The following is a 54,094-nucleotide window of genomic DNA, read 5'->3' on the forward strand; positions in this document are numbered from 1 at the left end:
AAAGATCAAAATTAGTTAACCTTTGAGGACTAGGACTAATGGAGACCCGGGAAGGTGGAATTCTGTGTGGTCTAACTCCGCCCTTGTGCATATGTTATTATTGTAACTTTATCGAAGAAATGTTAATTATTTGAAAAGTCGGCCTGGCTGCTGTGGGGGGCGGTGGGGAGGGGTGAGATGATGTTGTTAGAAATCCATCTTTGAGGAAGTAGAGGCGGCTTGCTCTTCCCCGCAGTCCAGGCGCCCAGAGGTGGTTATTAATCGTCACTGGAGCTCGGTGTCGGCTCAGCTCTGGTCTGAGGACCCCTGTCACGGGAATAAGCGACCGGGTGGGGAAGCAGTTTTCCCTAGAGCAGCCCCAAGGAAACTCCATCCAAAGGGAGCGCCCCAAGCCCACCTGGAACGAGCTTCAGGACCCGTCCCCTCCCTTCAGGGAGGAGGGCTGGAGCCTGCTGGCTCACCCAGGGTTGTGGGAGGTGCAGACTCAGGGGCTCTCCGTGGCTGGACTCTGTACTCTAGGACCTCCTGTGACCTCCTCACCCCACCCGGAGTGGCCCCGGGTTGAGGATCTCCACCAGCACTAGGACAGCCTTTTTCCTTCCTAGCTGCTGCCAGAATCTTTTAAAAGATGCCCTCGGGTCACCCCAGACCGATAAAGATAATAGCATTCCTGGCAGGACTTGGGGCTGGCTCTTATCTTCTTTAAGGCACCAGCTCCCCAAAGCCAGCCCAGCGATTCTGGTCCCTAAGGCAGACGGGACTTGGAGGGGAGGGGCTGGCAGGGGGCGCCCCTCTGAGACCCCCCCTCTCTCCCTCGCAGTGTACCACTGGGTGGAGATGCGGACTAAGATGCGCATCATGGGCTTCAACGCCGAAGCCGTGAAGCCGCTGAACGAGGGGGCAGCGGCCGAGCTGGGCGCGGAGCTGCTGGGCGAGGCCATCATCTTCGTCACGGCCTGCGGCTGCCTGCTGATGGAGTACTTGCGCCAACAGGCGCAGCGGCGCCACAAGGAAGCCGAGCGGCGCGCCGCGTGGAACGCGTTGCGGGACGAGATGGGCCACCTGGCGCTGGCGCTGGAAACGCTGCAGGGGCAGGTGCAGGCGACGCCGGCGAAGGGCGCCCTGGAGGAGTTGCGGCAAGAACTGCGGGAGGTGCGCGCCCAGCTCCACGCTGACCAGGTCCGGAACCCGGACCCACTGCCCGATCTCCTGGAGTACTAGGGGGACGCAGGGCCTGTGCTGGACATGACTGCTGTCTGAGCTGCGAGGTCTCCGACCTGGCCTGCCGTCTGCCCTGGCCCACCCTCTATCTGCCCATCTGACACCACCTGATCTCTTTGGGATCCGAGGGATCCTAGGATGTGATTCAATCGGGCACCTCCCTACTAACCTGTCCAGTGGTACCTTCCGCCTAGTGTCCCCCCTCCCACTGGTGGAACTTTCCAACAGGGACCCGCCCCGTCCCCCTGACCTCGCAGGCACACACCTAAAGAGCGCTTTGGAAAGGAAAGGCGCAGTCGTGAGTGGGACCCGCCTGTCCACTAGGTGGGTCAGAGGGACAAAACAAAAGTGGATTCTGCACTTGGATCTAGGCAGCCTCTCAATCGGTCATTCACACGCCCACTTACCTGAGGCGTGGCCCCTTCCCCTGGGACCCCCATCCATGGCACCGGAACACCCCCTGCCTCTTCTTCATTGGTTCAGACCATTGTTAAGAAAATGCAGAAAGTTCCAAAGGACTTTCCATCCGTGGTGCCTGCCTCTACCTCCCTCTCCGAGGGCATAAGGGAGATGGGCTTGCCAGCCTCGGCCCCATGGAGTCACCCTGGGGCTCTTGCCTTTAATACTCCGTGGTGCCTTCGCTGGGATCATCTTCCCGAGTGGGTCGTTCCAACAGAAACCCTTCTTCCTTTAGTCTATGGCATAACCCACTGGCACCAATGAGCTGGGTCTTCCTGGGCAGTGCCTCCCAGACCCGCCTCCTGGTCTGTTCTAGCAGGATGTAGCCCTTAGGGGAAGGGAAATGGGTGCCCACCAGGGCAAGTCCACTTTTCTCAGTCTCAGCCCCTTTTACCAGTCCCAAGTCGTTGACCTATTCCTGTCCTTTCTCACAGCCCTCCCCTGTGGTCCTATTCAGTAGCCTTTTTTAAGGACCCATTTATCCTCTAAATATAAGGTCAGTGTCACATCCTTCATCTTCCATACAGACCTGCTCCTGGGAGAGCACCTTCTTGCACCTCTTCCGTGAGAACCCCACCCCATTCAACTGGAATGGCATCCCATTGAGCTTTACACACACACGCACGCACGCACGCACGCACGCACGCACGCACGCACGGCCAACTCACTGAGCACTGAAGGGGCACATATTAACTCTCTAACTTTGGAATCCTATTCTTTAAGACTGCAGAATTTTTATAATTAAAGGAGCTCTGGGGTGAAGAAATCATCTTAATGTGCTTGAGAACCATGATTCCCATCTGCCCAATGGGCACATGTCATTAAAATTAGGACATGGGGGTGTTCTGGAGGAGAAAAGGGGCAGTCATCACACTGTGAGAGAGAGGCTCAGAGTAGGCCCCCGACTGTGCAGGGCCAGTCAGTGAGGCCGGTTCCTGGCCTTCTCCAGGATGAACAAGCAGTTGGGGCAGCCTAAGAGGCACAGGTAGAGGTGAGACGGGACAGAGGGGGAGGGGCAGCACCTCATTCACCAAGGTCACCAGAACCCCTCCCGTCACTCCAGAGATCTTCACACTTATAAAAACTGCAGATTTATTCCACAAGGGCCCATTCTCAAGAAGCTGGAGGTAAAGGGGGAGGTTCCTCCCTTCTCCCTCCCTTATTCCCCAGGGGGTAAAAATGGTCTGGACCCCAAAACCTATCCAAATAAAAAACCCAAAAAACTGAGGTTTCAAAAAGTTTCAGCATCTTAATTCCTCATAGAAAAGGGAAGGAGCTCCAGGGAAGGGGGGTCCCTGGGGTGGGGGAGCACCCCAGTCTGGTGAGACACCCACCCTAAAATAGCTGCCCCAAATGGGCTAGCCTGGGGCTATAGCATTTAAAAACTCCCACACCCCATTTTATCAAAACCAAAAAGGAAAAAAAATTTTCCCTTTCCCCCCCAAACCCAAATATATATATAATATATTTTTTTCCTTTAAAAAAAAAAAACAACAAAATGATTGGAAGGCATTAAGCATTAAAGTGAATCTAGAACAAGGGAATGTGAAATTCCCTCCTTCCTTCCCCCTTACTGTGGGGTTAATTGGTACATCCCCAACAGAGGAACCAGCCCCAAGGGGATGGCAGAGGGGAAGGACCAAAGGGAGCAAAGGGTGGGGGGGCCTCCCCAGCTCATCAATCAGCAGCCAGTAAGGGTGTGGGCAAGGGTGCCAGGGAAGCCACACCCCCTTGGAATTTTCCAAGTGGGATCCGGAGGGGGAAGATGCATTCCTGTGTAATCTTCAGCCAATTCCATGTCAAGTAGAGGCAGGGAAAGCAGGGTGACAGGCCGGGTGTGCAGAAAGAGAAACAGGTCATTTGGGTCCCTGTGGTCAGGGGGAACCCCGTTTCCTCAGCTCCTGGACAAAGGCTGGAAGGAAACAAGAGGCAGAGTCAGAGCCAGTCTCTTGGCTATCTCCGAGGGACACACCGGGACACATCCCCACTGCTGCAGGGGTAAGTTAAAGTTCAAACAAAACCAAACCACCTCACCTTCAATTATCTCCTCTTTGACCTTCTGTAATTCCTTCCTCACCTCTTCCAGAAGCTCCTGAAAATAATGGGGCATAACCAATCAAGAGAGGGTCCTGGAACAAACAAATCCCCTCCTTTCTTTGTGACACTAACCTAGGAACATACTACCACCAAATGACAGTCCCTGCCACTTTTATTTTATTTTTTTCTTTTGTACCAGGGATTGAACCCAGGGGTGTTTAAACACTGAGCCACATCCACAGCCCTTTTTACTATTTTATTTAGAGACAGGGTCTCACTGGGTTGCTTAGGGCCTCATTAAGTTGCTGGGGCTGGCTTTGAACTTGCAATCCTCCTGCCCCAGCCTCCAGAGTTGCTGGGATTACAGGCATGCACCACCAGGCCTGACCCCAGCCCTTTTTGAGACAGGGTCTCATTAAATTACCCAGGCTAGCCTTGAACTTGTGATTCTCCTGCCTCAGCATCCTGAGCAGCTAAGATCATAGGCTTGCACTCAGCCAATTTCCCCTTTTCTTATTTGTTTATTTATTTGCACTGCTGAGGATGGGACTCAGGGCCCTGTGTGCTAGGTTAGTACTCTACTACTGAGCTACACTCCAGGACCCCTACCTACTTTTCAACTGGCTGACCCCACTTCCTGACATGGCTGCCAAGGTTATGGAATGACTGGGGTATTCTATAAGAGAATTCTAGATCCTTGGAGCCAAAAGAAAAGTACTGGAGAACATCCAGTACCAGGCCTGGCAAATGCATTTCTCTGTCCTGCCAATTTGGATTGATAGATGGCTGGAGTCTCTGGGCTCAGAGGACTCAGCAGGAATGTGTGCTGATAGATTTCCTAAGGTCTGTCCCTCCACTTCTCAGCCTGGAGTTTCCAAGGTCTTCTCTAGAACATGCACATCAGTAGCAGGCTCTGGACATAGATCTCCCTTCCTCTGGCCCCTGTCTAGCTTCCAGCCTCCACCCCAGCCTCCATCCCAAGTTACCTGCTTCACCTTCTCCAGGTCTGACTCTTCCCCAGAGCTGTGCGTAGAAGGCTGGGCCTCAGAAGCAGTGATGGAAGATGAGGACTTCATCCTGGAAAAGTTGGTGTGGTTTGGGACAGATAAGAGGCTCAAAGGAGGATCTGTCTCCCTTGCCTCCCATTCCAGGGGTTACATTGTGTTCCTCCCTATAAATTGGGCAAGTTCAACTCTTTAGGGGGTGCAGCCCCAATGCTGATGGCCCACCTTGGCAAGGTTGTGCTGTTCTTCTCCCAGGGTCTCCGCACAGGTTCTGGGGATCAGGGAACAAATCAGATCAGGGACAAGGACTGCCCCCAATCTTTTCCCTTCAGCCTCAACAGCCCAAAGAAGCATTTTAGGAGACTACAATCCCCAGACTTATTCTCAGACTTTCCAAGAGGGTGCTTTGTGAGAACAGGGCATCCTGGGACTTGTAGTTTCTGTGGCTAGACAAGAATTTCACTCACCACTCTGGGCTGGGACTCTGGCCTCTGGCTCCTCCTGCTGGTGGGAAATAAAAATATCATGAGGCAGCCCCCGTCACACCTCTGCTCATTTCCTCTTCCAGGTCCAAGGCCAGCCCAGCCCTAAGACACCCCCTCCCCAATGCCCCTACCCTCTTGGGGCATCCTAAGGTGTACAGGGCAAGAAGAGACCCTCACTCACACTGGCAGATTCTTCCTTGGGGGGTTTCTCCCCAACCTGTGTGGCTTTCCTTCTGCAGAAGGGAAAAGCAGGACAGATGCTTCAGTCCTACCTCAGCCACCCAACAACCCTGCTTCCTGTTGGTCTAGAAATGTGGGCTCCTGGGTTTAGCATTCTGGATTCATGAAGGCTAAGGAAACTCTAGTTTTAGAAGTTAAAAGTATTGTTCTTCTAGGGCTGGGGCTGTCGCTCAGTGGTTGAGTGCTTGCCTCGCATGCGTGAGGCACTGGGTTCAATCCTCAGCACCACATTAAAAAAAAAAAAAACAAATAAATAAAAACAAAGATATTGTGTCCATCTACAACTAAAAAAAAATGTTTAAAAAATATTGCTTTTCTAGAATTAGGGTGGTGAGCTCTCTGGTCCTCACATTTAGGAAATCATAAAATTCTAAAGGCAGGGACTCTCTCCTAGATGCTGAGGGGGTTTCCTGAGGTTCTCGAATCTAGGCTTTAGAACATTCTACCAGGTCAGCAGCCACCTCAGGAGACTAAGTCTCCAGTATTAAACCCCAAACCTGGATAGAGGTCAAGGGGGAACTTTCACCGAAAGAAACAAAACAGGGATCAGAGCCACCCGCCTCGCCCCAAACTGCAGTCTTGAGGGGACTCAGAGGCCGGGGCTTGGGCTCACCTCCGGGCCAGCATGGCATTCATCTCCTCCATGAGCCCCCCACCTGTGCTTCGGGTGCTCTCAGCTTTGGCGGCCAAGGGCCCTCCTGAGGCCTCCTCCTGCTGGAGAAATCAGGAAGGACAGAGGTCTTGAAGGACGGGCCTCCGGGGACTCGGCCTCCTCCCATCACTCCAGCAGCGCCCTGGCCGCCCCACCCTGCCTGCTGCCCTCACCTTGCTGACTTTCCTGAGTTTGGCTCCGGCAATGGCTGCAGCCAGGCCAGGGGCTCCAGCTCCCCCACCACTGGGGCCTTGTGCTGCAGGCAGAGGGGGTGCAGGGGGCGGGCCTCCCCCAGCACCATGTCCTGCAGCCGAGACCCCTGAAGGGGGCAGGCCTGGGGGTGGGGGAGGGCCCGGAGGAGGGGGAGGTCCTGGAGGCGGGGGTGGTCCCCCCATGGGGGGAACAGGTGGGCCTCCTGAAAGAAAACAGAAAAGGAGGTACTGAGAGGAGCCTCATCATTGTCCAGCCAGCCTGCCCCTTTCTCCAGGGGGGACCCCAACTCCCACAGCCCCTTGTAGTCACCTGCGTTGGAGACCCGGCGTTCCCGCTCCATATACTCAGGCTGGCTGGGCTGCTGCCTGTGGTGAGGGTGACAGGGCCAGCGTCAGTCAAGGCCCATCACCATCACTCGTGTGGCCACTGACCTCTGGCTCTGGTGAGGGTGCTCCTAATTCCCACCCAAGCCTTCCTTCCCCAGGGGCCCAAGAAAGGTAGGGTAGAGAAGGGGGGGCAGAGAGACTGGCGAGACCAGGATGTGAGTTCTAGCCATTAAACTGCCACGTGCACCCGAATCGTAGAACGCCCTTTAACAACCAGATGCTGGGTCCTCGGAATTAGAAGCAGGGGGCCTAGAAGCTTTACAATCTGAGTGTGAGTTTTCTGTCCATTTTGTTTTGTAGTACTAGGATCACACCACTCTACCTGGAGAAACAGTCTTAGACCTTTGTATGTTTTTTGTTTGTTTTTGTACCAAGGATTGAACCCAGGGGTTTTATTTATTTTTTTTTTTAACTTTTTTTTTTTTTTAAATATTTCTTTATTTTTTAGTTCTCGGCGGACATCTTTGTTGGTATGTGGTGCTGAGGATCGAACCCGGGCCGCACGCATGCCAGGCGAGCGCGCTACCGCTTGAGCCACATCCCCAGCCCAAACCCAGGGGTTTTAAAAAACTTAATTTTGAGATAAGATCTCACTAAGTTGCTGAGGCTGGCCTGGAACTTGGGGTCCTCCTGCCTCAGCCTTCCTATTGCTGGGATTACAGGTGTGCACTACCACACCTGACTGTGAGGAGTTTCCTGAACCCCAGGAGATGGGTTGTCTGCAAGCTGTTTACTTCTAGTCCCTTGGGAGTTGGGACTTTCTGGAAACTGAGAGTTGGAGAGGTCATGGGTTCTCCAGCAGAAGAAAGGTTCCCCACCCAGAGACCAGCCCACCTTTTCTGCTGCTCCACCTCCTCCGGGGAGGGGCCGTTCTGGATGGACCAGGCCGGCAGTGCTGGGGGTGCAGGAGGCCCACCTCCTGAAAGGTAAGAGTAGAAAGGGTCGTGAGTCCACCCTGGGAGTCTGCAGGGATCTGCCCTGCCCTTAGTGCTATCCCTTGGGTCACTCAGCAGTCCTGCCCAGAGTTGCACACTCCTCCTCGCTTGAGACCCTGACATTTGGAGTCCAGGTGTGGTACCCTAGGAAGAGGGCCTGTTCCAGCTTCCCTTGGCAGAGCTGCCCTGAGATAGATGATGTTGGGATACCCAAGAGACAGACAGGGAAGCTGCGGCCCAAGGGGGTCAACAGCCCCAAAGCTGTATAGTTTGGAATCTGCAGGAACAAGCTTGAATTCCAGTTGACCTGAGCATCTGGGCTCTAGAGCACAGCCAGGGCCACATGGAGCCTGCCAGGACCTGGAAAGGCTGAGGGCTTCCTCCTCATCTGCCCCAGGGCTCTGACCCCCTCACGCATACACTGCTACTGCATTTGTCTGTGCGCCCCCAGACGAGCAGGCCCTTCGGCTCTAGCACTGCAGTTGCCCCACGAGGCAAGCCCTCTGCCACGGGGGATTTCCAGCCCTGCAGCAGCAGCTCCAGACCTTGGGTACCCAGCAGCCACCTGAAGCCTGCTGCTTCAAGCCCCATCTGGGGACCAGGAACTTGGGCTGGCCCAGCCCCCGCACCAGAGCCTGCACTTGACCCAGATCCCCAGGCAACTCAGATGTGCACGAAAGTTTAACACCAACTGGAGACTGCTTTGGTTTTGTTTCTGCAGGGCTGGAACCCAGAGCCTGCTACATGCCAAGCCAGCACTCACTACCAGCTCCTCCTCAACCCCCACCTGGAGACCTTTAAAATATCAATGCCCCCAAACTACTAGACGACATAAAGCAGCAGGGTCACCTGGCGAAAAGGCTGGAGGGTGGAAACCTAGACATCTTGATCTGGGCGTACTGAAGAAGGTGCGCTCAGGAGCCCACCAGATCCTCCCCATACGTTTGCACCAGAGCAACCAATAAGGCCCAGATGGTAGGGCAGCAGCCTAGGGCCCGCCCACTGGTCGTAGGTCCCACTGCCCCTGCTGCCCCGCTGACCTTCCAAGGCCTCCAGGGCGCTGGCCATGCCGGCAGCAAACTGCGCTGCGTCCTCCTTGCTGCCGAAGTTGAGGCCCCAGACCTGGCGGGCATCCCGCCACTGATGGAAGTTGGGGGTGGCCTGATTATACTTCACACCCCGGACGATGGCACAGTTGATGACCACCTGGCGGGAGGGGAAAGGAGGTGAGGGGCGGTGGGCTCAGGAGGGGCTCAGCCCGCAGAGAGAGGGACCAGGGAGCCATACCTGCTGGTCAGGCTGCATCTTGCGTCCGACAACCCGGAAGGAATTGGCCGTGGGGTTGTGGTAGATCTGCACGCGGCTGAAGGCTTGGGGACCCGTGCCGGCAGGCAGCCACCGCTTGTTGCCATCGTCATAGAGCATCACCGTCGCCCGGCTCGAACAGATAACGGTCTCGCTGCCAGAGGTGGACAAAAAGGGAGAGGGGGTGGTCACCTTCTTCACCTGGGTCTCCCCAGAAGATCCAAAGGGAAAAAGAACAAGAGAGGGGGCGAGGCATCCTCCAGGAGGATGAGAGGCCAGGGACAGAGAGGGCAGATCAGAGAGGGGAGGACAAGTGAGGGGCTGGGACAGATGGGAGGTGAGGATGGCAGAGTCAGGCTGGTAACACCGTGACAGGCAGATAGGGCGTGGTGGGAAAGGAGGCAGAGACAGAGATAAAGACAGAGGCAGGCAGACAGAGACAGAGATCAGAGAAGAGGGAGGGAGGCGCAGGTGAGCACGGGAGGCTGTGGCCCTTCCTGTCTCCAGCAGCCTGCAGGGACCCCTCCCTGCCTCTCAGGTCAGAGGAGGAAGCAGAGGCTCAAAGAGGGGAAGGGTGAGGGCTGCTGAGAGCTAGGCCCCTCTTCCCCCAGGTCACCTCGCTCCCACCAGCTCCCCAGGGCATCAATTGCCTCTTGAATGGCCCCAGGGCAGACACTTCCTGATTTGGGTCAGGCCCTCACTGGGTGGGGCTGGGGACAGCTACACAGCAGTGGCCCAGACAGACAACCCTGGCGCCACCCTCCCAGGGCTCACAGTCCAGTTCAGAGACAGACATCCCAGACAGTGACAACTCAGGGTCCCAGCCCAGGTCTGGGGCACTCAGAAGGAGCCCCTTGGGTCAGGCAGGGCTCCCAGAGTGTGGAACAGCTGGCTTGGTCTTAGTGGAGGGATCTGTCCGAGCCCAGACCCGACTTCCCAGGCCTGGGTTCAAAGCTCTGCTGAGGGCTGGCTACAGCTCAGGGCTCGCCTCCTGTGCACCAGGCCCAGTGCAATCCCCAGCACCACAGGAAAAAAAAAGCTCTGATGAGCCCTTCCCACCACAAGATCACAGTGAGGGACGGCAGGGAACTAACTATCTTCTCTTCCCTGCCCACCAACTGGAGAAATGCAGGTGGCCTCCTCCCGAGGTGGTGGGTGCGAGTAAGGAGTCTAGACACTTGAGCACCTGGCGACTGTCAGCACCGTGTCTAGGGCACCCTGGGCCGGCCCGCCAGTGCCCTATACAGCTGCACCCCTCCAGCCCCCGACTGGGAGGCTCAATCCCCTCCCCCAGCGAGGAAACTCAGACTCCCAGACCGGAAGTGACTTGGCCAAGGTCACACACAGACAGGGGAAGTGGGGGGGGGGGGGACTGATCTCTACCCTACCCCACACCCACCGGTTTCTTTCCTGAAAAGAAGAAGTTGGTGGTCAGAGGTTTCCGGGGAGAGAAATTACGCCCACAAATGGGGGCGGGGGGCGGGGGCCTGACACTGAGGCTAAGCAAGCTGGTCCAGGGAAACCCTCTGTAGGCCCTGGGGGCTGAGCCCATGTCCCCACTGTACATAACTGGCATCTCCTCCCCTCGGATCCTTCCGCTGGGTCAGAGCCCTGAGCTCTTCCCCAGCCACTGGTTTGTCCCCACTGCAGTCCCCCTGAGGACACTATTTCATCCTCACCTTGCAGATAAGACTGCTGATCAGGGGCCCAGAGAGGCTGAGTGACTGGGCCACTAGTGACACAGCCACATAGCTACTAAGCAGCAGAGAAATGAAACCTTTTTTCCTCCAGTGCTGGGGATGGAAACCAGGGCCTGCCGCGCCAGGCAAGGGCTCCACCCCTGAGCCACAGCCCAGCCCCAGAGTGAGGATTCAATCCAGGCCACCTGGCTTCCAAGTCCACAGCCTTAACCACAGGGAAGCCTGGGCTCTACCAAGCACTAGGTGTCATTTGGACAAGCACAGCCTGGGGGGCTGTTTCTGGCTCTGGTGCCTCTGGCAGGGCAGGGTTAAGGTCTTGCCCACACCTGCCACCCACACCCACAACACTCTGGCCAGGTGCCCAAGAGCTGGAGTGCTGTCGCTGCCCCACCCTGGCTGCACTTTGCCCTCCCAGGTGGCCCTGCCCTGCTAAGGCTCTGGCCTGGCCAGAGCGCTAGGCACCTGCAGGGTGACCCTGGGCTGGCCCTGCCCTCCCACGGGTTCTTAATGAACCCACTGTAGCTGAAGGATCCTGTTAAAACCTAAGGCGGATAGTGTCCCTGTCCTGGGATCTTTGGGGCCTAAGGGATCTGCCCCCCCCCCCCAGCTCCCAGCCCCACTTCCACACTGTCACACTGTTCCTTCAGGGAGTCCGGAAATCCAAGGCCTGGGCCTGGCCTGCACTCTCACCTCCTAGCTGTCACCTCTTGCGAAAAGCCCTCCCTAACTTCCTGGTTTGGAGAAGCTCTCCCCTCTCCTCCCCTCCAGCACTTTTCATAGCAGCATCTGCCCGAAAATCTACCCTGTCCTCCCCAAATGTCAGGTCTACAAAGGCCAGGGGGCTTGTCCCTTCTGTTCACTATTCACAGAATAGTACCTAGCACTTAGCAAGGACTCAAGAGTTGTTAAATAAACACATCTGTAAAAAAAAAAGGCCAACTCCTAATAATGACAGCTGACATTTATCAGCTAGCTTGTGTCCCAGACACCATTCCAGGCACTGGGACCCAATTTCCAGCTGGCAGTTATACAACCTCAAGAAGTAGACTCTGCAGGCACAGAGAGGTGAAGACATTTGATGCAGGTCACACAGCAAGTAAGTAGAAGGGCTCATTTGAACCCAAATCCACCTAAGTTCTTCATTTAAGGATGAGAAAATAACTAGGATGAAGTTTTTAAAAAGCAATGTACAAAGTAGAGTGGATCAGAGGTTTCAGAAAAAAAATAAAAGGTGGGGAGGATATAAATATATCCACACACAGTGATATATGCAGAGGCTTCTCAAGAGACGAACTGTGAGTCAGTGAGGGAGAAGCAGGTATTTCACACCTTTTACCCTTATAGTTCTTTTTCTTTATTTTCATTTATTATGAACTGGAATTACCTATAAAACCCTAATTCATAAGTTAAAACACACACACACACACACACAAAAAAAAAAAAAAAAAAAAAACTATAAACTAGGCAAAGGCTGGAGTGGAAAACCCCACAGTCAGAAAGTGGATTGTAGGGGTCAGACAGTTCCTGGGTGCTGGGGTCACACCCTGCTCTGAACATGAGAACTCCATAATTCCCCAGCAGAGGCCCCAGGCCTCCAAGACAGTCACCTCCTTGTTGTGTGGCTTCACCTCTGTGCCCCTCAGTTTCCAGCTCTGGGATGGCTGTAAGGATAAAAAGAGATGACACCAAGCCCTGAACTAGGACCTGAAAAGTGGCACACATTTGTATTTTGAGCTGAGAGTCCTCACAGGAGGGAGGAGGCTTCCCCTGCTGGAGGTAATACAGCGCATCAACCTTCCACACGCAATTCTTGCCCTTCCCTTCACTGCGCCCCTCTCCAGCACGCACCCCACAAAACTCCACAAAACTCGTGGTGCACACACGCAGCCTTCCCCAACGCCGAGCTCTCTTTGAAGCAACCCCGGGTGGGGAACCCAGTGTAGGGTCTGGGAGCTTGTGTGGTTTCTCTGGTCCCTCCTAAAGTTTCTGTGTGGATTTCTTTTTGATTACCTGAATGATCTTAAGTTCATGTGTGCATTTTGCTTTGTTTTTACAGTAAAAGCATGTTATTTTATAATTTTTTAAAAACTACAGGTTTTATTTCCCTCTCTTTTTCTTCAGTACTGGGCTCTGAACCCAGGAGCACTTGGCCAGGGCTACATCCCCCCATCCTTTTGCATTTTTATTTTGAGACAGGGGCTTGCTAGGTTGCTGAGGCTGGCCTTGAACTTGCAGTCCTCCTACCTCATCCTCCTGTGTGGCAGGGACCGTGGGCCTGCTCCACTGTACCTAGCTTCCTTTTTCTTTCATAGCACAATAGAGACAGTCCTGGGTTCAAGCTCAATATTGGCCACTTTCCAACTATCTGACTTTAATTGGCAATTTGCTTAACTACTCTGTGTCTCAATTTTCCCCATCTTGTAAACTGAAGGTTGAGACAGGGCACAGGGCTGTCACTGTCTTGATCTTAAAATCATCATGAGGGCTAAATTGAATCAGATGCCTTGTACAGTGCCTGTCATGAAGTAGAGGTCTGACTAAATGATCTCATCACTTTTTAAAAAAATAAAACAAGAACAATAACTTCTATTATTGTAAGAGGAAAGAAAGAAGCCAAATTCTTCCTAAGTCCCTTCTGCTGGGGTTCCCTGCTTTCCCAGAAGCCCAGCTCCCGGATGCAGACACTCAACAAATATTTGTCAAATTGTGAGAAAAAGAAGTATATCTTGTAATTTTCCATCTTAACATCCTCTCTTCCAACTGCCCCAGGACTGTCCCCAGTCAAACCATCCAGAAATCAGCCCATTCCAGCCTCCTCCCCTCGCTGAAAACTGCCTAAGAACTCCTGAGGATCTGCCCCAGGCCTCTCTTATTTTGAGCCTCAGTTTCCCCACCTGGGAATAGGGGCAGGGGTCATTTTGAATCCTAGCTGTCCTTGGAGAAGGAGCACTGCCCAGGAAGTTCTGTGTGACCACCAGCAAGGGAGACCCCTCAGAAGGTGGGAGGAACACTGGTGGGACAAGCACCCTCAACTTCTGCCCACCCCGCGGAGTCGGGAGGTTCGGCCTCCTTGGCCAAGGGAGAGGGGGCCCTGTGGAGGGCCAGGGCCTCCGGGCTGGGGGGAGGGCAGGAGGCCGGCCCAGACACTGCTCCTGCCCTTTTACGGTCTCGCAGTGAGTGAGGCAGCACTAACTCGGACATCCGCCATCCGCCTTCCACCGTGCCTGGGACCGGAAACGGGCGGGGCTGGGGGCGGTGGGAGAGAAGAGTCCCCCGGGAGAGAGTGAAGGAAGAGGGCCTGTCTCCTGCAGACGGCCCCTCTCGGGACGTTGCTCTACTGGGGAAAGGCTATGCAGGGAGGTGGAGGGTGCTGAGGGTGTCGCCTTGCTCCAGATCTTCCAACAATTCCTTTCACTACAGAATCCCCCGCCCCACAGCAGGGGGGGTTCTGTAAGGATTCTAAAAAGGAATGTCACCCTCATGTCAGAGGGCAGGGGTGTGGGGAATAAGGAGGAAGTGGAGGATGTGGGCATCAGGGGTTAATCTCAGCTGTCCCCAGGGGCCTCCCCCTCAGGCCGGGGGCTTTGGTGCAGGAAGTCCCAGAGAGTGGAGGAAGGGAGATAGTATTGTCAGACTCAGGCCCCAAGGGAGGGATTATGGGGGGTCCTGGGAGGGAAGAAGAGGGGCCCCAGGTCAGCACTGGCCCCGCCCTCAGGTAAGCCCAAGAGTTTGGGGGAGGCCCGGGTAATACAAAATCCAAAGTGCCTTGGGGCCCCTCACCCCAGGATTATATTACTGGGAAGAGAGCTGGAACTATCTGGTAAGCCTGGGTCCCTGGGGGAGAAGGCTGTGACCTTGAAGCCTCCTAGCGCCCCCTCCTCCAATCCCAAGGCTCGGAAGGCTGGCAGGGGGGCAGTGAGCCCAGGGGGAGGGGCTGTGGTGCCCAAAGCAGCCGGCCCCGCGCTCTGGCCCGCCCGCCACACCAGCTGTCTCGACAGGTGAGTCAGGAAGACAAAGGCCCCCCTCCCCCAGCTGCCGCGCCCCCTCTCTCCCCAGGGCCCGCAGGTGGGGGTGAGGGCCGCCCTTCTGGCCCCGGGCCGGGGAGCCGCCCTCGGCAAGGAGCGCTCGCTCGCTCGGTCCTAGGCACGGCTGGTTTGAGGCAGATCATGGATGAGGAGCGACGGGGGAGGGGAGTCCCAACCAGACCCTCGGGGCTGCGCTCGGTCCGTGGGTTATGGGTCAGTCCACAAACACCCTCCAAAAGGAAGATTTAGGTGTCCCCCAAATTTAGGGGATCCAGAAGTAGCCCCGAAGTTCAGGAGCGCGGTCCCACTCGGGGAGACTTTCCAGCGCTTCAAAAGCGGGGACCCTGCAAATCCTGGGTCTGCAAATCCAACAACCCTGCTTCTCGGTTGTCTTTCTAGGTCCCAGGGTCTCCCAACCCGACCCCCCACAATCCCTCCAGACTTCGATTTGAGGATTCGGGAAGGTTTGACCTCAGTTTAAATTCTAGCATCCCTGCGAGCAGGATCTGCCAACTTGGAGGTGCTCTGAAAAAAGTCTTGAAAATTAGGGAGTCCTCGGGGCTCCCCCAAATCTGAGGACTCTCAGAAGGACCTCATCGGCACCGCCCTGAGCCTTAGGAGTCATGGAAAGGTGGTTGATAATGATAGTCCCTCTAAGGGGTCTTGGCCCAAAGCTGAGGCTCCCAAAGCCCTGTCCCCAAATTCCAGCGGGGCGACTGGGGGAGGGGGACAAAGGCGGGGCGGGGAGGCTGTGCAGCGGGGAAGGGTCCCGAGGCAGTTCCGGGCTCACCTCATGGTTGCTTGGCGGGCGGGCGGCGCGCCCACGGGCTGGCTGCTCCCGGGGCGCCCCTGGCGCGAGCTTCTGGGGTTCGGGCTGGCTCCAGGTTCTGCTCAGTCGCCCCCAGGGTCCCGCCCCATAGAGTCCGGCTTCCTGGGGGAACGTGGATCGGGCCGCGGCGGATCCTCGGGCTCCTCTTCCCGCCGATAGTTTGATGGGGGGGTCCCAGCGACAGAAAGGGGGTGCGGCGCTGCCTCCCGGCGCGCCCCCTCGGCCGGCGGCGGCTACAACGTTACTCTTACTACTGTACTTCTCTTCGCTACATTTCGTTCCAAAATTCCACTCCCCGCACCCACAATTCCCTGCGCCTTAAAGGGGCCGCGGAAACCACTAGGCGGGGGATGGAGGGCGCTTAAAAGGGCAACGCGGAACTCGCGACTTCCGCAATTTCCCTTTCCCCATCGTTATTGCACAGGGTTTGCTCCCCGGGCCTTTCGCCCAAGTTGGGGGACAGGCTTGGTCGGGGAGAAGGGAGCCTTCCTTGACTTCGAGTCCTCTCACTGGGACTTCTCGGGGGGAATCTCGGCGGAGCCAGTTTCTCCCGTCCCACTCTCCCCGCGACTTCTTCATTTCTTAATGTTATGCTCAATTTTCGGAGGCAAGGAAGATCCTCTGGTTAGGGAAGGGGTCTGTTCAATTTTCTCCCTTAGAGCCCACTTTTGGAGTCCCCTGCCCCTCCAAGCTTCTCAGTCAGTTTCTGAGGGGTGACTAAGGGATGAGGCCCCTCGCCCGCCCAGGAGGGTGACGGCTGGCAAGGCCCCCGCCTCATTGCCCCCCGCCCGCCCAGGGAAGGTGAGAGGAAGTGGGCCGAGGGGGCGCGGCCGGCCGCTGACTCACCGCCGCAGGGTCGGGGGTGGGGTGGGGTGGGGGCGGGGGTAAAGGTGGGGATCGGCGGGGAGTGCGGAGGATGGGGGTGCTGCGCTGGCCCGGGTTCGGGATGGGACGCTAGGTTCCTTGTGGAGAAAGACCCCCTCGCCACACGCCCCGTTATGACTTAGTTTCGCCCACGGAGGACAAGCAGGATCATCCCAGCGACCGGATGGACACGGGGGCGAAGAAACCCTCCTAGGGGCCGACTCCCGGGAGCCCCCTCCTCTCGGCGCAGCCTTGGCGTGAGCCCATACTCCCTCCAGGGCTTCCGCAGCAGGCCCCGCCCCTAATGACGTCACGGGAGGCCACGCCCCTCCAGTAGAGCGCCACCTGGGCTGGATGAGGTGCTCCAGCCCTGGAGAACCACTGCTTCCCCTTTTACAAATCAGTAAACTGAGACTTGGAGACAAAGAATGAATCTGGCCCATGGGCCTCTTGCCCGAGTCCCCGGAACCCCGAAAGCCAAGGTATGGATTAAAACCAATTCTCTGGGCCCAGTTGAAGAAGTGCACTCCTTTTTCTGGACGCTCTCCTGCCTCCTTTCCCTTGGGGAACACCTCATCTTTCTAGGTCAAGCTCTGTTATTAATTCTTCTCCACAGAACCCCTAGCCCTCTCCCTTCCCTGCCGAACTCTGGGAGACCTTGACCCTATACCCCTAGGTTATGATTGTATTTCCTCTAGTCTGAGTTCTCTGGCAGCAAGCGCGGGCTTGATCCGTTTTGGCGCCTCACCCAATCCAACCAGGCCCAGAATAGCAGCTCAACATTTATCCAACTGAATGAGAACCCCTGTTCTGTGTGGCCTTGGCCAAGTCCTTTCTCCTCTGGGTCTCAGCTTTCACATCTATGCAATGGGAGGGCTGCTACTTCCAAGTGCCACCTGCACTATAATAGGAATCAGCACTTTCTCTATAAAAGTTCAAATAGTAAACACTTGAGGCATATTAGACAAAGGTCTGGTTCACAAATTTTTTCCTTTTTTTTATGGTGCTGGAGACAGAAAGAGGGGCTTCTAAAATGCTAGGCAAGTGTTGGATTACACCCCATCCCCAATATCTTTTTTTTTAACAAAATAAAACTTTGGAATTTCCCTTCTTTTAAAAACGTAAAAAGCATTCTTAGCTCTAATGCTGTGCCAAACAGATAGCATGACCCCTAGAAAACTCCTGGATGTGTACATGAGGAGTCTGATAGAGAATCTTTTGTCATCAGTGATTTGAGAGGAAGAAATTAGAAGCAGAATAAATGACCATTGAGAAGACAGGATAATGAAACCCTCCCATTTCTCTTGTTTGAGGTGCTAGGCAGCAGCTTAAAAGAATGAGGCGTGTAAATGACTTGGTGAAATCTTAATGTCACTGGGTGAATTAAGTGAGTTGCTGAATGACATAAAGGGAAGGAAAAATTAAGAACACCTAAGGTGACATATACATATTTGTACCTGCTGGGTAAAGGGTCCTGAAAACCTTACTCCAAACTCATTGCCATGGTTACTGATGGAATGAAGGGTGACACTGTAAAGAGTCCTATGGTCACAGAGGCCTGAAACCTCACCTAGAAAATGGCAATTCAGCTCTGCTCCTAGGCCTTCACACTGGCTGTTCCCTCTGCTGTGGGACACTCTTCTTCACATGGCTGGTTCCTGTGTCAAGTCTCTGCTCAGCTGTCCCCTCCTCAGAGACTTTACCTGCCCCTGTTGAAGCAGCTACCCTGGCTGGAAAATTGAATGGCTGAAGGATGAGGGGATGGAGAAAGCCTTTTCACTTCACCTTTGAACTTGAAACTAGATGAATTTATTACCCATTCAAAACTCAAATAATCGGCCAGGCATGGCAGTGCACACCCATATCCCAGCAGCTCAGGAGGCTGAGGCAGGAGGATTGTAAGTTCAAAGCCAGATTCAGCAACTGAGCGAAGCCCTAAGCAACTTAGCAAGACCCTGTCTCAAAAAAAAAAAAAAAAAAAAAAAAAAGCCTGGGGATGTGGCTCAGTGGCTAAGTACCCTTGGATTCTATCCCTGGTACCTCCTCCAATCTAAATGAATTAAATTAAAAAGTAAAATAAAGGCTGACCAAGCTGGCACACACCTGTAACCCCAGTGACTGGGCAGGCTGATGCTGGGAGACTGCAAGTCTGAGGCCAGCCTCAGCAATTTAGGGAGACCCTCTTTCAAAATAATAATAATAAAGACTGAGGATGTAGTTCCGTGATAAAGCACTCCTCAGTTCAGTCCCCAGTACCAAAAATAAATAAATAAATAAAATTTCAAAATCAAAATGGCTCCCCTCATCATTTTCTTACCATGTCTTGTTTTATTTTCCCTATGACACTTGTCGGTGTCTGAGATGGCCTTATCTCTTGGTTCCCTTGTTTTCTGTCTCCCCAAGTTTGGAGGTGAGCTTCATGAGCGCAAGGGTCTTGGTGACTGGCTGGTTCCTAACTGTGAACATGTCCTGGAACACAGCAGGTGTCCTCTACATATTTGCTGATGGGCAAATAATTTTTTTAATATGAAAATGATTTGGAATTACTAATGTAATTAAAATTTAGTGATTGAAACTTTATCCATCTCCCCTCAAAAACAGATGGAAAATAGGATGGAAAAAGAAGGTCATTGAACCTGGTGATCTCTCAGGATCTGTTCAGCTCTAAGTATTTCAAACATTTGGTTTTGGGTTATTTTTGGTCTAGAAGGTGGTGGAATTTCCCCTCATAAGTCAGTCTCTTCTGTGAGGGAGAAGTAGGAGAAGGGGAAATAAGTATTCTGGGGTTCCTCCATCAGCTTGCTTCCTTCCGCTGGTTCACATAGCTGGGGAAGGGGCAGTTTTTTTTTCTGAGTTCTGATGGGGTCCCAGTTGAGCTGAGGGTCCCCAAAGGTCAACTGCTGTCAGGCCTCCAGGTTCAAGGCAGAGTTCAAATGGATACTGCTGGGCTTCCCAGCCCCATCCTGCCCCTTCTGCAACACAAAGTGTGGGAGCAGGTAGATATCAATGCCATGCTGCTTCTCAGCATTTACTGTTTTCTGGAAATACCCACCCTATTTTCTTGTGAGGGTCCATCTCCCCCATCTCCACCCCACCCCCAAACTGGGGATCAAACCCAGGGCCTTGCACAAACTGGGCAAGTGCTCTAACTCAATCCATCAGGTTTAAGTGGAGTGGACCCCAACCCCAACTTCAGCTTATGACCCCAGTCTTGCCAACCGGAGACACCATGACTGGTCAGGCTGTGACCCAGTGTGGACAAGAGAACTAGTCTTGGGACCAGCTACAACTATAGGGGAATTGGCAAGTTCTCTCCACTGGGGACAGTTAGGACAGTGGCATCTGAGCCTGGAACTGCCACTCTCTGCTACCTCACGAGGTGACCCGGCATGGGAATGAAGCCAGTTCTGAGAAAATAAAATGAAGAGATGGTTCCTAATGACTTCATCTGACAACTGAAAGCAGCCATGCCTGAAGCCCCTGAACTCTTCAATTACATGGCCCAATAAATTCCCCGCTTTGCTTTCCCAGGGTGAATTGGGTTTCTGTCACTCACAACTCAAAGAATCTTGGCAAATACCTCCTCCTGCTGCTGTTGAAAAATTATCAACAACCATTGCTCATTCTCATAATAATAACCAAACTCCCTTCTCTGCCATGCCCTGGGGCAATCCCCCCTCAGATTTCCTCCCTTGATCCCCACCCCAAGCCTCAGTCCAATCCCCATGTCTCCAAATTCTCAGCTATCTGGGCAAGACCTGGGCCATCCTTAGATAACTTGGTGGTGTCTGAAGAGCATTTAAGCCTTGAAATTGGTCATTAGTATTCCCTGAATTTTCTGCCTTATTCCTGGAGGGAGAAGGTGGTGCTTAGGTTGATGGGGCTTTACAAGCACCACAGGAGCTACATTTCTTGGCAGGGAATCAGAGCTCTTCTCTGCATGGGCATCCCCCATTTACCCCCCTTCAGGGCCAGGAGTGAGCATGTGTTAATGTATCAGGCAAGTTCCTGCCCTCACTGGCTTCAAAATGCCCATCACCGCTGGGCACAGTGGTGCACACCTATAATCCCAGTGATTCGGGAGGCTGACTCAGGAGGTTCACAAGTTCAAAGCCAGCTGCAGCAACTTAGAGAGTCCCTGTCCCAAATTAATAGAAAGGACTGGGGATGTAGCTCATTGGTAAAGTGTCCCTGGGTGAAATCCCTAGTTCCAGCCAGGCATGGTGGTGCACATTTATAATCCCAATGGCTCAGGAGGCGGAGGCAGGGGGATCCTGAGTTCAAAGCCAGCCTCAGCAACTTAGTGAGGCCCTAAACAACTCAGGGAGACCTTGTCTTTAAATAAAATATTTAAAAAGAGCTAGGAATATGACTCAGTAGTTAAGTGCCTCTGGGTTTAATTCTTGGTAAAAAAAAACCCAAAAAACAAAAAACCCTAGTACCTCCCCCAACAACAGCAACATCACTCAGACAGACACACACACACACACACACACAAATTCCCCATCACTAGGAAGTTTATGTGTTCCTGGATTATGTGTCCCCAATAAAAACCTTTAAGAACACGGGCTGGGGGGTGTAGCAGAGTGGTAGAGTGCTTGCTTAGCATGCAGAAGGCCTTGGGTTCAAGCCCCAGCATAATATAAATAAACAACCCAGAGGGTCCTTACCTCCCAACATTCTTCTGAGGCCTGGAAGAGCTGAGAATAAGCTTCAGCAATGACTGCAGCCCTGAAGAGCAGAGGGAGGCTCTCAGGAGATCCTCCTCTGATGACCCCTCCCCCACCCCACCCCACCCCACCCCAACTCACTTGCAGTGCAGTCCTCCCCCAGGAGGCAAATCCAGGATGTCCTCCGAGGCCAGAGTCCTGAAAACTGTGTTCAGACTGGGGGGCTTCTGAGCAGAGGCACACAGCTCTGAGAAGAGCTAAGGGTTATGGAGAGCCCCTGCTTGCCAATGCCCCTCCCATGGGGCGCTGGGTGCCTGCTCACCAGCTACTCTGCGGCCCAGGGCTGTATCCAGCGCATGCTCCCTCCTGATGGCCTCCTCACAAGCCCTGGGAGCCCCTGGGAAGCAAACCACGATGCAGGTCATGTTGTCCAGGCTGCCCTGGATAAAGTGGAGAAAAGGACACCGGTAGCATAGGGTTGAAGGCTACTGTGCAGAGTTTCAAGTCTTTAGAAGTATACCAACAACCCCAAAGTTGAAGTCCTCTGCAGTCTAGTTATGCCTATGCCTCTCAAGTCTCACCCATCTGCCAGTCAAAACCAAGCCTTCTCCCACTTACACCAATCTCTCCCTGACCTAGCCCCACCCTACTAAAAGAGAACCACACCTTTTATATGAAGTTCTTCAATCTTTTTTCCTTAATATTCATTTTTTTAGTTTTAGGTGGACACAATATCTTTATTTTATTCTTATGTGGTGCTGAGAATTGAACCCAGTGCCTCATGCATGCTAGGTGAGCATGCTACCACTTGAGCCACATCTCCAGCCCCACGTGATTCTTAACTCCCTCCCACTTACTTGTCTAGCACTACTCTCCCTTTGTGCCGTTTTTTGTTGTTTGTTTGTTTTTGTTGTTGTATTGGTACTGGGGATTAGAGGCGCCTAACCACTGAGCCACATCCCCAACCCTTTTTATTTTTTATTTAGAGACAGGGCTCAGTTGCTTAGGGCTGGATAAATTGCCGAGTCTGGCTTGGAACTTGTGATCCTTCTGCCTCAACTTCCTAAGCATCTGGGATTACAGGTTTGTGCCACCATCCCCGGCTCCCTTTGATTCTTAAACCATACCACAGGCTCTCCCCTCTCCGTATTTTGGCCCTGCGCATTCCAGCATACACACCCTCTAGTTGTTCCCCAACCCCTGGTCTATTAAAATCCCTTCTCCCACAAATGCTGCAGATCTCCCCCATGTTCCAAGCCTCAGTGATACTATGCGCTGCCCCCAGGACCTTGCACAGACACGTGTCCAACAGCTGCGCGCAGAGAAGCTCTGGGGCCAGGTCCAAACGGAGGCGCGATGCCACCAGTCCCACCAGGGCAGCACCAGACATAACGTCCCACATGCCGTCAGAAGCCAGGAGCACGAATTCGTCCTCAGTCTGGCGTGCCAGGGCAGCCACTTCAGGCTCCGCGGAAATTAGCTGCAGTTCGGGGGGCCTCCCCGGAGCCGCTTTGTAAGCAAAATCGCCTAGTGCTCGAGACACTGCCAGAGAGCCCTCGACGCGACGGCGACGGATGGTGCCGCCCGCGTTGTAGATGGGCTCGCGTTCCCGCGGCCGGAGGGGCCGGTGGTCTTGGGTGCTGAAGGCCACGGCGCCGGCGCGGCTCAGCACCGCGCGCGAGTCACCGCAGTGCGCCAGGTATAGAAAGCGCGGGGAGACCAGCAACACGACCGCAGTGGAGCCGCCGGGTTCGCCACGGGGCCAGAGCGAGCGGAGCCGCTCGTCGGCATTCAAGAAGGCTCGGCGCAGCGCCTGGCTCACGCCCTCGGGTTCGCTAGGCGCTGGGCCTAGCTCCTGGAGCACGTGGCCTGGCAGGTGGCGCGCGCCGAAGCGGGCAACTCGCGCCCCTCCGTGGCCGTCGAGGATAGCGAAGAAAGCCCAGCCAGGCGGCAGCCCAGGTAAGGAGAGCCAAGCGCAGTGCGCGTCCTCCATAGGCGTTCGCCAACCCTGCGCTGCGCTGGCTCCGAAGCGCAGGCCGGACGATGCTGCCACCCCCCCGTGTGGCCTCTGGGAGCATCGCGGCACAGCCAGGAGAGACTGAGGCCCTTGGGCGCCAGCTTCCTCTTCCTTCTCTGCCTCTTCATCCTTGCGAGCCGGCCAGAGGAGACACTCCAGCAGACCTGCAAGGGCCGCCATCTCTTATCAGGAAGGCTTCACCCTCAGCACCTGACCCGCCCCCCCCAACACACTGTTAATCCCTCGCTGTGAGATTTTAGACCAAGTAAATCTCTTTCCTACCCCTGGACCTGCACCCAAGCCGGATCACTAAAAGAAATCCCATTCCTGGGACTACTTTCTCCCGCACCTCCAAAGTGGGGTTTGGGCTCTGGATCCGAAAAAAAAAAAATGATAGCAGCACACTATTACACAGCACCTGCCATATTCGTTACACTATTATACATCAAGAAGAGGAAACTGAATCAGAAAATGTTCATCGGTGTCACAGAGAAATTAGCTCTAGAATCTGTGTTTTCGTGGGTCAAATCCCAGCCCGGTTCAATCCAAGCTCCGCCCACCTCAGTGGTCCCGCCTCCAGCAAAACCTTTAAGTACAATATTTTACGGACTGCTTCCCTTCTGGACCCTTTTCCAGGGGTCCAGTTGCTTTAACTTCCAGGTCCTGCCATCAATTCAAGCCCACAGCCTGGGTCTTCCAATTTTCGCAGTCCTGCCCCAAGACCTGTGCACAGTTCAATCCCCAGTACTGGAAGGAAAAAAGAGAGAGAGAGAAATTAATTTTCGCAGTCCTGGCATGGCCTCTAGCTCCTCAACTTCAGCCCACCCCTAAATTCCCGCTGGTCGAAACTGGCCCCTTCTCTCCAGGATACGGCCACTCTCTCGTGCCTAGTCCCTCTAGGCCACGCCTCTAGCTGTGACCCCGCCCAATTTTTTGAATAATCCTACAGGCTGGTGAGCTCCACCCGTGGCCTCGAAAGTTTCAGAGGACTTTCTTCCCGCCCTCTTTCTCATTCCCTCTGCAAACCTAGGTTCGGAGCATATCTCCGAGCGCTAGATTCTTTCTTCCCACTCCTCAGTGCCACCTCTAGACCCGCTCCAGCCAACTCTGGGATCCACGCCCCGTCCTTTTCGCTTGAGCATTCTTTCGGGCCCCTCACCCTATCCCAGGCTCCGTCCTCTTCCCCCGAAGGCTGAGCCCACTTCCACATAGGCCCCGCCCCTTAGGCCTGCCATCGAACCTCCTAAGCCCGCCCTCTAGTAAAGAGGCCTCGCCCTCTCGCGCGTTCGTCGGTGTCTCCCCGCCCCCTCGCCCTCCCTCCGGTTCCGCCCCGCGGGTCCTCTGGCCCCGCCCCCGGTCCCGCGCTGCAGTGCCTTCCCCGCCGCGGCTCCGCCCGCCCTCGCCAAGCCGAGCAGAGGGCGGCGGCGGCGGCGGCTGCTGGAGCAGCCCGGGAGGAGGAGGCGGCGAGGATGGCGGCGGTGGCGTGGGCGCGGCGGAGATGAGCGCCCGCGGCCCCGGGCCCAGGGCGGCGCGGCCGGAGTGGGCTGGGGTCCCGATGCAGGCCCGAGGGGGGCCATGGGGCAGGTCCTGCCGGTCTTCGCCCACTGCAGTGAGTAGGGAGGCTGTGGCCTGTTGTGGGTCTCAGAGGCCCGAGTGGGGTCCTCCTGATATCCCCTGGGCGCTGAGCCGCAGGAGAGCCGGGATGGAGGGAGGAGACGAAGGAGACAAAGGAAGCTCTCCCCTCCCCCCCTGCGCTCTGGCAGCCGCGGGGGCAGCCTGACCTGGAGAACCCGGGTGAAACCGGGAGGAGATGGGGACAGTGGACCCCGGCGCGCAGGGCGCTGGGATGTGTCGCCCCGCCCAACCTCGGGATGAGGAGGTGCGCGGGGAGCTGTCCCCGGGCTCTGGTGCTGGCCGCAGCTGGCGGGGAGGGGGTTGAATAGAGGGGCAGAGCCAGGATGGAGAAGAGAGGTATGACTTCCCATTACCCACCCTCTTAGTCTACCCGAGAAGCAGCCCTAATCTAGCCCAAATTGTCCAATCCCCTGTCTCTGGAAAAGCCATCCCTGGGTTAGTGCTAGGACTCTTGGGTGTTCAGCAGGCTTTTCCACTCAATTAGTGGTAATCCTGGGGAAGACCCACTCAGCTCCAGGCCTCTGATTCTCCAGCCGAAGTCTCAGGGTGGGGGCAGGGGGCGTCCTGTTTCAATTTCCAAACCTTATGTGCAGACATCACCTGTGTGCAGAGCCCCAACCGAGTTCTTAGGGGCTGGATTCCCAGTTGAAAATGCTTGGTCTGATCTTCCTGATCTCTAAGTCCAGAGGTCTAGCAGTCCGTGTTTACCGTCCTCTGTCCCACACAGAGAGGTTCTGACAGCTGGGGATGGCAACATTCTCAGATCTAGCCACTTGCATGTCTGGAGTGTCCAGATGCCCCAATTCTTATAAAGTGAGTGCCTGCTGTTTGGTCTGTTCCCCACCCCACCCCTGTTAGTCTTCCTGTCATCTCCTGCCCTTTCTCCCCCTCACTTTGCTCCAATTACTCTGCTCCACTCACCATATATGCTAAGCATAGCGCCTGCCTCAGGGACTTTGCACTAGCTTTCCCCTCTGCCTGGAAAGCTCTTCCTAGAGGTCCTCATGGCTTCCTTACTTCATTCAGGCCTCTGTTCAAATATCATCTTAACAGAGAAGGTTTCGGGACCATCTTATCTGGTACCACCATCTTATTCAGCACCACCTCTCCTTCTCTCCTATTACCCTGATCATTTTTCTTCACACACTTATTAAGACCCTATGTCATATATTTACTTATGTATTGTCTGCCTCTCCCATAGGATGTAATCTCTATGAGGGCAGGACTTTTGTTTTGCTCATAGGTGTATTCCCAGGGCCTAGAAGAGTGCCTGGCACATAGTAGGCACTCAGTAAATGGTTGTTTAAAGAGTACATTGAAACCTCCCAAGATCCTTAAGTTGAAGATTCTTAAGATTAAGATTCCTGGATAGGAACTTACTTGCTAGACTCTGAGCCTCTGATAGCAGTGATGCTAAGATTTTGCAGTCTATATGCAGAATGTCCTGATCCTTGTGGCTCAAAATATTCTAAGATTCCTTAATTCAGATCATCCTAGATTCCAGGACTGGCACTTCTGTGATTCAGAGTTTATAAGCTTCTTAAGAGTCTTGATTTCTTTTCTTCTTGCAGAAGAAGCTCCATCTACAGCCTCTTCTACCCCTGATTCCACAGAAGGTAAGTGGATGGGGGGATATGAGGGTGGGAACTGAAAGGGGCACCTGTGTAGGTCAGGATTCTGCTCACAGCCCTTCTTTGCCAAACAGGAGGAAACGACGACTCAGATTTTCGGGAGCTGCACACAGCCCGGGAATTCTCAGAGGAGGAGGAGGAGGAGACCACGTCCCAAGACTGGGGTACCCCCCGGGAGCTGACCTTCTCCTACATCGCCTTCGATGGTGTGGTGGGCTCTGGGGGCCGTAGAGATTCAGCTGCCCGCCGCCCGCGGCCTCAGGGCCGTTCAGTCTCAGAACCCCGAGACCTGCCCCCTCAGCCTGGCTTAGGAGACAGCTTGGAGAGCATCCCCAGCCTGAGCCAGTCCCCAGAGCCTGGACGCCGGGGTGATCCTGACACCGTACCTCCTGCTGGACGCCCTCTGGAGGACCTGAGGCTCCGGCTGGACCAGCTGGGCTGGGCTGCCAGGGGAGTGGGATCTGGGGAGGACTCAGCCACCAGCAGCTCCACCCCTCTGGAAGACGAAGAACCTGATGGATTGGAGGAGGGAGCGGCTAAGGAAGGTGAGATGTCCAAGTTGGACCTAAGCCAAGGGGGTGGGTGGTCTCTTGGGGCACCTCCAAGGAGAATACTCACGGCCTTCTCTCTCTACTGCGCCAGAACTGGACCTACAACGCGGATTTTCTCAGTCCTCGCCACCTGAGGTCTTGACCCCCCAGCCCAGCCCCAGCTGTAGGACACCTGAGGCTGGCACTCCATCCCAACCAGGATCCCCAGATTCCAACTCTGGGCCTGATGAGCCCTCGCTGGCCAAGGAAGAGGAGCCATGGGGACCACTGGAGCTGGAGCCAGTCTTGGGACAGTGTCTCCATAGCAGGAATCAGTCAGAATTCACACTGCAGCCACACATTCTAGGTAAGCAGTGTGTGAGCAGATGCTCCCTTGGACTACAGCAGGCTAAATGTGGGAGGGCTGGAAGTTAAAGGGGCCAACCTGGCAAAGGAACACAGGACAGTGGGGAAATTAGCATAATTTCCCCTTAGCTGAGATTACCATTGGCTCCTTTTATGTAGTCACCCTCCCATTCCAGAAGTTAGCCCTCTTTCAAGCATTAGGACTGACTGCTAAAAATGAATCCTTCCACTTTTGGACTCCCTACATGCCGATTGTGGACATGCCAAATCTCTGAAAATATAGGCTTTCTCCTGTATGCAATTTTAGGATTTTTTTTTTTTTCAAACCAGGGATGAACCCAGCGGTGCTTAACACTGAGCCACATCCCCAGCCCGTTTAATTTTTTATTTTGAAACAGGGTATTGCCGAGTTGCTCAGGGATTTGCTAAAGTACTGAGGCTGACTTTGAACTTGTGATCCTCCTGCCTCAGCCTCCCAAACTGCTGAGATTACAGGCAGGTGCCACCGCGCCCGGCTATGATATTTTTATAAGTAAATTCTACTCCTTTTAAAATTTTTATCTTCCCTGACCACGTCTATTGACCAATTGTAAATAGACCCAGCCTTACTTTTAAACGTACTCTGCCTCCAGGAACCGCCATAGGTGGGTTGTAGACATCACTGTTCTCGGCTGTTTACAAAGAGTTCCAATTTGGGAATTGGCCACACCTCTATGGACAGCCATTGGCTGCGTACACACGGGCTCCGCCCCTCTACTCCCTCCCTGCGGGTTCCACAAGTGGGCAAAATTTCTGAGAAGCAGTGGTGTCTGCAGCCTCTCCCTTAGAGTCAAGATGGGGAGTAAAGGTGGGTTTATGGGGCAGCCTGGGACTGGGGTTGGGGGACAGCCGAAAGGGTACAGATGTGCCCTGATCTCGCCCCACTCTGGGGCAAGTTTCCCATTGGTCGGGGATTCCCCGGCACTGCAAGCTGGGGCTGGGGGGAGTCAGGGGGAGTCTAGGGAGGGCTTGGAGGGCTTGTGGGGTCCCCCTCTCCTCCAAGCCAGGGCTTTGAGGCTAGGGAGCAACAAGGTCCCCTCCCCCAGCTTCAGGCCCAGGCGGTGCTGTCACTCAGGGATTGGACAAGCCAGCACAGCTGCGAGCGCGAGGCCCCCTCCCCCCAGCATGCCTAAACTTAGGCCCCGCCTCAGGCGACCCGGCCCCTCCCCCACCTACTGGCCTGGACTTTGGGGAACCTGCCTGGAAGGGCTTTGCACTTGGGAGTGGGGGTCCTTTCCTATTTGGAGGTAAATGCCAGGATGGGTATAGGGAGAATACCGAAGTGAGAGGGCTGGTGTGGGGGTGGGATGGGTCAGTTTGATTTGGAGTGAGGGTGAGAGGATGGGGAGGGTCTGGAAGGAAATAGAAGACCACTGAGCTCACCCTTTGGGGCTGAAGTGAGACTGGGTTATTGGGAGGATGGTTGATGACAGTTGAAACCTTGGAGCCTGGAAGTCACCGATCAGGGCTCAGGCAAGGCTTGAGAGGTGAGTTAGCATCTCTGAAAGGGGTCAGAAATTTGAATTAGGGCTTAGAAAGGAGCATGGTATTATGAATATATTGAAGACTTAGGAAAACGTGTTGGTAAGACTGTCAAGGAGTTATCACTACACTGTCAGGCCGGCAAAAAAAAAACAGGTTGTTGAAAAAGAACAACCTCCGTTGCAGGGCAGGATGTTGGGAAAAGATCACTTTTATGTTGCTCTTGGAAATAAGACTTGTGAGTCTTGCTGGTAAGCCACCTGACAAAATTCATGACAGTAAAAAATACACAGCTGGTCCACACAGCAATGCCACCCCTGGGAGTCTATCTCAGAAATAGAAGCTCCAGGAGGTAAGAATATCTGTAGAAGAAGGGTGCTCGCCTCACTGTTGGGGTCAAGGGGAGGAGGGGTTAGGAAACAGAGTGAAAGACCCTGGGATAAGTATAGGATTCAGCAGAATGAAATGACTGAGGCCTTGAGATGGAGGTGCTTGCATGTAATCCTGGCCACAGGGGAGGCTGGAGCAGGATAGCGGAGTTCCTGGCCAGCCTGAACAATTTAGCCAGACCCCAAATAAAAAGGGCTGGGGGTATAGCTCAGTGGTAGAATGCCTGCCCCTGGGATTAATCCCCAGTACCTGGAAGGAAGGAAGAAAAAAAAAAGAATAGCCACACTAGCTCTTAAAAACAATGAATTAAAGCTGGGCCCATTGGCGGATGCCTATAATCCCAGTGACCTTAGAGGTTGAGGCAGGAGGATCACAAGTTCAAGGCCAGCCTCAGCAATTTAAGCAGACTCTCAGTAACTTAGCAAGACCCTGTCTCAAAAATGATTAATGAATTAACTTAAAAGGGCTGGGGGTGTAACTTAGTGGTAAATTGTCCCCCGGGTTAAATCCTCATTATCTGCCCCTCCTCCCCCAAAAAAAGGAAATCCGGTTAGGGCTCAGACAGGTGCACTGTTAGAAGGCATGGTGCGGGTGTGGGACAGAAATGGGGATCAAGAGGTCAGACAGGCCAGATTCCAGCCGCAGCCTGATGCCTCCCCCTCCACAGTGGCGGACCTGCTGTACTGGAAGGACACGAGGACGTCAGGAGTGGTCTTCACTGGCCTCATGGTCTCCCTCCTCTGCCTCCTGCACTTTAGCATCGTGTCGGTGGCCGCCCACGTGGCTCTGTTGCTGCTCTGCGGCACCATCTCTCTCAGGGTTTACCGCAAAGTGCTGCAGGCTGTGCACCGGGGGGATGGCGCCAACCCCTTTCAGTGAGAACCCCTGACCCCAATTCCATCAGGCCCCAGCACTGGCCCTAAACCATGACCCATGACCCTCAAGTCAGGCACTAACTGGCATCTGGTACTAGCCCCGCCCCTTGTCATTCTAACTTTCTAGTCTGACCTGACTTTAAAGCGGGTTCTGACCCACAATACTAATCTCTGGTCTTAACCTGGATCCCTTAATTCCTGATTCCTTCTTATGACCCCCATGTTGACCCCAGCCCTCTTCATGTGGTTCCTTTGATTTGTCCTTTAGTCCTAACTGGTGTTATCCCCAACCCTCATTATTGCCCTTGTTTGAGCCCCCTCCTCCCACTCTGAGCCCCAGCCGCCCACTGACTCACTCCACACCCCTTTGTCCCATCAGGGCCTACCTGGATGTGGATCTGACCTTGACTCGGGAGCAGACAGAACGTTGGTCTCAGCAGATCGCCTCCCACGTGGTTTCCACAGCCACCCAGCTGCGGCACTTCTTCCTTGTCGAGGACCTGGTGGATTCCCTCAAGGTGTCCTGAAGCCCCTGCCCACAGCCCTCCTGGGTTCCCAGCACTCATTTCTGGGAGGGGGATGGGAGGACCATGGCTGGGTAAGTTCCCAGCCCATAGACCCTGATGACCCTGACCTCACCCCCAGCTGGCTCTCCTTTTCTACATCTTGACCTTCGTGGGTGCCGTCTTCAACGGCTTGACTCTTCTCATTCTGGGTGAGCTGGGGTGTCTGTGGAGGGCAACGTGGGGAGGTGGGTTGTGGAGTTTGGTGGGGGATGAAGCTCCAGTTGGAGCTGTTGATCTCCCAGGAGACATCTCCCCTGATCCCCGTCTCTGTCCTGCAGGAGTGATTGCTTTATTCACCGTTCCTCTGCTGTATCGGCAGCACCAGGTGCGTGTGGCAAGCTCCAGAGCCAAACACGGGTGGTAGGACAAACCTCCCTTCCAGAACCAGGTCCCACTTACAGATGTCCCAGCCAGACCCAGGTTTCTGGCTGCTGCCCTTCATCAGAACTAGAGTCTAATATGTCTAATAGCCAGAGACAGGCATTTTAGTTGATAGAACCAGGATCCAACGGACATGCCCCAACCCAGGGCAGATGGACTAACTCAGCCTCTGATGGTAGATCCAAAGTCTGATGGTAGCTGATGGCAGTTCCAAGGTCCAATTGGCATGTCCTAGCCAGAGAGGGCAAGCCTAGCTGCCTCCTTTTTCTGCCACATCCTGGGGCTGAATAGCACTCATCCAGGCAGATGGGAGCATGCTGCCTCCCCCCTACCCCCTCATACCACTGAGACCGAAATACAGAGGCAGACAGATCAATGCCATGTAGCCTACACATAGCTGGGTCTGACTGACACCCATCCCAGCCAAAGTCAGGCACCCTGATCAGTGCCTTCATTACCAGTCAGGGATTGCCTCTCGTGTCAGTCAAAATTGGGAGAGGTAATTGTTATCCCGACCACTGGAATGTCCAGGACCAACTGACATCCATCCTATCCAGAGTCAGGCAGGTGGACTGACACTTCCTTCTCAGCCAGCTGAGAGCCAAATGATACATGTCCTGCCAGAGAGGTGGACCTAACTCACAGACTGGAGTCACCGAGACACACAGAGTCAGCTAACATTGTGAATTAAACTAATATTTAAATCAGTTCACTCAGGGACTCATTACTCCATACCTCACAGCACACGCAGGCAAACACAGACACAAACTCAAGGATCAACCAAGGTGCTGAGGGACAGAGGCTCACTTGGCAGATAGATACTTGCAGGTCTGACATCTCTGCCCCATGGGGAACATGGCCCAGCCACTGACCTTACACTTGAACCTCTGTCATCCAAGGGGACTTTATTAGAGTTGAAAGTGGAGTGGTGGGCCATTCCCCACAGCTTCTGATTTAGAGGTGAACTGAAGAGAACTCCTTCCAATTCTTTCTTTTCCTCCTTGGTTTCCCCAGGCCCAGATCGACCAGTATGTGGGATTGGTGACCAATCAGTTGAGCCACATCAAAGCTAAGTAAGGGCCTGAGGCGGAGATGGACGGGAGGGGAAATGGGGAGCATGGGAACTTTTCCTTTTATCTTCCCAGACACTTGCATGGGTCGCTAAGTCTCTTGGGGCTACATGCCCCCTTCTCAGAGCAGGATGAGAGATGACTCCAATCTAGGCCATTAGGTGGAGGCAGGAGCTGGTCTGGGGTACTCGACTAGTTCCCCAGTTCAGTTTTCCCAATCTCCATGGCCTTTGGCATCTCTGACCACACCTGGTGACCCCAAGCGGTTCTCCCTCAGGATCCGAGCTAAAATCCCAGGGACTGGAGCCCTTGCCTCAGCAGCAGCTGCAGCCTCCGGATCCAAAGCCAAAGCCGAATGAGAGGGGTGTCTCTGCCGAGGGACGCCTTCCCCCAACCCCAGCAGCTCTCTGTCCCAGTCCATCTCCTGGCTACCCCCACCCTCACCGCTCTTCGGCCTGAGCCATTTCCCAGTGGGTGTCAGGATCACTCCCACTAGGGAAAGAGCTCAAATTGAGCGGCCAGGACTACATTTCCCGAGTGGCTCTGCTCTAGGAGTTTGGGGAAGACAAGGCACCTTGCCCGCGGGGCCTGCTGGGACTTGTAGTTGACTAGGCAGGGTGCTGCCCTGCACTTCTGCGTCCGGCCGCTGGAAGCGCTGTGAGGGGTTGGTGTCTCCAGGACACCGGTAGCCCCAAAGCAGGGGCTTTGCATGGGGCCCAAAGGAGGCCTGCGCTTGGATTTACACTGTAATAAAGACTCCTGTGGAAAACCAACGCCTCCTGTGCTTCAAGTCCCCTTCAGCTTTCACCTTCCTGCACTGGAAAGCACTTAAGTGACACTGCAGGAGAACATCACCCATCTCTGCGGAAGAAGCCCCCTGCTTCCATCTGTTTAGAGTATTAAATGATCCAGGGAAGAGGCTGAGAGACGGCCTATTGCAGGGCTAACCGAGCCTTGGCAGCCACTTTCGTGCCCGTGCTGCAGGCAGACGTCACTAATGGAGCCCACGCTGCCTACTGTGCAGCCATCTCACCTGGGACCCAGGCCACTGTCCACTGACCTTGTGGAAGACTCCCTCACCCCACACACATACCCAAACCTCTTCCTCATCCTACCCGACTTCCAACTCAGGGACTTGCCCACGTCGTTACATCCCAGACCCTTGCCTCCCTCCAATACCTAATCAGTCAGGAGGCCGTGTCTAGGCCACCTCCCAAATGTCTTTCCTCACCCACTGCTCTCCGTCCCCATTGTCTTGGAACTACCTCCCTCATGACGTCTGTGAGCTGCGGGTTCCAAAACTAAACTGGGGGAGGAAGAGGAAGTCTAAAAATCCACGGATTTAGGATTGAATCTCAACTCCCCTACATCTTGGCTGTATGACCTCGACCATACATACTTTCACCCCAGTGGAAAACTGTCGCCCTAACTATACCTACATGTAAAGCCCTTGGTACCAGGCCTGGCTATAATAAATGCTCAGTAAACAGAACCTGCCACTGTTAGTCATGACGTGGTTTCCCAAACTTTCAGCCCCTCTTGTCTTTCATGTTCCTTAAACCAACTGTTCTGCAATTTACCTGATATTTTTCTTTAAATTGAATAAGAAATAAAGCTGGTGTTGGGGAAGGGGGTGGTGCGCATACCTGTAATCCCAGCGACTTGGGAGGATGAGGCAGGAGGATCACAAGTTGGAGACCAGCTTCAGCAACTTAGACTCTGTCTCAAAAAATAAAAAGGACTGGGGAGGTAGCTCAGTGGTAGCACTTACCTAGCTATTCATGACCCTGGGCTCCATCCCCAGCACCACACAAAACTAAATAGAACAAAAATATTTTATAAAGAAATGTTATTTTGGGGAACTGGGATTGTGGCTCAGTGGTAGAGCACTTGCCTAGCAAATGTGAGGCATTGGGTCTGATTCTCAGCACCACATATAAATAAATGAATAAAATAGAGGTCCATCAACAACTAAAAAAAAAAAGAAAGAAAAAGAAATGTTATTTCCTAATCAGCATAATACAGTGACATGGCTACATCAACGTTTATAGCAGCTCACTTCAAAATAGCTAAACTAGGGGCTGGGGATGTGGCTCAAGTGGTAGCGCGCTCGCCTGGTGTTCATTCGTGCGGCCCGGGTTCGATCCTCAGCACCACATACCAACAAAGATGTTGTGTCCGCCGAGAACTAAAAAATAAATATTAAAAATTCTCTCTCACTCTCTTTTAAAAAAAATAGCATAAACTATGCAGCCGTTGCCCTTCAACAGACGATTGGATAAAGAAAATGTGGTGTATATACACAATGGAATATTACTCAGCCATAAAGAAGAATGAAATCATGACATTTGCCAGTAAATGGATGGAATAGGAGACTATCATACCAAGTGAAATAAGCCAATCACGAAAAACTAAAGGGCAAATATTCCCTCTGATATGTGGATGCTAACATAATAAGGAAGGGAGAGGGAAGAAAAGTTCACTGATTAACCAAAGAGGAATAAAGGGAAGGGAGGGAGATGGAAATAAGAAAGACAGTAGAATGAATCAGACGTCACTTTCCTGTGTTCGTATATGAAGACAGGACAGTTAACTCCACATCATGTACAACCACAAGAATGGGATCCTAATTAGAATAAGTTACACTCCGTGTATGTATGATATGTCAAAACACACTCTGCTGTCGTATATATCTAAAAAGAAGCCAAAAAAAGTTATTTCCCCACCTTGAAAGGAAGTCAGTATTACTTGCCAGAAATAGTAGAGTAAAGATAAACCCCAAAATATTAACATTTAAAATATCCATTCATGCCTCACATAAATTCATATCACTTGCCACTAGAGGATGTGCCATTTTAGGAGACAGATAATGATATTCTAAGTACTAGTACAGGCACTGATTTTGTTTACAGGAGATGCCCAACTGTAGCTATCTAAAACAAAGGGCAGGGCAGGAGTTGTAGCTCAGCGGTAGAGCACTTGCTTGCATAGCATGTGTGAGGCACTGGGATCGATTCTCAGCACCACCTATGAATAAGGAAATTAAATAAAGGTCCCTCAACAACTAAAAAAATAATTAAGACAAAGGGGGCTCAGGGGGCTCTTCTTGAATCTGTATTTTCCAAGCAGGCACAATATTTTAAATTTCCAAGTTAAAAAGAATAGCAACAATTCCGAGATGCTATTATTCTTAGTTTTCTAAGGCAAAGTATTTTTTCTTCTATCAGAGAGCAGGGGAAGCCCCATGCGTGGCAGAGAGGACACACCTGTAATCCCAGGGATCCAGGAGACTAAAACAGTAGGATCACAAGTTCAAGGCCAGCTCAGCAATTTAAAGAGCTCCTCAACAATTTAGTGAGGCCCTGTCTCAAATTAAAAATGAAAAGGACTTGGAATTCGTCTGTTGAAGGGCATCAAAGTTGGTGGCATAGTTTAGCTATTTTGAAGTGAGCTGCTATAAACGTTGATGTAGCCATGTCACTGTATCTCAGTGGTGAAGAGCCTCTGGGTTTAGTTTCCAGTATTAAAATAATAATAATAATAATAATAATAATAATAATAATAATAATAATAATAAAGAAAGTCCGGGAAGAGGGGCTGGTTGAATTTTGGGTCCAGGAATAGCTAAAGCCCCAAGCCCATCCTTGGCACTCCACTAAAAAAAAAAAAAAAAAGTTGAGGATGGAAATAAATTTTCTTGAGAGCCTCCCAGTTGCCTGACTCAATACCAGACGTGTATACTCATGGATTCAGAATGATTCATCCTGTGAGATCAGTGTATTAGAGTTCTACAGAGATGGGGAGACTGAGGCTCAGAGAAAAATAGTAAGAATGTTCTTTCATTCATCCTTTCAACGTTTCCTGAACATCTCCTACCTAGTGAAGCACCCCTAGGGACTAGGGTTACAGCAATGAACAAAAAGTCCCTAGTTCCATGGAGCTGATATTGTCTCGGGAACAGACAACAGGCATATAGACATGGAGCAAGTGGTGATGGAGGTGATGGAGGTGATGGAGGGGAAGGGGAGAGAGTGACAGGGCTTGCTATTTTAAACTGGGCAGTTGGTGTTAATATCTGAGCAGAAGCCAGAGTGGAAGGAGGCGGCAAGTACATGGAGAAAAAGAAACCGAGGCTGGGGGACCCGCAAACCAAAGGAGGAAACGCGACTGGTGTGAGCAGCAGGACAGCTGCATGCCTGGAGCCAAGTGTAGGGGGGGAAATAGGAGACGGGGTTAGAGGGCAGAAAGGGGTTACATCGTAGGGATTTGTAAACCAGGGAGAGAACTTTGACTTTTACTCTGAGCTGGAAGTCATGGGAGAATTTCATGCGAGCGAATAATATTGCTGTCAAGGAATCACTGATTTGTTTTCTAAAAGAATCACCTTTTTTGTCCTAATAATTATAATGGCATGGGTTCAGTTCTCCCAGGTGCATGGGCTGCGTGAACTGGGATGTGGTATTATTCGTCTCTGAGCCTCAGTTTCCCTTACCAGAACACGCAGGTGTAGAAATTGATGATCTCTAATGTCTCAATGCAATGGGACAAGATGTCTATCATTCCCAGAAGTCAGCACAGTGCCTGGGAGTCAGTAGAAGCTCAATAAAGTTCAGGACGAGCTCTGAAATCCCCCCGCAGTTACACAATGGAACAGCAGGCGTCGCACTAGCCCCATAGCTGCCTGCATGGCGTCTCTGGAGTTGGGCTAAATCAGGCTATGTCAGGAACTCACTCACTTTTCTGCAGAAGAATTGGGATTTTTTCGGGAATAGAGCTTCTGGGCTCCGAATTTTGAGTTTGTTCTCTTTATAACACTGACTTTTCACTTTGGAAAAAGGAACTCCTGTCCCTTTAATAACTGGCCAGGTCCCGGGGAGCTGATTCCCAGGATGCAAGGCGCCATGTAAATTAGGCAGTTTCCATTATGAGTATTATTGACGCCATAACTTAGGAAAAAAACTTTTAAAAAGACCCCCACTGTGATAAGCCGATCCATATAATTGATGGGTCCTGTAATTAATTATCCAATCCATGGCGGAATTAAATAACCATGATCGTAAAATGTAGGCTTTTTAGTACTTTATATAGCTTCGAGGGAGCAAGGTTTCCTGCCCGGATGATCCTCAGTGGTCTGGGGTGCAGGCTTCAAACCTGTAGCTGTCTAGCGACAGAGTGGTTCAATTCCACCTTTCGGGCGTGTGGCCTTACACCTTTTTTTCAATTCCTCCAAATTAATCTCCATCGAGTGTTTTATCCTAAAGGACTCTCCTTCTGCCAGCACTTAGATGTCGCTGCAGTTTTCTACTTCGCAATTTATTCTCTTTCCACCCGCGTCTCTCTGTTTACTTTTCCCCGGGAACATAAAACATGATTCTAGAAGATGAATAACATTTCATCTATATAGTCCGAGAATATTTGCAATTGGGGATTTACTTTGGATTGTTCTCCTTCACTGGCTCATTCATTTAGTCGTTTGCTCACTTATTTATTGAATCATTCACGCACTTATTAGTCAAATGTTTATTAATTTGTTCATTCTTTCACTCATTCAAAAAGCTTTCCTTGAGTAGCTGCTTGGGTCCAGCCTTGTATCCGGATGGTGCTGGGTTCATGAGGGTGATGACAACCCTAGCCCTGACTTCTTGGTGCAGCCAGTCCAGTGGGGGCAGACAAACACGAAGCAGTCACGTATCGTACAAGTAAAGAACAACTGCAAAGGTGAGAGCTACCGGCAAAGGTAGAGAAAGAGGGCACCTAACAGGGTGAGGAGGCAGGGGAACATTCCAATAGATAAGTGAAGGACGGGAGGGGTGAGCTATAGAATGGGAAGTGGTCTAGGTCAGGGATCAGGGTGGACCCAATAACGGCCTTGGGGGAATGGTAACAACTGTACCTTTATTATCACGTGGCATGCACAAGCCCCCTGACTGAGCAGGACAGCCCCATTCTGCAGATGAGCACATTAAGTCTCAGGCAGTTGAATCATAATTTCCAAGGTCAGGTTATCACACCCAGCTTTGGTAGACCCCTGGGCTATTTACTCCTGCCCCGTGTTGTCCTTGGAAATCGAGCCACTCCACAAATCCTGCCTGTTCTGCCTTCTAAATGTCTCTTGAATGCTTCCTCTTCTCTCTATGCCACTGCCCTGGGCCTCTTCCAAGCCCTTCCTCACAGCCCTGGCCACCTCCTCTCCAGGATTCCTCCTCTCTTCTAGCCACTGTTTTTGTGTGTGTGTGTGTGTGTGTGTGTGTGTGTGTGTGTGTGTACCAGATGTTGAACCCAGGAGTGCTTAACCACTCAGCCACATCCCCAACCCCCCCCTTTTTTTTCTATTTTATTTAGAGACAGGGTCTCAATAAGTTGCTTAGGACCTTACTAAATGGCTGAGGCTGCTTTTTAATTTGTGACCCTCCTGCCTCAGCCTTCTGAGCCACTGGATTTACAAGTGTGCACTACCCCAGCCACTCTTAACCTGGTGACTAGAGAAATCAACCTAGAGCACAAATCTGCCCCAACCTAAGTCTCAAAACCTGCCATGGCTCTCTAATGTCCTCAAGATCTAAATTCCACAGCCTAAAATTTAATTGCATGAAGAAACTGGCACCTGCTGACCTCTTGCTCCACACCCTTGGCTGTAGTCACCATGAACACCCAGCTCCCTCGATGGAAATGTGAAGTATGTATGAAGCCTCCCCCCCAACACCACAAGCAGATCTCTGCAACTGCTATTTTGTTGGCCTCAGTCTTTTCTCATCACTTTCTGTACTCTCCATTTGTCCTCTAGAACTCTGCTGTCCATTCCTCCAAGAAGACTTGCTGAGCTCCCTTAGCCCCATAGATCCCCCCAGCCCTGTTTACTTGTGTTGTCCCTGTCTGGGGACTAGTCTGTATCCCCCACTGGACCGTGAGTCTTAGGCGGGTAGGGCCTGGGGCTTGGTCTTTGCAGTATCCCTAGTGAAGGTTCTTATCACATTTTTTTTTACATTTTTTAGATTAATTAAAATTAATTCCAGTCTGGTGCAGGGGTGCACACCTGTAATCCCAGCTACACAGCAGGCTGAGGCAGGAGGATTGCAAGTTCCAGGTTAACCTGGGCAATTTAGCAAAACTGTATCTCAAAAAATAAAAAGGACTGGGATGTAGGGGTATAGCTCAGGGATATAGCACCCCTGGGTTCAAGCCTCAGTAATTAAAAATAAATAAATATTCTCTTGTTAATTCATTTACTAAGAAATTTAAGCCTGATGCAGGGGCACAAGAGGATTGCAAGTTCAAAGCTAGCCCCAGTAACTTAGGGAGAATTTCCACAACTTAGTGTCTCAAAATAAAAACTAAAAAGGGCTGGGGATGTGGCTGGGTAGTTAAGCACCCCTGGGTTCAAAAGAAACAGCAACAAAAAATTCAAGTGACCTGCCAGCCTCTCCATTCCCAGATGGCTTGTTGCCATGCAGTAAAAGAGGGCTAGGATTTTGCAGTGGGGAATCACCACTGTATCTTTGAAAAGAGAAAATGGCAATTTTTTATTTTTATTTATTTATTTTTATTTAGCTCTGGATCCAGCTCTAACCCAAAAGCAATGGTCACACAGAAACAAAGGAAACTCATCTCGAATGCAAGAGATCCAAGATTTTGTAGTTCATATAATCCTGGGATCTCTGTTCCCAGCCTGAATGGTCTTCGTTTATGGGAGGTTGGGATTTCTAAAACCTCTCCTATGGAAGGTTTTACCTGCTCAACTTTTGCTTAAGCCATCAGGCACCCAAGTTTCCAGTTTCCTGTAAATTCCTCCCCCACCAGGACACCTCTGAAACCCATCAGCACATCAGTTCCTCACAGCTAATATTCTGCCTCCTTACTTTTCCTAATAGGAGGCACAGTCTGTGTGCCTGGGAAGTCTTCCTCACTGTCCAGCCTCCTTCCATCCTGCTGTAGGAGCTCCTGTGTGTGTGTGTGTGTGTGTGTGGTCTTCCTAGCAATCTAACCTTACTTTCTCCTGCTGAAAGGAAGCCAGGTAATGGATGCCAAGAGAAAATAGACACAGAGGCCTGGTGCATGCATTTTTAAGAGATTTTTATTGGCGACAGTGCAGAACCAAAGGGGGAGGGGAGCAGTCCAGTGCCAGCCTGCCCCAGCCCCCTGGGTCAGGTGCAAAATACAAAAGATCCACAAATACAGCATGGAGTGGGGGTTGGGGAGTCAATAAATTGTGATTGGCAGGGGCAGGCCCCGCACAAAGTCTCACACTCGCACCCAGAATTCTCAGTGATACAGATCGTACAAATCTACCATCCCTCAGCTTACTCACAAAAATGAAATCTCATGTCCCCAACAAACCCAGAGTCAGCAGACAGCTGGAGGATCAGGGACAGTCAGGAAGAAGACAGGTGGACACGGCCAGAGAGAGAAGACACTGTGGAAGGCCGTCAGGGACTGTCAGCACAGCCAGAGGGGCCTGGACAAGAAGGGAGATGTCTGACAGCCAGACAGACAGACGGGTTCAGTTTCCAGAAGCAGTCCAACTCCACGGCACGCTGGTAAATGCAGAAGCGCTCACACACTCGCACGCGCACACACACACACCCATATATAATATATTTATTTATACATAATAGATATAAGTGCCTTTCGGAAACCAGGAAAGGGATAAATAGCTCGGGAGGGTCTGGGCCAGGGCCGGACACGGGTCGGCCATGGAATGTGTGGTCCATGCAGCACGGAGGGGGCGGGGCCACCCCCATATTAAAAAATAGAAATTTGCCTCACGATGAAATTCCCATGAGGTGAAGCACAAGGACGGGCGGGAGGGAGGGAGAGCCGGACCCAGATGGGCTGCAGGGGCCGGGGGAAGGGAGGGTGGCAGCCCGGCCCCTCCAAGTTGGCCAGTCCCAAAACATTGGGGGTCGGGGGCCAAAGCCTCAGCCCTTAAAACTTCTCCCGAGAATGCCGAGCCCCTCGCTCCCCTTCTGGAGAGGGAGGACGTGGGGCGCCCAGGGCAGGGAGAAGTTGGCGTCCTAGGCTGGGGAAGGAGGCAGGGCCTTCAAGAAGGCCAGGGCTCGGCCCAGGGTCCTGAGGAGAGAGGCCAAGGGCACGGATCACTGTCAGCCCCCCTCGAATCTGTCACCCCTTTGGATCTAACTCATTGTCCCGGGGAGAAGGAGGCGGTGGGGCAGGGGAGACCCAAGGAAGGCTTTGGGGGGCCGGGCTTCTGCCCGCCCGGCCTGCCCCCCATGGCCGGCTCATTCACAGTATACAGCAGTCCAGCAGGACGGCGGCGCAGCGCCCCCTGCTGCCGGAAACCAGAAAGGCCCAACAAGGACGGCCGGGCGGCTGGAGGAGGGGCTGGGCAGGACACTGCAAGGCAAAGGGGGCTGGCCACCGGCGGGGCCGGGGCCGGGGCCGGGTCCCAGGAGGCCGGAAAGTTCCATCCTGGCCAGTTTTACCGGGAGGGAGCGGCCGGACGGTCAAGGAAGAAGTTCACATTTCAGATTAGGTCTGGGGGGAAGCAGGTTTTCAGAGGGGCCATCGGCTTCCCCCTAGGGGGACTCAAATCTGCCCAGAGGAGGCTCTAACCTCGTGGAATCGTGGGGTGGTTAAGCCAAGGCCGGGGTGCTGGGGGAGCAGACTGGCCAGCCCCCTCAAGGGTGGGCGTGGAAGGGCCCGGGGGAGTGTGGCGATGCCTTGTTGGGCCTCCCTGCGCGCTCCAGCCCCGCCCCGCAGCCCTCCGCCCTCCCGCAGCGCCCTTCTCTTGTCCCACGCCACCCATCCCCAGAGGTTGGATTGAAGTGACAAGACCAACAGGTATCCGGGGGTATCCATTCCCTCCCCATCCCCTGTCCCCAAAGTCACCAGCTCTCCCGCCGGCCTCGCCGGGGCACAGAAACAAGAGGCCTGCACAAAACCCAAGGAGGTCCTCCTGTCCGACGGCAGTGGCGGCAGAGGGTCAGACAGAAGAGTCAGGGAGGCCACACGCCCTCTTTGTCTCTTCCCCTCTCTCCTCCTCGTCCAAATCTCTCTCCCTTGTGGGACTGTTTGTTTTGTCTAAAGAGTTCACAGAGCAAGAAGGGAGGGCGAGTTCAGGGGGTCGGAAGGCTGGTCACTGCCGCTGGTGCGTTGGGCGCTGGCGAACGCGGAGACCTCCGGGCAGGTGAGGACAAACGAGGAAGTGTACGAAGGGTTAACAACGGGGAAAGGGTCGCCGAGGACTTGAACTTCACTGTGTGTAAAGAGAGAAGCCGTCAGGTTGGGGGGTGCGTCTTGGCTGGTCTGGAAGGGCAGGGGCGGTGGTGGCGGGGGCGGCAGCAGCCAGCTGTAACCATCTTCCTTAGCGGATGCTGACCCCGGCAAATCTCTCACCTCCGCCAGCGGGCCGGGCCCGGGCCCCTCTTCGTAGGGGATCTTGCAGCCCGGTTTGTGGGCCACCAGCACAAACTCCAGACGTTCCTTCTCCTTTTGGAGCTCAGCGATCTCCGACTCCAGTTCTGCCTTTTCTTCCTCCAGCTGATCTGTCTCCTGAGGCCCCGAGGCCAGGTCAGAGGAGAGAGGGAGGAAAGAGCAAAGGTATGTCAGTGACTAGAGAAGGTGGCTCCAGGCTCCCCCTAGACTTGCTGCTGAGCCTGAAGCTGCAGCTCCCGACAGAAAGGAAACCCCCTGAGACTGGAGTCCTAGTGACCTTCAGCATAGTCTCCGTTTCCTCTTGCAAGTCTCAGTTTCCCCATGTGCCCAATGGATGGCTGGGAAAGAGGCCAGGTGCACAGGGAAGTCTCTGATGTGCAGGAAGCACTCAGAGGTTTGTTGAGTGAATAAACAATTGTTATGGGGTTTTTAATGTCATCCCTGCTGTTACCCCTTCCTCCCCAACTCCCAGGGAAGAGATCCAGTAGGAAAGTAGAAAAATTCCCTGGATTTCTCAAGGGGTAGCAGAGCACTCTGTAAGCATAAAGTAGGGAATTCTCAGGCTGAGATTGGGCATAGAAAGGAGTGGGTTTGGGTGAATGCCACCAGCCCAAGTTCTGGAGAACTGTGGGTAGCTGGAGCAAGAGATGGGCATTTGACATTCAGTCAAATAATTAATTTCACAGATTCTCCATAATGTTCAAAGTAAAAGGGGCCTGGAACATTTGTTGAGGGGTTGAAGAGAGGGAGAAACTGAGGCAAAAATGTTTTGCATGCCCACGACCAAATGCAGAAATGACTGGAGCTCCCCTCCAGGTGGGAAGGAGGCCAGGAGAGAGGTGCATGGGGTCATAAATCAGAGAAGAGGGAGTGGCCAAGAGTGGACACAAATAGGTAGGGAACTCTGTGGCCAGGGCCACCCCATCTGGCCTCACTGTCCCTAGACCCATGTGTTTTCATGCCAGGATGAGACACAGCTGGAGGCAGGGGACATAGAATGGGGAGAGAGCCCTCAGCACACCCTCACTGCACCCAGGTACCATCCTTACCGCCTGCAGCCGGTCAGTCAGTTCCCTCCTCCGGTTCCTACATTTAGCTGCTGCCAACTTGTTCCGTTCCCGGCGAACCCTTCGCTTCTCCTCTTCCTCTGGGGTAAGCTGAGTAGGGGAAATACAGGCCATGAGGTTTGGGGACCCAGCACATGTTCTAAATCCATGCCAAACCTCCTCTTCTTCCAGAACCCCCAAGAACCCAAACAGGACCCTCTACTAAAGCAAGAATGACAGGGTTGCTGCAGCCTTGAGGCCTTAGCAGACCACCACCCCAACAGTGACAAAGTTCCTGCATCTCTTGCTTTCTCCCCCATCAGGCCAACTCCTGATGCCCCATGCTCACCGTTTCCTCTCGGGGTCTCCTAGGCCGGGCTCGGGCTGGACGGACAGGCCCAGGTCCGCTTGTAGTTCCGCTGGTTGAAGGCCCGCCACTGCCACTAGCTCCGCCACTGCTGTAGCCACTTATGCCTGGTGTGGAGTAGCTGGTTCCTGGCATGTCGTAGGGGTCTACTGCCGGGGGCTGGGAAGCCAGTGGCTGTCCCTGGGACTGGGCCATGGAAGAGATGAGGGTGGGTTGCACGAGCCACTGGAGGTCCTGGCTGGTTGTGATCGCGGTGACCGTGGGCACGAAGGAACCGGGCATTTCCCCCAGACCGGCGCACTCCTACGGGGTGACACATACACACACAGGCGTAGACACACAAACAAAGACACCGACACACACACACCCAACACACATAACACACACCGACCCCGTGAGTGAGCACAGGGTGAGCGGGTGTGGATGTGTGTGTCACAGGCAAAAAGCCACAACACCCACCCTTCCACTACACCGTGACGCAGTGGTTAATGAGAGGATTTCTGCTCAACTGGCTTCTACCTCCTCCTTCTTCCTCGGGGAAAGGTTGCACGGTTCCAGCGGGTGGTGAATCACACCCCGGGTTGGTGACTCTTAGGTGTGGGGGGTGGGGAGGAGGCTGGACACAGCCGGGTGACAGAACCCCGGGACGGAGCCACAGCCACACACACAGCCACAACACCCCACCCCCACCCCAGAGGCAAGGGGAGGGAGAGGGAGAGGCCTTAGACCAAGCCTTCCTCTACACACACACACATACACACACCCCTCTGTGAGAGGTCTCAGGGAGGGGCGGGGATCCCAGTTAAAACGGTGGTGGGGGACAGGCCTAGGAGTTGAGAGCATCGTTTCAAGTAACTGCCTCTCCCTAGTGAGACCGTGATAGACAGGTTAAGGTAGACGGACAGGTACAGAAAAGTGACAATCGGGTTCCCTCAGACTTTCGCGGAGAGGGAAGGGTGTAGGACCCGAGCCCCCAAGCCCTAGCAGCGCTCATCGCCCACCCACCCGCAAGTGGAATCCTAGAATTGCTCTTTAGGCTGAACTACTCTCCCGGGGGGCGTGGTGAGGGACGGGCTGGCTCGCCAGCCAATCAGCGCCCTGGGAACTCAGGGGGGCGGAGCTCCTGGAGACCACCTGCCTGGTTCCCCTCCCGCTAGCGGTCCTAGTTTTGTCTTCAGACACACTAGATGAGCCGGGTGTCCAGAGCAGAAGGAATAAAAGAGTTTCTCTGTGTGCCTGGAGACGAAGGTGACAAGCACCATATCTCCCGAAAAAACGCCGGCACACAAACAGACACCTCCTGCTTCTGACAGCCGAGGGGCCAGATCCCCGCAAGGTCCTCTCAGACCCATTGGATCGCAGAGAAGTCGCTCTAGTCGCGACATGAGTCCCCTCGCTCCCTCCCTAGAGTTCTGTAAGAGACCCTAGCGCCGAGGAACCACGGGTTCCGGGGACACAGAGGGGGAAGGGAACTGAGCCCTACAAATAGGAAGGGAAAGTTGATTGGCCAAAGCTTGCGCTGCGGCGACCAATCGGGACGCCAGGCTGCCCCCTCCCTTAGCAACGTGGCCTCGGCGTTCCAAAATAGAACGCTCCCGGGACGTCAGGGGCGGGGCGGACGAAGGGGGCGCTGCGCGCCGTGCGTGCCCCGCGTCAGACGGAGGATTCCAGCGCGTCAGCCGTTACGCACGGGTCCCCCGTTACGTATCCGCGCAGGAGGCGGAGGCAGCGTAGCTGAGGGTTCGAGACCCGCTTTCCCGACTAGATGGAGGGCGATCGGGTGTTAGAATCAGCGCTCCGAAGGAGGCGAAAAGAAGAGGAAGCTACTGGTAGCTTCCCCGGGTTTTCTCCTCTAGCGTAACTACGCTAGCTTCAGGTTGGGGATCTAAGCCGGGGACTGTCCGGAGCCGGCTAAAAGTTCTGAGCTCTGCTGCGGCATACACGTTGCACTGACTGGAGTACACCCTCCCCCCGCCAACACACGCCTCAAAGCTTGCCCAGCTGCATTCCCTCCCCGCCCTCCGCGCACAGGACCAGTTGCAAACATCTCCCGATTCTTTGCAGTTTGCAAAGTGCACCGTAAGCCAATTCAGATCCTGGGTTTTGGCGCGGCTTTGATGGGTGGCGGGTGTTCGCGGCACCCTAGACTTAAAGTATAAGACCTACAAAGCAGTACCTCTATCGTCTAGGACTTACCTGGGAGGCGGCGGCGGTGGGTGGACTGCCGAAGGAGTCCACTGAAGACAGATACTGAGATTCGGCGGAGGGTGAAGAGCTGCACCGGGAGCCGGAGTCGTAGTCTCCGGGAAAAGCCTGAAACATTTCCCTGGGCACAGGGGGGGCCCTGTGACCACGCTGAGGTCGCCGGGAAGCCAAGGCTATGGCCGGGTGGGTAAGTAAGGTGCGATTCCGGGGTGAGCCGAGGCCGTCCCCAAAGTACGCTGTTCGGTGAAGCTCGGGAGGGCCTTCGTCCTGCTCCAACAGTGGCAAAGTTTCTATGCAGTCCTTCTTAAGTGTACAGACCCCTACAGGATGCCGCTGCACCTCCTGAAAGTCCAGGTTCCGTAGGACCCAGGAGCAAGCGGGGATCGCTCCCCCAGAGGCCGAAAGCGCTGCCCGCTGTACAGAACTCGCTTCTGGTGCGGTCTCTTCCACGCGTCCGGAGAGTCTCACGGGGGAGGGGAGAAATAAAGAAGACGAAAAAAGTCGCTCCTCCAAAATAAACGAAGAAATATCTAGAAGAATTCTTCCAAAAACTTTCTTTCCGGAAAAAAATTAATTTCACGATCCTCAAGAAGAAGAATCACAATAATCAACTCCCCAAGTCCAGGCTCCGCGTGTCCCTGCCGTGGCGGTAGCTCTCAGTCTTATGAATGAAGCCCAGAGCCGCCAGCCTGTATTTATATGCCCGAGACCCGCCCCCTTGCTTACGTCACTAGCTCCGCGCTTCGCAAACTTCCCAAAATTTCAGTCCGGGTTAAACAGAGCCTCGCGCTGACCATCAAGGGGTCTTTCTTAGCTTCGACCTGCTCACCTGTATGACCTTTGGAACCTCTGGGGTCTCGGGGGCTGCGTTCCGGACCCCTCGGCGGGAGGGGATCCCGGCCCCGCCTCCCCGGAGTTCCTGTGACGCAATTAGCCATATAAGGAGCTCGGCCGGCGCGGCGGAGTGTTTGTTTGGTATCCTAGCAATGACGTCAGAGGGAATCCCTCGCTCGTTCTCGGCGCGCACCCCGTGTGCCTGCGGAACCCGCCCGCGCCTGCGCAGTGCTAAGCCGCCCCGAGGGCTGGTATTAATAGGCGCTTAAATTGTCCCGGGAAGGCCGGTGCTGACCCTGGTGTGGGAGGCCCCCGACTTAAGGGTCTTCTTTACTTCTGGCGCCCCCCCCCGCCCGTCTGCCGCTGATGCAGCGCCCCCACTCGATAGGAAGAGTCGATCTCCAAAAGGAGACCCTAATTAGTGTGGTGTAGCCACGTAGGCGGGGAAACTGAGACCCAAGCGGGATTGGAAGCGCTGTGATGCTCCAGGTGAAAGTGGAGGTGGGGTTCAAGTCCCGGGTCTAGTCTCAGCTTCTGCCCTGACTCGCTGAGCTTGACCTTCAGCTGCGCTTTTCCCTGCTGAGCCAAGGGTGTGTGTTTGGGACCTGGCTGGCCTCCTCGGGGTCCCGCTTTTGGAAGGCATGCAGGTTTGGAGTAAATAAGGACGAAACCGGGTGAAGCCTCTGGCCGATGGTGTTGGTGGCTTCTCCTTCCTGCTTTATAGACTTATCGGGAGACAGCCAAAATGAGTGGGTGTGAAGATAATGATGATAATAATAATAATAATATATTTAGCGCTTAGCAAGAACCAGATCCTCAACTAAGTCTTCCAATACTAGACGTATAATCCTTAAAACAACTTTGGAAGTTAAGGGAGAAAAAAATCTTCATTTTATAAGACAGGAAAATGATACTTAGATTAAGATCTCATTGCAAGAATTTATTTATTTAGGTACCAGGGATTGAACCCAGGGGTGCTTAATCACCGAGCCACATGCTCCTACCTTTTTATTTTTTATTTCCAGACGGGGTCTGGCTAAATTGCTTAAGGCCTGGTTAAGTTGCTGAGGCTGTCTTTGATCTTGCCATCTTCCTGCCTCAGCCTACCTAGTCACTAAGATTACAGGCCTATGCCACCGCACCTGGCTCCATTACAAGAAATTTAACCCTAGAATTATCAAATTCTGAACCACCTACTCTTGTTTTTGAGACCGGGTCTCTGCTCTGTTGCCCAGGCTGGCCTTGAACTCCTGTGCTCAAGAGATCTTCCTGCCATACTCTCCTCAGTAGTGGAATTATACGTGTAAACCTAGCTCAGAGGACAGGCTGAGCGCTCCAACTCTGTTTCCTCCCTGCCTGAGAGGATTTTTGTCACCTGCCTGGCTGGGTGAAATACCCTGAAAACCCTCTCTCTGGGGTGGTGTAAATGATACTGGTGTCATTGTAGCTTCCATCTATGGGGCATTTATAAACTTTGCAATCAGCCAGAACCACTCACAGCGCATAACTTGGGCTCAGAGGTAACTCACCTGAGGCAACTTGGTTAACAAATAGGGTTCAAGAGTCTAACTAAAGTATTTCCGATGCCAGAGTCCCCAACTCTGAGGCACCATTAAGAAGGGTACCACCAGCTGCTGCCCCAGACCCTGGCACTCCCAGTGCACTGCCTGGCCCGATCCTGGGCACCGATGGAGAAGCACCTGAAATATGTTGACTCTCAAGTCTCAGAGAGGAGAAATGCCTGGCTCAAGGCCACACAACAGCATTTTTTTTTTTTTTTGTACCTGGGATTGAACTCAGGGGCACTCAACCACTAAGCCACATCCCCAGCCCCATTTTATATTTTATTTAGAGACAGGGTCTCACTGAGTTGCTTAGTGCTTCGCTGTTGCTGAGGCTGGGGTTTGAACATGCAATCCTCCTGCCTCAGCCTCCCCAGCTGCTAGGATTACAGGCATGCACCACTGTGCCTGGCCACACAACAGTTCTGATGCCAAATAGGAGGAAGGAGTGGTTCCTAATTCCCTGGAGAGTCTTAATTCCTGGGAGAGGAGACCCAGACTATAGAAGGCTAGAAGGACATGGGGTGGTGATAAGGGTGGTTGGGATTTCCAGACTAAAGCCTAGTCTCACCTGGTTCCCCCACGCCCCCTCTGTCTGCTGCCAGTCTGGAAGGGGAGACTGGGACTAGGAGATGACACAGCAGCCACCAACAGGCAATGACTCGGCACTGGCATCAGACAGGGAGTGACCCCTTAGGCTCCTGTCCCAAGCCCCTCATCTTCTCTTCCATGGAATAAAGGAGACGCAAATCCTTACTATAGCTGCCCAAGACCTTCACACTCGGCACAGGCAGCGTGTAACTTCCACAAAGCCATTGCTGTGTGTACTCACAGTCCACAGGGCCACAAGGGCACTCGGACATCTGCCCACAAGCAGCCACACACAGGATCACAGACACTGCTTCACAGGCACACCCGCATGTAGAACACACTGTCACGTAGCGATGAATACACGACAGGTGTCCAAACACACAGGAGACAAATTCAGATGTACAGATGACAGGGACAGGGATGGACCCCAAAACAACCGGGGACTGCTAAACCTTACTATAGATACACAGGGATACATATGTTCACACACACCACAAGCACCACCTGCAAGAGCCGAGATCATGGCGACACACAAACATTCAGGCCAAGTGCTATGCATCCTGAGCAGGGTGCAATGGCTCACACCTGTAATCCCAGACTTGGGAGGCTGAGGCAGAAGGATCTCAAGTTCAAGGTCAAAATGAAAAATAAAAAGGGCTGGGGATGGGGCTCAGTGGTTAAATGGCCCCAGGTCAATCCTTAGTCCCCCCTTCCAAAAAAAAATATACATCCAGCAGAAGCACCCACACATATGGTTCAACAATAACAAGAGCCAATTCTTCCCAAGTGCTTTTATTCACCCCTTGAATTCTCATAACACTGATCGGAGGGGAGGGAAGCAAGGAAACAGAAGCCCAGAGAGGTGAGGTCACTGACCTGCAGTCACAAAGCAAGTGCCTGACAGAGCTGGGCTAAGCATGCAGGGTATGGGGCTCCAGAGTCTGTTCTTTGCACTATTGTTCACACTAAGATGTGGAAACAGAGGGGTTTGCATGCCTCACACTCACACACCCACACAGACACTGAGCATTTACTTCTGCCCCTCAAAAACCTGGAAGCCAGGTGGCCTCAGCTCACATTTTGGCTTTACCACTTCACAGCTGGGTGAACTTGAGCTTGTGACATCTGGAGCCTGTTTTCCTGTCTGGGAAAGGAAGACAGAAATAGTCCCCAGTTTATGGGGCTGGTGGGGGATTCTGTGAGGTTTCTGGCATAGTGCGTGTGCTTATTTTGTTATTAAGATGAAGTCATCCTGGCCAGCATAGTGGCCTATAATCCCAGTGACTCAGGAGGCTGAGGCAGGAGGATCAGAAGCTTGAGGCCAGCCTCAGCAATTTAGTGAGACACTAGTTCAGAGCTTAAAAAAAAAAAAAAAAAAGTCATCCTGACTTTAAAAAAATTGGGAGGTGGTAGATACTGGGGATTTAACCAGGAATGCTTTACCACTGAGCCACATCCCCGTCCCTTTTAATTTTTTATTCTGAGACAGGATCTCACTAAGTTGCCTAGGGTCTCACTAAGTTGCTGAGGTTGGCCTTGAACTTGCAATCCTCCTGTCTCAGCCTCCTAAGTTGCCAGTGCACCCAGCTCGTTCTGATTTTTACACACGTGAACTTTGTCCATTTTTATGGGCCACTTATGTGGGTCTGGGCTCTAGGCACTGTGCCATATCCAAGGGAAAAGGCGGCTCTGAAGACTTAACAAACCGCATCACGCAGAAGCGCACGTGTGTGCACACACCACAGCATACACACCTGCCCTCCAGAGTGAGAAGCAGAAAAGTCAAGTTCAACTCCACGGGCTCAGTCCTAGGAAGTTTCCAGGAGAAGGAAGACTTGAGTGAGCGCAGAGGCAGGATCCCTGTGGGGCTTGACCCCACGCCGGCCCCATGAGTCGCTTATTGTCATCCCCTTTGTACAGAGGCACAGGGACATCAAGCCTGGGGACAGCACTTCACGACTCCTCATGCCATCATGAATCACCTGGAGATCTGGAGCGGCCATCTTCCCCAAGTCCCTGCGGTGCCCAAGCTTTGTGACAGGGCCCCTCTTGTGGGGAGCAAGACTGTGGACCTTTCTGGGGCGTGAGAAGAGCCATGTGCCCAGGCATGCATGTGTGGCCTGTCTTCTATGCCCTGCCTGCCCCCTCTGAGGGCCCCTGGGCCGATTTCCTACCTACGGCCTCCTCAGGGCCCAGGGTCCAATAGTGGATGGTGCTGGCTGGACAGCTCCCCTGGGCCTGGAAGCCTCCCGGAGATGGTGTTGGTGGAGCTTCAGGCCCTGATTGGGGACTCCTAGGTGGACCCTCCAGTAGCCCATCATTCTGCATTTGGACTCCTCACGGCGGCCCAGGAAGCCTGGCAAGAGCCGCCCAATTCACATCTCCTGCTCCACTTCCGGTGCCAGTCTGCCAGTCGCCCTGGTCTTTGGCCTCTTCCCAGGGCGCCCGTCCGTCCTCTGCCTCCTCTGGCTCTCTGCTCCTCCAGCCCACCCTCCAGGAAGCCCTCCTGATCCTGCTGGCTCAGGACCCCTCTTCCCAGACACCCGCTCACAGCTCCTTGGGGGTCATAACCAGAGACAGACCTGGACCGCGAGCCCTGTACGGGCTGGAGTGACACCTACCTGGTCCCTGCCTGCTCCCAGCCCAGTGCAGGGAATGCTGTGGGTGCTGAAGAAGTATTTGTGGAGTCAGTGAACCCTGACCCTTCATGTACCTACTCATACGCCCTGACAGGCCTCTCTTGCTTTGCAGTTGCTCTGATTGACAGGGGAAGATGTCCCTGAGCAGGTGCCAGCAGGGGGCTGAGTCCAGGTGGAACCATCCGCTGCGCCCCACAAGGAGCTGAGCTGGAGTCCAGGGTCTTCCTGGCTGGGTGGGAGGAAGGGGGTTTGGTTTACAGAGTCCAAACCATGGAAATGGAAGGGGCCCACGGGTACCAACTTACAGATATGGACTGTGCCCAGGCACAGGACATTTTGAGATGTAAGAAGAGTGTAGACACCTAAATGGTTGTGCACACACCTATCACACACACACACACATTAAACACACACTGTGCATGCACTCAGAGGTGTTCAAACCCCAATCCACATACCTCTACCTGTCCACACACACCGAGTGACACCTCAGAGCTGCAGACACACAGAGTTTCTGCAGGCTTCACACAAGACACTTGTGCAGAGATCCAGTCACAGGAGTACTGAGAGCCCCTAAACGCCCTCTGACTTGCTCTGTGCCACAAACCCTGCAGAGGTAGGCACTCCCAGGCCCTGGGATACTCTGAATGACACACCTGGCTTCCACCATGGCTCAGCCTCTCTTCCACACACAACCACGCACACAGTTCCACACGTGGATACACAGGCAGGGCAGGGCAGACATGCCCAGAGAGCTGCACCAACCCAGACGCAGATGGTGTGGCTGCAGCCACTTCCGGCATTGGCTGGTGGGAGTGCTAGGTGAGGCTAGAGCAAGCCTGGAGGACTTCCTGGTGGAGTGAGGCTAGACAACCATTGCCTAGTTCTGATCTCTGGGTGAGGAGGTCATCCCCCGGAAGCACTTTCTCCCAACTATGAACATGTGAGTCCAAAGAAGTAGCAACCAGTGTGGTGGCACATGTCTGAAACCTCAGTGGCTCAGGAGGCTGAGGCAGAAAGATCACAAGTTCAAAGCCAGCCTCAGCAATTTAGGGAGTTTCTAAGCAACTTAGCAAGACCCTGTCTCAAAAAAAAAAAAAAAAAAAAAAAGTGCTGTGGATGTGACTCAGTGGTTAAGCACCCCAGGTTCAATCTTGGTTTAAAAAACAACAAGGCTGGGGATGTGGCTCAGCGGTAGCGCGCTCGCCTGGCATGCGTGCGGCCCGGGTTCGATCCTCAGCACCACATACCAACAAAGATGTTGTGTCCGCAGAGAACTAAAAAATAAATATTAAAAATTCTCCCTCTCTCTCTCTCTCTCTCTCTCTCTCTCTCTCTCTCTCTCTCCTCTCTCACTCTCTCTTTAAAAAAAAAAAAACAGCGGAAGGACTTTGGGAGCTAAAAAGTAGGACCAGAGCACAGTGGTGAAGGTGTTTTGGAATTCTTTCCATCTGGACTTAATGAAAATTATATGACAATTAATAATGAGAACAGAGTCAATCAAGAAAACTAACCTTGTACCAGGCACTACATCAGGTACACTACACTACAGGTCCGCTGTATTCTTGTTTAACCTCCCAATAATAGCAGAAGGAGGGCACAAGCTGTGTGACACTGGACAAGTGATTCAACTTCTCTGAGCCACAGTTCACCCATCTCTACAGTGAGGAAAATAGCACCTAGCTCCCAGCAATTTTTTTTTTTTTTTTTTTTTTTTGGTGTTGCAGGGGATGGAACCCGGTGCCTAAGTAAGTGTGCTAAGCAAGTGCTCTACCACTAAAGGATATCGCCAGTGACATGTCAAGTGCCTAAAACAGTGCCTTGCAGAGAGTATGATCCACATAGTTATTAATACTCATAATGATATAATCAGATATTATGATTAGGAAGCATAACAGTGATTATTTTTAGTGCTACTAACTGATGAGGAAACTGGGGGCTTGGGACTTGCCCGACCTATAGACTGTGTGTCTGGCGCTCCAGAGCCTGGGTGGGTGGAGGCCGGGCCTCCCTACACTGGGTCACCTACGTGCGCGGTGCTGCGTCCTCTGCCGATTCCATTGCTCTCTTATAAGTTTTCCATTCTCTGCACAAACACCCAGACCCCATCCCACAGCCCCTCCGCAGGTCACCCAGCCCCTGCCCACAAGCCACAGTCTCTCTGTCAGGCCTGCCCGTGCTTCCTCCTCACTGGCCGGGGCCTCCCCACCTCCTTCCTCCCTTAACTTTCTCTTCCTGCTCCATGGGGATGCCTGCGGCTGGGTGGTCTCTGGCTTGAGCCACCCTGTCCCTGACTCAGGCCCCATGCCCCCTCACTGACCCTCCTGCGGCCGCGAGCCCCCGCAGCCAGACGGCCACGCGGGGGTGTCCTGGGGGTAACAGCCGGCCACGTGCCTGCGCCCAGGGTGGCTGAATTCCGTCTGTGATTCAGTCCGCTTGTCTAGGCCACCAGGG

General features: G+C 53.4%; 5 protein-coding genes and 1 non-coding gene across 9 annotated transcripts in view; 3 read left to right on the forward strand and 3 right to left on the reverse strand.

Moving 5' to 3' along the window:
* Positions 1-1,221, forward strand: part of LOC113193265 (optic atrophy 3 protein-like) — a 2,316-nt gene extending 1,095 nt beyond the window's left edge. The window contains exon 2 of the mRNA XM_026403680.1: positions 821-1,221. Within this exon, the coding sequence (XP_026259465.1) occupies positions 821-1,221 (401 nt within the window). The remainder of the gene's footprint in view (positions 1-820) is intronic.
* Positions 1,222-2,300: 1,079 nt separating this feature from the next.
* On the reverse strand, positions 2,301-16,201 carry Vasp (vasodilator stimulated phosphoprotein). Of its 2 annotated transcripts, none has more exons than XM_026403773.2 (13): positions 15,453-16,201; positions 8,920-9,091; positions 8,673-8,838; positions 7,532-7,616; positions 6,621-6,676; positions 6,272-6,513; positions 6,060-6,160; positions 5,388-5,439; positions 5,189-5,222; positions 4,947-4,992; positions 4,704-4,794; positions 3,715-3,772; positions 2,301-3,592 (listed from the first exon to the last, which is right to left on the reverse strand). In XM_026403773.2, exons 1-13 carry the CDS (start codon positions 15,455-15,457, stop codon positions 3,555-3,557), a joined length of 1,146 nt encoding a protein of 381 aa, XP_026259558.1. In that variant the 5' UTR covers positions 15,458-16,201; the 3' UTR covers positions 2,301-3,554. The 2 variants fall into 2 exon arrangements, with proteins under 2 accessions (XP_026259558.1, XP_026259557.1); XM_026403772.2 differs by having other exon boundaries at positions 5,189-5,225.
* Positions 16,202-18,659: 2,458 nt separating this feature from the next.
* Ppm1n (protein phosphatase, Mg2+/Mn2+ dependent 1N (putative)) lies at positions 18,660-23,289 on the reverse strand. Its single transcript, XM_026403862.1, has 5 exons — positions 22,314-23,289; positions 21,348-21,465; positions 21,167-21,272; positions 21,026-21,086; positions 18,660-19,327 (listed from the first exon to the last, which is right to left on the reverse strand). Exons 1-5 carry the CDS (start codon positions 23,220-23,222, stop codon positions 19,259-19,261), a joined length of 1,263 nt encoding a protein of 420 aa, XP_026259647.1. The 5' UTR covers positions 23,223-23,289; the 3' UTR covers positions 18,660-19,258.
* A 1,251-nt stretch (positions 23,290-24,540) lies between these two features.
* Positions 24,541-32,768, forward strand: Rtn2 (reticulon 2). 2 transcript variants are annotated; one of them, XM_026403779.2, is made up of 10 exons: positions 24,541-24,651; positions 26,249-26,293; positions 26,383-26,853; positions 26,951-27,205; positions 29,783-29,990; positions 30,370-30,508; positions 30,636-30,705; positions 30,835-30,881; positions 31,952-32,010; positions 32,285-32,768. In XM_026403779.2, the coding sequence occupies exons 1-10, from the start codon at positions 24,618-24,620 to the stop codon at positions 32,364-32,366; spliced, it is 1,410 nt and encodes a 469-aa protein (XP_026259564.1). In that variant the 5' UTR covers positions 24,541-24,617; the 3' UTR covers positions 32,367-32,768. The 2 variants fall into 2 exon arrangements, with proteins under 2 accessions (XP_026259564.1, XP_077649224.1); XM_077793098.1 differs by lacking the exons at positions 24,541-24,651; positions 26,249-26,293; positions 26,383-26,853; positions 26,951-27,205 and adding an exon at positions 27,949-28,051.
* A 4,349-nt stretch (positions 32,769-37,117) lies between these two features.
* Trnastop-uca (transfer RNA opal suppressor (anticodon UCA)) lies at positions 37,118-37,204 on the forward strand. Its single transcript has one exon. It is a non-coding gene; the product is annotated as a tRNA-Sec (tRNA).
* A 4,726-nt stretch (positions 37,205-41,930) lies between these two features.
* Fosb (FosB proto-oncogene, AP-1 transcription factor subunit) lies at positions 41,931-46,302 on the reverse strand. 2 transcript variants are annotated; one of them, XM_026403828.2, is made up of 4 exons: positions 46,009-46,302; positions 43,795-44,115; positions 43,449-43,556; positions 41,931-42,516 (listed from the first exon to the last, which is right to left on the reverse strand). In XM_026403828.2, the coding sequence occupies exons 1-4, from the start codon at positions 46,132-46,134 to the stop codon at positions 42,055-42,057; spliced, it is 1,017 nt and encodes a 338-aa protein (XP_026259613.1). In that variant the 5' UTR covers positions 46,135-46,302; the 3' UTR covers positions 41,931-42,054. The 2 variants fall into 2 exon arrangements, with proteins under 2 accessions (XP_026259613.1, XP_026259614.1); XM_026403829.2 differs by lacking the exon at positions 43,449-43,556.
* Positions 46,303-54,094: the final 7,792 nt, after the last annotated feature.

Source organism: Urocitellus parryii, chromosome 15 (genome assembly GCF_045843805.1).
Source record: "Urocitellus parryii isolate mUroPar1 chromosome 15, mUroPar1.hap1, whole genome shotgun sequence".
Classification (NCBI taxonomy): domain Eukaryota; kingdom Metazoa; phylum Chordata; class Mammalia; order Rodentia; family Sciuridae; genus Urocitellus; species Urocitellus parryii.

What these genes read in the sequence shown, in the direction of transcription:
- Vasp (XM_026403772.2), bottom strand. An exon ending in ACGCCGGGTCTCCAACGCAG is followed by an intron (nt 6,514 to 6,620) that starts GTGACTACAAGG and finishes GTTTTCTTTCAG; the next exon opens with GAGGCCCACCTGTTCCCCCC. An exon ending in AATGCCATGCTGGCCCGGAG is followed by an intron (nt 5,440 to 6,059) that starts GTGAGCCCAAGC and finishes TCCCTTCTGCAG; the next exon opens with AAGGAAAGCCACACAGGTTG.
- Ppm1n (XM_026403862.1), bottom strand. Translation starts at nt 23,222, where the DNA reads ATGGCGGCCCTTGCAGGTCTGCTGGAGTGTCTCCTCTGGCCGGCTCGC. An exon ending in CCTGGGCCGCAGAGTAGCTG is followed by an intron (nt 21,273 to 21,347) that starts GTGAGCAGGCAC and finishes AGCTCTTCTCAG; the next exon opens with AGCTGTGTGCCTCTGCTCAG. An exon ending in GGGGGAGGACTGCACTGCAA is followed by an intron (nt 21,087 to 21,166) that starts GTGAGTTGGGGT and finishes TCTGCTCTTCAG; the next exon opens with GGCTGCAGTCATTGCTGAAG.
- Rtn2 (XM_026403779.2), top strand. Translation starts at nt 24,618, where the DNA reads ATGGGGCAGGTCCTGCCGGTCTTCGCCCACTGCA. An exon ending in ACTGCAGCCACACATTCTAG is followed by an intron (nt 27,206 to 29,782) that starts GTAAGCAGTGTG and finishes CCCCCTCCACAG; the next exon opens with TGGCGGACCTGCTGTACTGG. An exon ending in ACCTGGTGGATTCCCTCAAG is followed by an intron (nt 30,509 to 30,635) that starts GTGTCCTGAAGC and finishes CCTCACCCCCAG; the next exon opens with CTGGCTCTCCTTTTCTACAT.
- Fosb (XM_026403828.2), bottom strand. Translation starts at nt 46,134, where the DNA reads ATGTTTCAGGCTTTTCCCGGAGACTACGACTCCGGCTCCCGGTGCAGC. An exon ending in CCACCGCCGCCGCCTCCCAG is followed by an intron (nt 44,116 to 46,008) that starts GTAAGTCCTAGA and finishes GTCACCCCGTAG; the next exon opens with GAGTGCGCCGGTCTGGGGGA. An exon ending in GGAGACCCCGAGAGGAAACG is followed by an intron (nt 43,557 to 43,794) that starts GTGAGCATGGGG and finishes TCCCCTACTCAG; the next exon opens with CTTACCCCAGAGGAAGAGGA.